The 72089-nt window shown below is 35.1% G+C and overlaps 1 protein-coding gene across 1 annotated transcript; it reads left to right on the top strand.

Annotated features, from left to right (window-relative positions):
- Positions 1–1346: 1346 nt before the first annotated feature.
- LOC129901210 (cytosolic endo-beta-N-acetylglucosaminidase 1-like) lies at positions 1347–17392 on the top strand. Its single transcript, XM_055976338.1, has 11 exons — positions 1347–2046; positions 2256–2393; positions 2874–2983; positions 3143–3254; positions 3336–3443; positions 4630–4742; positions 5552–5633; positions 7228–7308; positions 10911–10966; positions 15681–15816; positions 16405–17392. The coding sequence occupies exons 1-11, from the start codon at positions 1558–1560 to the stop codon at positions 17146–17148; spliced, it is 2169 nt and encodes a 722-aa protein (XP_055832313.1). The 5' UTR covers positions 1347–1557; the 3' UTR covers positions 17149–17392.
- Positions 17393–72089: the final 54697 nt, after the last annotated feature.

Consider the following 72089-nt stretch of genomic DNA (forward strand, 5'->3'; position numbering starts at 1 on the left):
GCGGAGTGTTGGCCAGTTAAGACTTCTCATATTCAAAAGATGAAAGTTGCTGAGATGAGAATGCTGAGATGGATGTGTGGGCACACCAAGAGCGACAGGATTAGAAATGAGGCTATTCGGGACAAGGTAGGAGTGGCCTCGGTGGAAGACAAGATGCGGGAAATGCGACTGAGATGGTATGGACATGTGAAGAGGAGAGACACAGATGCCCCAGTGCGGAGGTGTGAGAGGCTGGCCATGGATGGTTACAGAAGAGGTAGGGGTAGGCCGAAGAAGTATTGGGGAGAGGTGATTAGACAGGACATGGCGCAGTTACAGATTACGGAGGACATGACATTAGATAGGAGGGTGTGGAGGACCCACATTAGGGTAGAAGGCTAGTTCATAGTCTCGTTATTCTTCTCTATTCATAGGCATAGTAGTGCATTACGATCTCTTGCGCTTTGACTTCTGATTTCTGTTATTATTTATTACTTTCTATGTTTTGATTACTCTATTTTACCTGTGACGCTTTCATTATTTATTTAATCGTTATTTGTTATTTGTATTTATTTATTTGTATTTATTTGTTATCTATTCGTTATTTGTTTGTTGTTTTTCTCATAAAACTTTTAATTTCCTATTCTTATCTAACATTTTTTTTATGCATTAATGCTTTTACTGAGCCGAGGGTCTCCAGGAAACAGCCGTCCTACCTTGGTAGGAGTAAGGTCTGCGTACATTCTACCCTCCCCAGACCCCATGTTGTGGGATTTCACTGGGTTGTTGTTGTTGTTGTTGTTGTAAGTAAAGACAAAATAAGAAGAAAATATTAAAGTAACGAAACCATCACATAAAATCAGTCATTACACAAAATGAGACTTTTTATTGTTCCGTAACGACATATAATAAAATAAAATTTAAGTAACAATCAAAACAAACGTAATATTTAAACTAACAATATAATACAATATAACGAATAACAACCATCCAACCAAGGTGTTAGGAAGAAGGGCAAATATGCCTAATTTGTTGGTCGATAAGAAGATATGTGGATCACTTTTTTTAATAAATAATATATATGTTTTAAAATTGAGAGGTATATTTATTTTTTTCCCTCTAATTTAAGATGAAGGATCTACAAGCTTGGCAACTAAGTTGAGGAAATGAATTCCGTACTTTGCTCGAAATGATTTCACCAATCTCTTCCTCTTTCCCCTGTCCTTTTTTTTTTTTAACCCTTTACGTCGGACAGCTGTCGAGCAGTCCTATGTGTGAATGATACATTTCCTAAGAAAAGTTTACACATCAATTGAATAAACTTTGCCATAACTTACTGTTGGAAATACAATGAATGACCCTACTACTTTATAGACTCAAATCACACGGCATGTTGATAAATTGACAAATTATTTGAACAGATGATGTTTTTCATTTGCTAACCGTAAAAAATATGAACAATCAATAAGCATAATACGTTCGAAGCATGTTGACGAAGAACAAATTCAAATATCCCAACGTTCACTCTTCCTTATTCCATTCCATGAATTCTGAAAAGTCCATCACTCCATTTCTCCGATGAGATTCAGCTTCCGCTCCTACTTCAAATCCCACCATCCCCAAACCCTAGCTTCGCTCAAGTCTATTCTCAATTCCTTCTTTTCTTTGCTCTCTAAATTTAATCCCATGGCCGGAAATCAAAAAGCAATTCATCCCTCCGAGTTTGATCCGTCGGAACCTTCTATTCCGGTGTCATACCCACTGAAAACTCTGGAAGAACTTGAGTCGAGATCCTATTTCGATTCTTTTCACTTCCCTTTCAATAAGGCCTCTGTGAAGTTGCCGCCTTACGCCGCCAATGAACTACCGAAACGGCGTAGGCTTCTGGTGTGCCACGACATGGCTGGAGGATACCTTGACGATAAGTGGATACAAGGAGGAAATAATCCTGATGCTTATGCTATATGGCATTGGTATTTAATTGATGTATTCGTCTATTTCTCCCATTCCTTGGTTACTCTCCCGCCTCCTTGTTGGATTAACACTGCTCACAAGCACGGAGTCAAGGTATCACAGTAATCAATATTGATTCAAAATCCCCTTATTTTATGTTTTTTTTTTCTCGTTTCACACTTAATTTGGTCAGCCGACTCTATCTTCAATTTGCTACTCATACATATGTTAAGAGTTATTAATCTACTCTTCCAACACCTAAGGTTCTGCCTGTCTGGTCACTTCCTCCTTCTCCATTGAGCTTAATTTTCATTTATTATAAGGTATTGGGAACTTTTATCATGGAGTGGGATGAAGGCAAACTTCTTGCCAACAAATTACTCTCATCAAAGAACTCAGCTCACATGTATGCAGAGCGGTTAAGTGAGCTGGCTGCTGCTTTAGGCGTTGATGGATGGCTGGTAAGCAATTGATTCTGATGTTTTATAGGCCTTCAGGCCCTTCACCTTTCTTCTTCTTCTCTTACATTTCCTAATCACAAAACTTGATGCCATATCTTTACATTCATAGCATGAAATTTCCTGATTGTCATAATTTTAGATATGCCCGTCAGACTTGAAAAGTGTTTTTTTTAAAAAATAAATTGAATCCTCCTTTGTTGTCTTTTCTGGAACAGTAGTCTAGCGAATTTTCCGTATATCAGAGGAGAAAAATTAGTTTTCAGGTCAGTAACATATTTGGAAGTTGAAGAATAGGACAAAATTTTACGAAGTAAAATCCATAATAATTGTTGTTTGTGAAATAAGGTAAGTATAGTCATACAATCCTAATTGTTTTCCGGTAAAAATTCAGCAAGGAATGAGTTTATTATGCCCTAGTTCTTTGCGTAACTATGTCTTATACGGAATCCTTTTTTACTTTTTCAAATATCTTGCTTTCAGGTCAATATGGAAGTTTCCCTGGATGTCGGGCATATTCCTAACCTGAAAGAATTTATCAGCCACTTAACTCAGTCCATGCATTCCCTTGTCCCTGGATCTTTGGTCATATGGTAAATCACGAAAGAAAACCTCTCTTCAAAGTTAAAAGCTGCATAGTTTTTCTTTCTTTCTGCTTGTGGATATTTGGTCCTATGGTAATATCATGAAATAAACCATCTCTTCAAAGTGAAAAAACAGCATAATTGTCTTTTCTTATGGTGATGCTACAGGTATGATAGCGTCACAATTGATGGGAACCTTAGCTGGCAAGATCAACTAAATGAAAAAAATAAGCCTTTTTTTGATATATCTGATGGTATATTTGTAAACTACACTTGGCGGGTATTTTCTCCTAATTCTTAGTTCTCTTTTTCCAGGTTAATAATAATGATCGCTAAAGCCTGTTTTCTTGTGTACTTATAGGAGAATTATCCTAAGTATTCAGCTGAGGTTGCTGGTGACAGGAAGTTCGATGTTTACATGGGAATTGATGTCTTTGGAAGAAACACTTATGGTGGTGGACAATGGATGGTGAGTTTGTACACCAAGTATGGGAAATAAAAAAATTCATACCTCATCCTCTTTGCTCGTGTATTAGTGCTAAATACATAATCCATATCATCGTTCTCTTATTTAGTTTGTAAGTTGATGTTTTATACTGTTTGATCTTGACAGAAATATTTGATAATTTACAGTGTTATCTTGTTCAAATCTTTATTAGAGAGAAGTCCTTCCTTGTTTGTATCTTTGATTATTTGAGGGGAGAGAATTGGGGCCTGTTACCCTATTTATCAATAGATTAAAAAATTATCTGATATTCGACCAAAAAATGTCTGTTAACCAGTATTTTACCTTTACTACGAGAGTAACAGTTATGCTTTTTCTTTTCAGTTAGCTAGGTTCTCACCATAGACTATAACTGGGACCAGATGTAAAAATGCTGTGAGTAGGCAATTAAGAGCTGTTAAACCTCATAAATAATCATCAACCTTCTATATTACAGCATAATTCATAATTGACTACATCAGTCTTACTCTATCATTCTAACACAAGTATTGGACCCACCAAGATCTATGATTGTAATGAACTTCCAATGAATTACCTGATGAAGTGACTATCACGTGAGTTTTCTTTAAAGATTCTCATCGCATTTTAAATCTATTTCTCCAAGCATCTTTGAATCCTTACCTAAAGTTGGGAGACCTTTCTTTCAGGGTTTTCTTTTTCTCCTTTATTACATCGTCTCTAAACTTTCATATTTTTCACATAAAAGTGGATCTTATACACACACGCAGAAAAATGTGTGTGTATATAATGTGTGTTATGCTGCTGCTATAATAGACAAAGTGAAATTTCCATTTCTATGTGAGTTTCAATTTCAACTTGTTTAGTGAATATGTGTCACTTTCAAGTTTGTTAGAGGAAACAAGTATTGTCTGATTGTTTAGAACTTCTTTTAGCCATTTTGGGATCTTTATATAATAGTGTTCCGGAAGGAGGATGCTAATTCTCCGATGTAAGGTTTTAGTTTCAGTGTCTTTCTTAGCAAGTAGTTAGTTTGGGAAGTTGGAAGTGAAACACATTTCATTAAAAGTGTACTCCAGATCACTAGTTCAACCTTTTCTATAGGCTGTGATGCCACTTTTGTTTTCTTAAACCACCTGTTAAAAAGAACTACCCACTTGTAAAATTATCTGCTTTTGTCTTTTTTATGTAGACAAATTTGGCACTTGATGTGATTAAGATGGATAATGTGTCAGCTGCGATATTTGCTCCTGGATGGGTGTATGAGACAAAACAACTACCTGACTTTCAGACTGCACAGAACCGGTCAGGCACTGCCTGCCATAATATCTCTTAAATGCTTTTCTCTAAAAGAATGCGTATACTGATTTCCACTAAAGACTACTCTTCAGATTACTTTTGAAGATTCACAATATTTCCATATCCTGATTTCCATGGTTTAATTTCTTTTCATGTAGTGACCGCCCTCTCTGCCACTTAGATATTCGCATATTTTTTTTTAGTAATTTGAAAAAGCAAATATCCTTTTCTTCGTTTGATCTTTCCTTGGCAAATGGTAAACCACCTTGCCAGCAATATGGAAGATGAGGTCCAGTAGATTACTTAAATTGCCAAGGTAAATATGGAACTCTCTCCATTTCTTTATACTTTTTAGTTACCAAGCTTAAAATGAAACTCTTCATTTAGATCTATATGACATATTTTATTTTAAAACGTCTCAGAATGTTTTATGCACTTCCAAAATGATACTACTATATAGAAGTTACATTCAAGTAATTTTGAGTTTCTCGCCATGAAGGATGCTTCCCTGTTGAACTAAATTCTCAACAGCTAAATTCAATGTTTTTCTTCTATTACTATGCTATCATATGCAATCTAAAGTGATTTCTTAGTGTTCGTTCCAATCAAACTATGTCACATAAAATGGGATAGTCTGAGTAGCTTTTATGCAACTTTATGATTGTATGTCTCAAAGCTGTGTTGAATATCCATATCTTGTCAGATTTTTATATGCATTATCATATCTGCAATTGATTACAATGCCCGTTTTGGTAATCGAAAAGTAGTATATGCTTGCTGTTAACCATATCATAATTAAATGCTTTAACATGCAGTTGGTGGGCACTTGTAGAAAAATCATGGGATATTTCACAAAATTATCCCCAAACCCTTCCATTCTACTCAAATTTTGATCAGGTATGGCCTGAGCTTGTTCGTTTTTCATAACCTTGTTTTCTGTCTCCTTCGTCTTTTTACAAAATAAAATGCAGATTTATTGCTTTTATCTTCTTCCTATCAATGCCAAGGTGGATTGGTTCCATATGGATCTTATATGAAGTACTAGTTGTGCTTGAACTCTTTGTTGAATAGTTCAGTTAGGAGTTGTTTGGTTTGAATACAAGTTATAATGGGATTAGTTATGACGAGATACGTTATGCTGAGATTAGTTATGATGGAATAAGCTATGGTGGGATTATTTCTTATTGGTGGTTTGTTGTATTCAAAATAATATTCATTGCATAAATTTAAAGAACAAGTTGTTTGTTTACAAAAATACCTTTCACTTTATTTAGTTTTTTTTTTATATTTTCTTTGCAAGCTTTAGTTATTCATTCTTAAAAATAAAATTTTCTTCTAATTTAGATTAAATATTTGTGTATGCATTCCCATTATGGTACCATATGTATTCAAAAATAAAACTTTCATCTTATTTAGCTTAAAAATAGAAATTTCATCTTAAATTGGTTAAAGTAAAGGAGAATTTATTATTTATATCACTCTTAAATTGTAAAATATTAAAGTTTTCATTTTAATTGATATATAAAATACAAGCTTTCAAGTGACTAAAAGAATATATAATTAAAAATATGTAATTTAATAGTAGAGAAATCAAAATATAAATAAACATAAGAATTAGTCAAATAAGTTCTCAATAAAAATTATATTTATATAGTATAATTTCTTCATAGAAAAATATGAAGATTTATCATAAAAATAAGGAGTAGTGAAGGTTGTGAATGTTATTATACATGGTATTAAAAATAATGTGAATATACATGAATGTGAAAAATGATGTATAAAAGAGTTTAAAGGGATATATTTCATTTTACCCATTTTATCTCAGGATTACTATACCACCCAAGGGGGGGGGGATAACTTATCCCGGTACTAATTAGTAATCCCGGGATAAGTTATCCCAAACTTGCCAACCAAACAAAAAAATTAATTGGCACTATAATTTAATCCCAGGACTATTTGGTGTTATCCTTCACACCAGACGACCCCTTAGAGAAGTATAACCAGTATGCTTAGCAACTTTAGTGCTTTTATTAAAAAATACATTTAATGTAAATTTCAAGAAGCAAATAACTATGGTTCAAGAGTTAAAAGAAGAGTCTAGGCCATTACTGTGGTTCCTGCACGGTTAAGAGGAGAGGAATTAAGTATGTTGTCGTATTTTAATTAATTCGATTAGCAACACAGATAAAAGCATGTTCAAATGGTCCACTGTGAAACTTCAAGCTGAAGACGCCATGAAATGCATAAGCAGAAAGGTATAAGCAGAAAGGTATACTTAATTACAATGGGTATCTGATAAAATTGTCAAGTGCTGAAAGCTAAAGGGAGATTCAAGCAATTCCCAAACCCAAAAGGGTTCTCATCTTGGTCCCAAGGTGCTTCTATGGCTGTTTATGAATAACAGGGGGAGGCTGAGGCAATTGAAATGATTTCTAATTCAAAAAGTCTGTGAGGTGGCAATACCCGCTAACATCCATGTAATCATCATCAGGGTCATGGTTACAAGTTTACTGTCGATGGAAAGCAAATATCACAGACTCCTTGGAACAACATTTCTTCCCAAAGCTTTCAGGTGTCTTCTGGTATCTAGATGTTTTTTTGAGCTTATTTGTTATTAATTGCAGTAATAATATAGTATTTGTCAGGAGTTCCAATTTTCGAGAAATTTCTCTGTTTAATGTAGTTGTCCTCTACGATCTAGAACAAAGCATTGAACTCCAATTTTAACATATTACAATCATTATAGACAATTTCATTAATTTGTCTGGTGTACAGTTCCTACAACTAATATGCATTTTCATATCATCTCATTTACTTTCTAGTTTTGCATAATGTCACTGTTATCGTCAAAAGTCGTTTCTGTAACCTTCTCTCTGCTTACTTGCACATCAAAGTTTCCCATAGTAAGTGGTGTCTCCGAATGTTTGCTTGGAGTACTTCTGCAAGGCTAGAAAGTGTTAGGCACAATATAATGGAGATATAGACTATGTTTCATTAATTTTTGTTAGAATCGGAATAGGTATATACAATCCTACTTAAAATCAGTGTTGTGAAAAAGCGCCGAAGCGCTCGCTTTAAGCGTGAAGCGAAGCGAGGCGAGACTCTAGCGCTTCAATACCGTGAAGCAAAGCGATTTCAGAAAAGCGTGCGCTTCATGGGAGAAGCGAGAAGCGCGCTTCATGTCGAAGCGAGAAAAAAGCTCGCTTATTTGGAAAAAGCGGGTAGTGAAGAAAATAATCTCAGTATTAAAAAATTTATAGAGAAAATCATTCATATTTTTCCTCATAATTGTATATTAAGAAAAATTATAAAGTTAACTTAGTGCTATTGCCAGGAAGGTCTAAAAGCAAAAGCATGAATCACTTGTCTGCCACAAAGTCCAAAAGGTTACACTTAGAGGATTGATAATTAGGTATAGATTAATTTAATACTCTGCTCACTTCCATTTCATTTTTGTTTGAAACTATTTTTTTTATTCAATCCAGATATAATATTAATATTTAATTAGAAAGCTAATCGAAATTACTTATAAGAATACTACTGATCTGCTCACTTTATATTACTTTTTCCATTTCATTTTTATTTGACACTATTTTCCTTATTAGTCCTTCCAGATATAATATTAACATTTTTATAATTTCTTAATTAAAAGCTTTTATTTCTACACAAATACTATGATATGCTTACACTCACAGTTTCTAAAGGTTAGATTTGGTACTCTTTCCGTTTCAATTTGATTGTTTGGTTTTGACTTGATAAAAAGTATTAAAAAAAAACTTATGAACCTTGTGATCTTAAACTAAAGATATATTAATTGTATTTAAATATCTTTTAATCTTATAGTTTTAGGGGGAGTACTTTAAGGGGCAAGGAAAAAAGAGTAGCTACAGGTTCAAGTTCAAATAGAAGTAGAACTCTTGTTGATGAGTCCTCCGATGAAGAAGATGAGGACCAAGTAGAACCCTTGTTGATGGCACTTCAAGAGTTTGAGGATCTTGTTGAAGAATAGGATTTTGCTCTCTTTGTGATTTGGTTATGCATTTGCTTTATATGTTGTTACTTATGAGGATTGTTGACTATCTATTTACTTTTTAATCTAAGTCTTTTGAGTTCTTGATTATTTGTCTATGCATATTTTTTATTTTTTATTTTTATACTAAATAACGCTTTTTCTGAAAAAAGCATGCGCTTCGCTTCACGCTTCACGCTTCACGCTTCTCGCTTCTGTGAAGCGAGCCCCCATCGCTTTTTTCCGCTTCTCGCTTCTCAAAACACTGCTTAAAATAGGAATATGAATATTAATAGGAATAGAAATAGTAAATAGTACTTGGTAAATGATTGTATTTTAGTGTCTATAAATAGGATCTCTGTGTAATAATGTAGATACACAATCTAGTAATATTTTTCTCCTATATTTCTCGCATGGTATCAAAACCTCTACGATGTTGGTACAGAATCAAAGAGCTTCTGTTGCTGGCGGGCGGCTATTACTCATATATGCTGCCCGTCTGGCCAGTGATTATATTAGCAAAAGTCGGGGTCACCGTGTATCGTTCCGGTGACTATTTTCTCATATCTATTTGTGTAGCACCGTGCATCTTTTCGGTGACTACTTTTTCATATTTAATTTGCATAGTATCGTGCATTTTAATTTGCATATTACCGTGCATTTTTCAGACTACTTTCTCATATCTGATTTGTGTAGCGTCATGCATCATTCCGGTGACTACTTTTTTCATATCTTATTTGTGTAGCACCGTGCCATCTTTTCGGTGACTACTTTCTCGTATCCAATTTGCGTAGCACCGTCCCATCTTTTCGGTGACTACTTCCTTGTTTGTGTAGGGTCATGTCATCATTTCGACCCTACCCACATAATTTCTCTTTTTCAGTAGGGTCGTGCCATCAAGCCGATCCTACCCATATAATTTCTATTTTTCAGTAAAGTCGTTTCATCATTCTGACCCTATCCATATAATTCTCTTTCTCAGTAAAGTCGTGTCATCATTCCGACGCTACCCATATAATTTTATATCTCAGATTGTTACCACTTTCACCCATCAAATTTAATACTCCGACGCATGAGTATGTTCCGACCAGTTTTCTGTGACTTTCTTGTTTAATGTCGACTCGTCTATTGATTCCAAGACGAACAATATATTTCATACCAGCTTTTGAGCACTTTCCAGCGGCAGTTGCACTGTGAAAAGTCTACATGGAGCAACCACGTAGTTTTATTGATCAGGGGGAGTCTAGTAGCCTTGTGGATTGTGTAAGTCACTCTATGGTCTGAAACAATGTTTTCAAGTTTGGTTGGGAAGTTCAACACTGCAATTCATGAATTTATCACTATGTTTTTCGACATTATGCATCAAATCCAGTATTTCATGAGAAGACCGAGTACATTGAGATTGACTGTTAATTTTGTGAAGCCGAGTGATCAATTTGCAGATATCTCACCAAGCCCCGCATTGATCTTCGTATTAATTACATTTGTAACAAGCTAAGTACATACGACTTGTATGCACTAGCTTGAGGGGGAGTGTTATAATATGAATAGGTATGGACAATCCTATTTAAAATAGGAATATGAATAGTAATAGGAATAGAAATAGTAAATAATACTTAGTAAAGGATTGTATTGTAGTGTCTATAAATAAGATCTTTGTTTAATAATGTAGATACACAATCCAGTAATATCTTTCTCCTATATTTCTCACAATTTCTGAAAGCCTTTTACAGAGACATATTATTCGTGTCCTCCACATGTTCTTAGTGTCAGTGAAATTCAGTTTCATGGGGATGTCTTGAACTATATGATTTGCTCTTCAGATTTATTTTTTGAAAGATTATAAGTTTGAATCGAGTGTAAGTGACAAGAACTGACAACACAGCTGATATTTCCTTGCTGTTATTCCCTACTTGAATTTGCCTTCACCTTGTGAAATGTCATCCCTGAGTTTTGTTTGCGAAAATTCTTTTTTTAACCACAACGAAGTAAAATAATTGAATATCTGATAAGGGTTATCAATTGCAATCTACGCAACTCTATATGTTTATGAGTGCACTGATGTTATTTTAGCTCTTAGATTCTATACCATGTCACATCACTTAGATAATACTTTCCCTTTTAGAAACTTCTTACCCTTGCTAATATACACACATTCATCTCAGCCTTTCTTGGAGTTTTCTGGAGAATCAACTGGAGGGCATTTAAAAGTTGTTGTTGAGTAAGTTTCTGTACTTATTACATTTAATTTTCGATCTTCCTAACTTTGTTTTCTATCAGTGGTAGTCCCTTGTTTCAGTCTGATGATCTATCACATATAAAATCTTATTTGAAGCATTTGACACTTGAATTCTGGAGAAAAATGGTCTAATGTGTACATCTTTCTACATGAGCCATCATAGATGTATAAAAATGTAAAAAGTTGGACACCCACACATGTAAATTGTTGTGGCTCTTTGCTCTCCTCCATTGCAATGCCGTTCTAGATTAGAAAATTTTGTGTCATAGGTGCACCTAAAATTGTCTCTCTGAGACCTAATGCATTTTGTGACAGCAGCTTCATTTGAGATAACCTAACATGCCCTTTGTTTTGATAGTTTATCAGTGAAGTATCTTAGAAATGCCTATGAATTGGGAATGAATAAAGACCACCAGTTCAGCAACTCAGAGTGTTTAACCTGCAACTCAGCTGAAAGCTGTCTGGTTTTGCTATCCTTTTACATAAATTTATTAGTAGGTTAGCAGTTCACTCATTTCTTAGTTCTCCTTAAAGTCCCCACATTCTCATTGATAGTAGGCACATTTTTGCCTTTGAACAAAAATATTTCCCCAATCTTCAGCTACATTCCCATTTCCAATCACCTTCTGTGGGACCCGGGGTTATCATCTTCTTAGCAAACCCAGAAAAATCACCTTCCTCCCCACCCCCCCCTTTCTTTTTTTTTTTTTGCTTTTCTTTCAGAAAGATTTTAGTCCCTGCAATTCTCCAATCATCTTTAGGAATTCCGTCACTGGAAAATCATCTGTTATTTCTCTTTTCTTTTGGTTTCATTGAAGAGCATAAGCAAACATGACTTTTACATCGTCATTTAGAGGGAATCAGAGCTACTTTCATGTTTGCAGGTTGAAGGATATATGAACATCATGTCTATCCTTTTCTGTGTTCAAAATATCTTTTGCTTTTCCTTACTGGTCATGATTAATCACGAGGAAGAATACCTCTAGAGTTGAATTCTCATAGCAGTCAAATCCCACCCAGTACCCCGTCCATCTCATAACTCTTATATCTACCATGGTTCTCTCTCTCCCTATACAAACACGCGTATATATATATGGGTCTTGATAACCTACTACATGAAAGTAGTAGGCTAGCATTGTACCCATTTTCACTTTTCCTATCCTTTTAAACACATTCCCATCTTTTAACAACAGGGAATTTTTGGATTTTTCAACAAAAAAAAGGCCTAAACTCCTTAGAATCCTCTTCTCAATATGGCCACCCTAGTTATCTTTTCCTCTTTGTCGACAAGTGGCCCCTCTCTGTTTCTTTCTCCGGATAGTGGTCTATTTCTTTCCCCATCAAACTCCTCCCCATTTCTTTCCTCCAGGTGACTTCGCTCCTTCCTCTTTATCTGTTTTCCTCCTTTTCTTTCATGTCTAAGAGTAATAGAAAAGAAGGAAGCATTGGTTTGATTTTGAATCTCTTTGGTTGCAGTAACGGACACCATCAAATGACTAAAATGGTTGCTTTTAAATTCAACTTGCATGGTAAACATATAGAGGTTCCGCTTGCAATTCAGAATAATGACGGAAATCAGTAACTGCCAGAAACTAATATTTGACTTTTAATCACATTACTGTTGCATTTGTAATCCAGCATATGTCAATTACTTGCTGATTATCTGATTGAAAAAAGAAAATTTTGGGATAAAGTTATGCGGACCCATTGGGAGATGAAGCTCATATTGTTCTTCGCCAGCGTCTTGTGTCGGGTGAGAATTAAAGGAGAGTGAATGGAAGGATATTGGTGAAAGACAAAATGGTCCCAACATTTAATGTATTGGCAGAAAATAATAAAGGCATTTTGGAGAATTGAAAAATGGTTGGGACATTGCTAAAGTACTACCTTCATGTAGTAGGTTAACAAAACCCTGTATATATAAACAAATATCCTGCTCTAACATTAGCTTCCATTTTCGCTTTCCTTCCTTATCACTACTAATGATGGCTCATGTTCCACCAAATCCATGGCTATGGTTGAGCATTGGAAACTTGTATCAAATATATCAGGTGTTCCAGTTGTCAATCACGACCAATATTGAAACAGCTAAACCAAAATCGAAATAGCATCAATCACTCACCAGAACCTTAACCTCCAGAATTGAATGCCAAAGCCAAGGCTTTCTGCATCTTAGCACCCAAACGAATAGCACCAAAAGACAAAATCGGAGCTGCTCACTAACCAGCAAAAGCAGCCTTAATTTCCAATAGAAGAATCACTAGAAATAACCAATCAACATATGAGAATAATGTCGCAAATCAGTAGCTGTGAAACTAGCTCCGGCTTGATGACTGCTTCACTTTTAGCTTTTTCCTGGGGCATAGAAGGAGTTGATCCTGATTGAGGTAAATGGATTTAGGAATTCATACCCGGTGAGGGTGGATGTAATTCAGCTCGAACGAAGTGAGAGGGCTGAAAAGGAAGCTCGGCCTACAGGGAGAGGGGTAATAGACTATTACCGTTCAGTTCATGTGACGAACCGAACATCGTTAGGTCCCGAAATCTGCAAAGCACAGAATCTAGATCAAGATCTCCATTACATCGTCCCAGCAACACAAATTAAGACACTGACCGGAGATATGTTGAGCCAAAGTGTAGACAAAACAATGCAACTGGACTGAATTCTCCAAGAACACGGATAAAATAGACAACAACTAGAAAATGTGTAAATCTAATGTTCAAAAATTTCCTTCAAGTAATGAATTGGCACGGGTAATTCGGGGTGTAGATAATGGAAACAGTGGGTAGATTGCTGACCTACTACGTTCATTTGGTATGATTGAAAAATATCCCCTCCCCCTCTCTCTTATATATATATACACACACATACATACATACATATTGTGATTTTATGTGCATGCTTTTGTTCATAATTGTTCTAGCTGGTGTATGTTTCTGGTCAATGTTTTCATTTGGGAGCAAGTCATTGCATTGGATTTTACCTATACTTGGATGTGGCATTATCAAGGAGCCATCTTATAATGGAGGTGGGAACCTAACATTCAATGGAACACTTGATGATGATTTTCAATTCTCAGCAAGGTTGTTTGAAGGGAAGCTTCAGTTAGTAGATTCACCTATTAATTTTACAGGGAATTTATGTTTTTCAACAAAAAACGTCCTAACACCTTAGAATCCTCTTCTTAATAAGCCACCCTAGTTATCTTTTCCTCTTTGCTGACAAGTAGCCCCTCTCTGTTTCTTTTTCCGGATACTGCTCTATTTCTTTCCCAATCAAACTCCCATTTCTTTCCTCCTTTTTCATGTCTAAGAGTAATAGAAAAGAAGGAAGCATTGGTTTGATTTTGAGTCTCTTTGGTTGCAGTAATCGGAAATCATCAAGACTAAATGGATGCTTTTAAATTCAACTTGCATGCTAAACATATGGAGGTTAAGCTTGCAATTCAGAATAATGAAGGAAATCAGTAACCGCCAGAAACTAATATTTGACTTTTAATCATGTTGCTGTTACATTTGTAATCCAGTATATGTTCTTCGCCAGAGGCTTGTGTAATTACTTGCTGATTATCCGATTGAAAAAAGAAAATTTTGGGATAAAGCTCTGCAGACCCGTTGGGAGATGAAGCTTAGATTGTTCTTCGCCAGAGTCTTGTGTCAGGTGAAAGTGAAAGGAGAATGAATGGAAGGAAATCAGGAATTTGGTGAAAGACAAAAAGGTCTCGACATTTAATGTGTTGGCAGAAAATAATAAGGGCATTTTGGAGAATTGAAAAATGGTTGGGACATTGCTAACCTACTACCTTCATGTAGTAGGTTAACAAAACCCTGTATATATAAACAAATATCCTGCTCTAACATTAGCTTCCATTTTCACCTTCCTTGCTTATCACTTCTAATGTTGGCTCGTGTTCCACCAATCCATGCCTATGGTTGATCATAGGAAACTTGTATCAAATATATAAGGAGTTCCGGTTATCAATCACAAACAATATTGAAGCAGCTAACCAAAATCGAAATAGCCTCAATCACTCACCAGAACCTTAACCTCTAGAATTGAAAAACAAAGCCAAGGCTTGCTGCAGACTAGCGCCCAAATAAATAGCACCCAAAGAAAAAATCGGAGTTGCTCACTAACCACAAAAGCAGTCTTAGTTGCCAATGGAAGACTCACCAGAAATAACCAATCAACATGTGAGAATAATGTGCTGACCCACAACACAAATTAAGACACCGACCAGAGACAGGTCGAGCCAATAAGAAAAAACAATACAACTGGACTGAATTCTCAAAGAACGGATAAATTGACAACGACAAGAAAATGTGTAAAATTAATGTTAATTTTCCTTCAAATAATGAATTGGCATGGGTAATTACGGGTGTAGATAATGGAAAGAGAAGTGGGTAGATTGCTGACCTACTAGGCTACTACATTCATTTGGTATGATAGCGAAATATCCTCCCTCACTCTTTCTCTCTCTCTCTCTCTCATATATATATATGTGTGTGTGTGTGTGTGTGTGTGTGTATGTGCGTGCGCGCGTGTGTCTGTATATGTAATGCATGTGTTCATATTGGGGTCTTATGTGCATGCTTTTATTCATAATTGTTACTAGCTGGTGTTTGTTTCTGTTCAATGTTTTGATTTTGGAGCTGGTCATCTGCATTGGATTTGACCTATGCTTGGATGTGGCAGTATCAAGGAGCCATCTTATAATGGAGGAGGGAACCTAACATTCAATGGAACACTTGAGGATGATTTTCAATTCTCAGCAAGGTTGTTTGAAGGGAAGCTTCAGTTAGCAGATTCACCTGTTCATTTTACATATTCTGTAAGCCGTCTTTTTTTTTGGGGATAATAGTTGTTGCAGTTCTTAATTGTTACTAATCACTTGCAAGGACATACTGATAATTTTCACCAACAGCAGAAATCCTTTCAGAAAGATCTGTTACCTCTCTTGTGGAGGAGAATTATACTACTAAGGCCACTTGTTCGGTGTTCACCTGAGAGTGGTGCTGAGTTGTATCTCAGGATCCTGTAATAAATTTCTCTAGATGATAAAATTTACTCCACAAGAATAGATTCATTACAAGTTTTTTCTAAAGAATGCGTACCTTTGTTAAATTTTTTATTCTATTTTTTCAAGTGGCCAATGTCAAAATACTGACTTTGAATTGTCGATTTCTACCCTTAAGGTCCTTACCAAAAATATTCTACCCTTGGGGCTGGCAGCTGATTACTCTCCTTTTTTCATATGGACTCATCCTTCTTTCCTGCTTGGTGCATTTCCTGAGATTTATTACCCTCCAACTGGCCCAACTTCTGCAGAAATATGAAAAGTTCATGTTGTGATGGAATACATGTATGTTGTTTCCCATGTTGTACTTGTTCATTTATCATCTGATACGCTTTAATGCAGGTAAAATCAAATGGAAGCTCTCAGTTGGGCTTGTCTCTTGAGTTCACTTCTGCTGTCGCAGAGCAAAAATCAGTATTACTTGCTTCTTCGGGTGATTCATTACTGACTATGAGTCGTTTTGTTAGACATTTTGACAATGTTATAATGCCTCATCGTGTTACTAAATTAGAGAGTGAATCATCATGGGTCATACAAGAAAGTAGTATAGAAATGGAAGGATACATGTTAACAAAAATCCATGCTGTATGCTATAAATTAAGAGCTGAAGTTCACAAATCAGAAAGTCAAGATAAAACCATGGCGTTGTATCCGTCAGAATATCATGCAGTGCTTGGTCATCTTGCAATAAATAGTTCTACGCAAAATTTCGAGTTCCCACCATCAACTTCATGGCTTGTTGAAGGTACTTTCACTAAATGGTCGTCTTCTGGTTCTAATGGCTCCAGGAAACTTACTGTCAAGCTTGTTTGGGAATTGAAAGACGGGAAAACTCACCTATTCCCTAAGTATTATATCTATGTCAAGAAACAACCTGATCTTTCAATGGCAGAACCAAATGGATCACTTCAACTAGTCCAGGAGTACCTGGGAGTTGCAGAAGTTGAAGCATTTTATGTATCTGATCTTGTAGTTCCCACTGGCACTTCAAGCGTTAAATTCATCATTCAAGTTTGCAGTCTGGATGGAGCTCTCCAAAAGCTAGAAGAGTCTCCATCTCTTGATTTAGACGTTCAAGGTTCTTAATTCTACAAGCCAAATTGTCATTTGTTCCAGGTTGTATAGGGAAGGACCAAAAATAAATGCAAGTGTTACACATTTACACGCCGCAGAATAATGTGTTTTATGTATACAAGTTGTTGTAGCATTACAATAATGTATTGAGTATTGAACGCGCTAAGTCGGTAATCACGAAACTTCCTCTCTTCATAATGTTTGATATTGCAGCATCTGGTTAACAGTTGAGGCTTGAAAAGGAAAGTTATCTTAATTTTGTCTTCACTTGGCTTCCATTCCAAAGTTTTAAAGCAAAGGTGTAAGGTAGTGTGAACTGATACCATGATTGGAACTCTATCAGTCTTCTGGGGAAATTAAATAATGTTTGGATTGTTTTTAATCCAATTGCTTTAGGATGATTTACCTTTTACGGATATTTTTCATGATTTATCCGCTATAACTAGATTAAAATAAACATACGTCAGGAGAAGAAATAATAGTATAGATTACATATTGTATTAATGAAAAAAAAATAAAAAATAACCCAGTAAATTCATCAGTAACTCTCTTGTTGTCATTGCCACAATAATCCATTAGATCATGAGCAACGGGATTATTCTTTATATGCTCTTTATCATCTTTAGCATGCTCATTAATTATCATCAGTCTTCTTGTGTTGGATTAAGAATTTTGACAAGTTCTTTAAACGAGGATATCACAGAGTCATTGAGTCGTGACGTTGTTGGTAAGCTATAACAAAAAAATAAAATGAAAAATCTGTGTGTATACAAAACCAACTATTAAACGGAAAGTCATGCATCCATTTTCGAGTTAAATCCTCAGCTCTTTGTTTTACCACCAAATTCTTATCTGTTACGAGCTGTGGGTGTGGGTTTCATGTTTGGTGGTTTTTTAGGCTTTGGCTACCTAACAATTTTAGGGGATGAGGTGAAGAAATCATCAGAATCGTTATGGCGTTCATAAGACCCAGTCATATCTCCAAAAGCATTAACACCTTCAAATAAGTTATAAAGATCCGATGTTAATTTCTCTTCATTTTCATTTGTAGAACAAACATTTCTCACATCTGAGAAAGAAAGAGAGTCTCTCCCTAAAGCCCTAAAGTCTCATCCCACGGGCACATCTTGACTATGAAAAGCAGAGAGATAGATCACGCCTAAAAGCTGCCATTTCTATTAAATACGATCATCCCTATGTTCATTGCTCTACCATCATTTGCTCTGTTATACTCAATGGACGCGTTAGTAAGAGATCCAGCCATTACTGGGCCTGATACTACCACTTGGATCTGGAACCTACATGCTGATGCTCACGATTTCGATAGCCATACCAGTGATTTGGAGGAGATCTCTCGAAAAGTATTTAGTGCACATTTCGGTCAACTCTCCATCATCTTTCTTTGGCTGAGCGGCATGTATTTCCACGGTGCTCGTTTTTCTAATTATGAAGCGTGGCTAAGTGATCCAACTCACATTGGGCCTAGTGCCCAGGTGGTTTGGCCAATAGTGGGCCAAGAAATATTAAATGGTGACGTAGGCGGGGGTTTCCGAGGAATACAAATAACCTCTGGTTTTTGAGAATTTTCTTCTTTATCTCTTTCTCCTTGCTGGAAGGCTGTTTATGAGCGGAAGGGAAGTAGAGGTAGAGGGTCCGAAGGAGAGAGGAGATCTCTGCTCTTATCGTTAATTAGGTATGCCTCCGGAAAATGATAAGAAGACAATCAGGAGGTTGGAACGAAAAGAGCAGGCGGCATCTCTCGTCGTCTTCACGGAATTTCTTCATCTGAATGAGCGGAAAAAAAAAGAGAGCCGAACTCTCTTTGTTTCGGGATCGGAAAGGTCGGCCGATCAGGATCAAAGATGACTGCCTAGTGGCCTGTGAATCAGTCCTCCGCAGGTCAAGCTGCTGTTCCGGTAGCTCTTTCTGTGTTTCGGGTATTCTATCATTCATAATCATGTCGATACCATACTTTAGCTATCTTACGTGAAGCTGAATTAGGTTTTTTTGGTGGTCTCGTTGAAAGACGCGGGCATAGTAACCCGTTTGTTCACACCGTTCGGTGCTTGTTCACACCGGCTTCCGCGGTAGCTCAGCCGTTGCTTGTTCTGAATGAAAGTGAATACAGACGCACCTTTCTTTAGTGCAGAGCCGGGCGAGTGAGAAGAAAAAGGAGGCCCTTTCGAAGTTGCTCGACCAACGTACGAAGTAGCTCGACTGAAAGGAGAGGGGAGAGGAAACCGACCCCGCTTGGTTAAACTGCCTTTCATAATCCTCTTTTCTTCTCTCCAACGAAGAGGAGCCCGTCCTTGGCGTAGAGTAAGCCGTCCTTTAGCAAGTACCTCTCTTTCACTTGGTGAACCAACATGTGGAGCTTCCGCCTCATACGGCTCCTCTAGGGATGGAGGCCGAAGAAATTCGTAAAAGTAGGTAACAGAAGGGGAGGGGACTAAGCCGTGCCATAAGGGGTCATTCTCCAAACGGGACGGGGCCAAGCCTTTAGGTTGTTTAAGTAGGTTGGGTGACAGATCGGCCATAGGGGGATTCACTGACAGCCAATTCCAAGTAGATCCTCCCTCCCCCTCGCTCCACTTCGTTTCGCTCGTTCCTGTCCACCAATGGGCAATGAAAGTCCTATCTCGCCTTCCGGCGGATGGAGCATTCGACCAAGAACGTCCGTTGGTACGATTACGATCTCAAAAGAAACGTAATTCTTTCTCTTTTGATGCTTGCAAGCGAAGGCATACACGCATCGATAGGGAACTCCTCGCTTTAGTCCGTTCTTTTCCTTCTTTGGGCTCGGGTCGATAGTAGCCGTGGTAGTAATGCCCCGGAGCCCAGCTACCGACCCGAGGCGCCGATCGGGAAAGTAATAAAGGGACGTTAAACGTAATTCTAGAAGGGCCTTCCCGCAAAAAAACCGAGTCTTGGCAGTTTAGTGACAATCTTGATGCTAGTGACGATATCGATCGTGACCTTGATACGGAGCTGGAACTGCCAAAGGAGCGGGGCAACTCGAGTTAGACGAGAGGCAGGGATGTAATTTCAAAGAGGCTTGACCGGACCCAAGAACCGGACAGAAGACAGGCCCCACTGTGATACCTCGTGCAAGTTATAGTTAATGACCGCTACATGAGCTACATTAGGTTCCGTAGGGTCGATATCATTGAAAAAGCAGTTTCCATGTGCGCCTTTCCAAAGGTAAGCGGTTAGGTTGACTTTGGAAAGGCTACTAAGGACCGGGTGAAGAATGAAAAACGTCCGCTAAAGCCCACGGGATAAGGTTTGCAGATGCGATCATGAATCGAACCAGATCGAAACATTCAGCTGTCGACGGACAAAGCCGGAACGTCGACCGCAAACGAAGGATGGCCAGGCCCCGGTTCCCAGGGTTAGGGTATTCCCTAATTATCTCCAGATTCAGCGAATGGAGCAAGAGCAGGTTTATCAGCTGGAAGTCATGTCCCCGGCTAGCGGAGAAATGGAACTATCCTTGCGACTTCTTCCCTAGAGAATACGCAAGAAAAGCACTTCGAATTGTTGATTAATCGTCAGAGATGGCTTAAAGCTGTTAGCTTAGGGCAGAGGTATGCCACAAGCCTACCCGGGTTCAGGTGATGTAGCAGAGGTGAATACAAATTTAGGTTCCGGTAAGGTGAGCGCAAATAGTAGTTCAGATTCAAGTTGGTTTAGTGAGGGCGACCGCGAAAGTCACCGAATGGCTCAGTACAGTCTCTGGGCTTTTCTGCGCTTTCAATTCAACTAAAAAGCAAAAAGTTATAGTATAAATAATATTCACATATAAAACACAATGAATGTAAAAATAACAATTGAAGAAAATATGTTAGTACATTGTCCAAACTCGTCATGATAACACAACCACATAAATTTGCGAGGGTTACTTTCATTATTAGAAATAGAGGTTTTTCCACTGCAAATCAATGAAAAATTTTTATTATAAAATGTGATTTTCACATTCATTTTTCACTGAACCAATTCGTTGAAAAACGCACGGTGGAAAACAAATTTTGATTGAAATAGGAGAAGTTTCCTAATTCTATATGTGAAAACATTATTATTATTTTCTTTTCTCATAATTCAATCGAAGTATCTGTGAGAATGTCTCGAAGTATCTATGAGAATGTCGCAGACATTTTTCAGTGAAAAATTTCAATGAGAAAATAGTGATTTTTCAATACTGTTTGTTGATAAATTTTCAATTAAGTATACATGGAAATTTATGGTCAACCCGAACAACAGTATTCTTCTCCAACTTAAGGCAACACTCATAAAACCAGATTTGTCATACAATGGTAGACCCTCAAGCCTGTACATATCTTTAGTCAGAGTAAAAAATAATTAAATAATTGAACCTCTTAATATAGTTTGAGTTTCGAAAATAAATGTGCTACCTAAACTGAGATAGCAGGAGTAGAAATGATATCTTGTGATATGAGGAAAAAATTGCTAAATCACCTTTGAGTTGTACCACAGATTATTTCTGTTAGGATTATGAAAGTATATGTTCTTTTAAGTTCTAAATTGTTAATAATATTGTAACTTTTGGGTCATGGATCGCCCATGTGGATCGATACAATTCAACCCAATATATTAATTATTTCTGAAAAAGAAGTAATTAAAGGATAATTCTTTTTTCGAAAAGAGGAGGAAACAGTTACAGCCTCTCTTTTGAAAAGACGAGGAAACTTTCATCCTCTCATTATTAAAAGGCGTCTTCTTTTGGTTAAAGAAAGCACGTAAGACACAAAACAAAAAACCAAATAGAAAGAAAAATATCCTTATTTTTCATAATTCAATCAACACACTAAGAAGACACTTAGTTTGTGATAATTGCACTCCATTTCCTTGAGAGACGAAATCGACTTTGGGGTTGTATCGAGTTGGTAGCAAATTCAACACATGCCACTGCAAGTTTAAGGTACACACACGTTGTTTTTTCTCCTAATGTTCTTACAATAGTATCAGAGCATTGATTGATTGATCCCTTGAGTTGATGCTTCCATGTAATTAATCATGGATTCACTGTTTTTGCAAGTTGTTTCAAAAAAATTGCTTCTATTTTGTTGTGTTTCAAGAATTGTTTGTTCAAAACTTTATCTTGAAACTTGTATTTTTATGATTTTTCTCGTTTATAGCTTTCCGTGGATATATTATATGTGAAAAATGGAGTTAAAACGAAAGATATATGATTTTTTAAAGTTGGCCGATTTTGGACTATATTTTCTAAAAAAAAACTGCTTCTGTTTTATTGCGTTTTGGAAATTCTTCGTTCAAAACTTTAACTTGAAACTTGTATTTTCATGATCTAATCGATTATAGCTTTCTGTGGATATATTATATGTGAAAAATGGAGTTAAATCAAAAGAGAGATGATTTTTTAAAATTGGCTCATTTTGGACTATTTTCCAGAAAAACTGCTTCTGTTTAGTTACGTTTTGAAAATTTTTTGTTCAACATTTTGGCTTGAAACTTGTATTTTCATGATCAATTCCCTTGTAGCTTTCTATGGATATATTATATGTGTAAATCGGATAAAAAACAAATGAGTTCTGATTTTTTAAATGTATTTGAGAATACATTTTGGCTTATTATTGTAACTTGGTCATTAGTTGATAATAACCTACAGAAAATGTATTTTCTGATATATTTTTTTTCTTCTAGACCTAAAACCCTTTTGCCTTCTATCAGAAATTTATGACATACGTTATCGCATTAAATGGTATTAACCATATTTCTAATTTTTTGTTCTCATTTCAGATATGGCTAAACGGAAATATGTTCATATCGCTCCAAGTGGGAATGATACTAGTAGAGATGCAAAAAGAAATTGTAGAAGATTGCGACGCAAAATGATCAAAATTGAAAATGATTCAGATTCGGAGCCTGAAGTCATAAGAAATGACTCAAGGATACTGCAAAATCTGAACAGAGATAAAAGGGCTTATGAAAGGGAAGGAAGAAGACTTTTTGAAGAGTTCAAAAATATTAAAATGGACTCATTTGACCAATTACCAAAATTTTAAAATCTATTTTGGATTGAATTAGGATTGAGTTGGATTGGATTAGGTATTTTATATAGTTCATTTTCAGATTTTTGGAAGAATGAACTAGCAAATATCTATCACAATTTTGATCCTAACGAACCATTATGGAGATTCATATTGGCTCTTGAATTTAGGTGGCCAGCGTGATCCCATAATAACATAGTCTAGAATTTGATATCTTATTAGCCTTTTACATATTTTGTAATGAACATCATTGATTATGTTCTATATGAACATGTGTGCTTTATCCTATTTTGAATTGGTGTGTTGTTATTCTATTTTACATTATCGTATGGTGCAAATAATTAGATTTAAAAAATCCTTGGGATTATAGTCTTCATCGTATTAGAATACACATTAAGAAATTATTTTTAATTTTGATTTAATATTTAGTTCGTAGATGATGATTGGATACTTACGTGTCTTTTTGATTTTATACTAAATATGAAACCTTCTTGAGAATTGATTTGCTTGAATGTATATGTCACATGCATAATTGATAAATAAACTTGTGTAATTGTCTCTTACAGACATGACATCAAAAAGCATAATTGCAGACTTAAATAAAGGTGAAAAACTCAATGGTAATAATTACGACATCTGGAGTCATAAAATATGGTACGTAATGGAAGAACAAAATGCTCTTGAAGGTATTAATCATATTTTGAATCAACTAGAAGAGGGTAACATTGCTCAACACAGAAGAGACCTTGAAGCTTATAAAGCTTGGAAAAAGGTTGATTCCACTGCACGTGGAATGATAGTTAGTTCTATAGTTAATGACCTCATACATGAATATGAGAAATTTTCAAATTCTCATGCCATGTGGGAACATTTGAGAGGAACATATGGGGGTACATCTGTAACCCGTCTCCAACAGTTGACTATCAAATTTGACACTTACAAGAAGCGTCATGATCAAAATGTCAAATAACACATTAGATGATGTCCAATATGATAGCTCAACTCAAGAGTGTTGGCCATTTCCTCTCAGATGGGAAACAAGTTCAAGAAGTGATCTAGTCTCTTCTCAATAATTGAGAACATTTGAAGGTTAACTTGGCCCATAATGAAAGTATCAAAACCTTCTCTAATGTTTTCCTCCATGTTGAACTTGAAGATGAGCGGTTTGGTGCTGCTAAATCTGCTTCTAATGCCTTTGTGGCAGAATCAAGTAGCAAAGTCTTCAGGCTTCAAGCGCAAGAAGAATTAGAAAAGAAATGGGAAGAACAAAGAGGGAAGAACAAAAAGACTGGTGAATGACCCTCTAACAAAAGAAAAAAGCCAAATTCCAAAAAGGAAAAACAGGTTTTCAAGAAGAAAGACAAGAGCAAATGAAGTGCAAGTTCTATAGCATTTTGCTCGTGAATGTACCGAGCCAAAAATGGTAGAATTTCTAAACGCATCTTTGAGGGTTACGTATGTTTCTAGCACTTCTTTACTAACTGAATCTTATTCTATGTGGATTGTACACTCAGGATCCAACGACCATGTGAGTTGAGATCGAGAAGCGTTTGTAGAGTTTTGCCGAGTTTCGCCTAGATCTAGGTGGATCTTTGAAGGAGATAATGCTAGTCTTGAAGTCAAAAGGATAGACACTTGTAAAGTAGACTTGCGTAGTGGCCGATCTTTGATGTTGCCTGACGTCCTATATGCTTCAATGATTTGCCAAAACTTAGTATTTGTGTAAGTTCTTCTAGATGTTGGTTTTGATTTACTTTTTTAGTCATAGTGGTGCTAGAATAACTATAAATAATGTTTTGTATGGTTTTGAACTTTGTTATGATTATTTATCGTTTTAGATTGTAATCCTTCAACTTATGGCTATTATGTTAACCATTGTGTGATGGCTTGTTATTCTAATAACAATGATATTGACGTTATTACATGACATGCAAGATTAGGTCACATAGAGCAAGATCGAATGAATAGGTTGGCAAAGGAAGAAAATTTATGTTTTTTCTCCAAAATTAATATGCCAACTTGGGAAAATTGTCTTGCTGGAAATATTACACATAAACCATTTGAAAAGGTTAAAAGAGGTGAGTTTCCACTTCAATTAATCCATTATGATATTTGTGGTCCAATAAATGTGAGAGGAAGGTCTGGTGCCACATACTTCATTATATTTATTGATGATTTCACGCGCTTTGATTATGTCTATTTGATTTCTCATAAATTCAAGTGATTTAAAAGATATATTAATGAAGTTGAAAATTAATTAAATAAAAGTATAAAGATTTTAAGAACCGATCGAGGATGTAAATATTTGTCAAAATAATTTGAAGAAGTATGTACTGAAAAAGGCATTATCAGATAGTTAACTACTCCTTATACACCTCAATAAAATTGTGTAGTTGAAAGAAGAAATATATCATTATTGGACATGACAAGGTCCATGATGGCGCAGGTAAATTTTCCTATCTCTTTTGGGGAGATGCTTTATTGATTGCGTCTTACATCTTGAATAAAGTGCTTTCTAAGTCAGTATCTTTCACTCCTTATGAACTTTGGACTAGTCATAAAACAAACCTAAATGATCTACGACCTTGGGGTTGTGCTGCATATACTATAGATTGTTTTGTGATTTTGGTAAACTAAGTCCCCCCAAAAAATGTATCTTTATAAGATATTTAGAAAGCTCCAAAGGGTATGTGTTCATTGGTGAATTGAAGGATGAAAGTATTACTGAAATTGTATCACAAGATGTCAGATTTTTGAAAAATTATTTATCCCAAAAGGGTGAAAATAAATGAATGAGAACCTCTCTACAAAATGTTGAGTTCAGTAGATCAAATAATGTCGTCAGACATACTTGATAAATCAATATTGGATCAATAAATGATTCCTAGTGCAAGTGGGAGTTTTGAATCCCAAATTTTTTTAGAGTAATTTAAATTTCAATTATGTAAGAGTACACGAAAAGGTGTACCTAAACAATCTTATAAGATTGAGGATTATGTTTTTTTGGTATCTCCCATAGAATTGGATAACCTAATTCTGTGGTTGAGTCTTTATCGAGCTCTAAAATGATGAATAGTTAAAAATGATGAAAGAATAATTAACCATAAAAATCAATAAAGTCTGGGATCTAGTTGATCTTCCTCAAAGACGTAGAGCTATTGGGAATAAATGAATTCTCAAAGTTAAATAAAAATCGAATGGGTCAATAGAAAGACACAAAACACGATTGGTGGCAAAAGGTGTTACTCAAGAAGCTGAAATAAATTATGAGAAAACTTTTTCACTAGTTGTGAAGTTTACCTCTATATGATTACTTTTGGCTATTGGTGCGCGTTTAGATTAGAATTACACCAAATGGATGTGAAGACCGCTTTTCTCAATGGAGAATTAAACGAGGAAATCTATGTGGAACAACCTGTAGGTTTCATTGTTAAAGGCCAAGAAAAAAAGTTTGTCAATTGAAAAGATCAATTTATGTCCTAAAACAATCTTCAAGGCAGTGACACTTGAGCTTTCATAAGGAGATGGTTTTATTTGATTTCACCATGATCGATGAAGACCATTGCATCTATGTAAAAAATTCCAATGAAATATTTGTAATTCTTTCTCTTTACGTGGATGATATTATATTAGTCAAAAATAATTTAGAGTATGTAAAAAACTGTTAATTCATGGCTTACAAAGTCATTTGGCGTGAAATATACGGGTGAAGTAGACTATATATTGGATGTTAAAATTTAAGAGATCGTTCCAAAAAGTTTTTGAGTCTATCTCAAGAAATATACATAAAGAAGATTTTGAAACACTTTCGAATGAATAGTTGCAAGCCTATGGATACTCCAATAGCAAGAGGTGAAACTTTAAGCCTTGAAATGTGTTCAAAGATTGAAAAAGAAAAGGAATACATGTCTTAAGTTTCATATTCTAGAGCTATTGGGAGTCTGATGTACGCTACTCGTCAAGATATTTTTACGCTGTAGGTCTGATACCAAGTATCAATATAATTCCGGAAGAGATCATTGAAAGGCAGTGAAGAGAATATTATAATATCTGAAGGAAATTATAGATTATTCACTATGCTATAGTGGATCTGATTTACTCTTGAGAAGTTTTACGGATGTTGATTGGGCTAGTGATCGGAATGATAGAAAATCAACCTTCAATTATGCTTTCTTACTTAATGGTGGTGTTATTTCATGAAAAAGTAAGAAACAAACTTGCACAAATATATCAATCATGGAATTTGAATTCGTAACTTGTGCATCTGCAATATAAGAAGTTGTTTAGTTAAAGAGATTTTTTGAGCCTTTGAATATTTCAAATAATTATAAGGGTTCATGATTTTATATTGCGACAGTCGAGTGGCTATCGCATATACGAAGGATCTTAAGTATCACAGCAAAATAAAACACATTGACATCAAGTATAACTTTGTGAGAGACATAGTAGCAAGTGGAGAAATTAATTTATAATATATTTCTACTCGTGAAATGATAGCTGATCCTTTTATAAAAGCGATATCCAGAGACTTGTTTGAAAAACATATTAAGGCTCTATGTTTGCGTAGCATATGATGATATTTATGTATTGTAAAAGAACTTGATTGCTATTATATTCTCAACAAAATAAGACAGTTGAATTTATATTCATATCTCTTGTGCATGTGATAATATTTTAGAAATAAAGAGTGTCGGACAAGTCGCAAGATTCGCTCTCTCACACGAGCAATCTCCTCTCACGTCAGAGAATGTGAAGAGATGATTTTCACTACCATGTTATGACTTATTTTATAAACAAGACAAAAGTATCTAAGAAGATGATTTTGAAGATCATTAAAGAGAGAAACTTGAGTTAGACATCAAGGAGTGTCTAGACCAAGGTATGTACGATGTTGGATAATTAAAAGAATGAGACACTTGCACCAATATAAGGTGAAAATATCATAGCATGTGTTTCATACCACGTGTGTTAAGCGATCAATGGGTTAATGAAATAATGGTTCCCTGCTTCTTTATTTGTGAGACTCTGAAAATTTAAATTAACTTTTTATTGAAATACCCTTTAATTTTTTATTGTTTCTTAAAGTTTCAATCAATGTTGCTACTTTAGCATGTTACTAAGAGCCATGATTGATTCGGCAGTGGGGTGTGTGTCTAGAAAAGCAATTGAATTGGAATAGATAGATTCGAGTAAAAAGGGAAGATGATTAAAGTAAACAATAAAACTTGCATACACAAGCCGACTATTACACTAAACATATTGGTGTCGAGTATAATTTTGTATATATAAAGTTTAATATGAACTTGAGTTCACCTCTTTAAGAGGATGAGGGATCAAATAAGTAACTACTGGAATAGTGAATGAAGTGTGGGGTATAGTGAGTAAAAATATTCTTATATTAGTAGCGAATTCTTTCCACATGTGATTTTATGTGGTGCTTGCAAAATCTTAAAGGTAAGCTCTTGATGCTCACAGATAGCACAAACTATTTGTCATGTGAATTGTGTGTCTAGTTGATATTGTATTGACTTGGGTCTGATCCACCATGTGCGAAATAGGAGATGTAAGTTTTGGATAATGAATCGTCCATGTGAACTGACCCGACTGGACTCAATATATTAATTATTTTTGAAAAAAAATAATTAAAGGATAATGTTCTTTTTGAATAGAAGAAGGAACAATTGTATTGTAATTGTTCAACCTCTCTCTTTTGAAAAGAACAGAGACCAATTATATTGTAACTGCTCGTCCTCTTCTTATTAAAAGGAGTCTTCTTTTGGTTAAAGAAAGGACGTAAAACACAAAAACAAAAAATCAGAGAGGAAGAAAAATATCCTTATTTTTGATACACCTTTTCATCATATTTATGTGTATTACTAATGCAAGGACATCTATGGTATTAATAATGCAAAGAATTTTAGTACATGCATTAGCATGATAAATAATATAATTAAAATATTTTTTCACATCCTTTCCACCCTATTTGTGGAGGATATTTTTATAAATAATTATTTTTTTAAAAAAAATTATGCAATACATATTATTTTTAACACCAAATTAAATATTACGCCGTTAATAATTTTAACATAATTAATATAAATATAACTAATATAAATATTATAAATATACTATATTCAATATTATCTTATACACTATATTAGACCACCACACAAGCTAAGGACAAAGCAAAGAAGAGCATAGAAAAAAACGAAAAGCTAAAAGCAAAAAGGGGAGCAAAAGTTAGAAAAGAAATACTAGTCCATAAAAGAACAACCTTCATTTGGAAGCATTTTTTATGTTTGATTATCTTTCTGTCATTTAGAATTGATATATATTTAGAAAAGAAATACTACTCCATTTTATTAAAATAGTTAATATATATTTTTACTGTTACTTAAATGACTCACATCTTTAATGAGAGTGAAAAAATAATTTTAAATTTATTTTTTATTAAAAAATAATATTCATATAGGGGTATATTTGATATTTTTCACACGTATTTTTTTTACTTCTTTGATTTGTAGCAACGATTAATTTGAGTTTATTATTTTAATGGTCAAATTTATTTTTTTTACTAGCTTTCTTGAAAAATTTATCATAAATGCCCCATATATTTTTACACATACAAAAATTAAATTAGCTGAAAAAATTAGTTTTATATTTTTTCCTTACTTTTTTGTTTTTTTCCTTTCACACTTCTTTTATTTTATTTCTCATATTTTTACAATAAAGAAAAAAAAGAAAAATATAAAATAAAATAAGAATGAAAAACTCAAATAGTGATATTCAAAGAAGTGTTGTATGTTGTTCTGGTTTGGTGTGTCTTGTGCAGGTGTCCCAAGGAGACAACTCTCACCACAAAGAGGGCTCACCAAAAACAGCTTGTCCATAGATGCAAACGAAGAGAAACTAAAGCATGGCAGGCTAGGACCACATCAACACCATCCAACACTCCTCACATACTGCAACAGCCATACTTCAGACAAACTCTTTGGAGACCCTTGTTGGTTTATTTGCTTGAATATAGGCACAAAAGAAGCTCCTCTACTGGATGGGCTGAACAAACACAGCATCACAGGATCCCTCCTATGTGCAAGGCAGCACCAGTTCAACTCCTTAACAGTTGCCACACTAAAAACTGCTGCACTTTCAAGTTGCAGCATGCAACAAATCTCTTCAAGGCCTTCCTCAACAACAACAACAACTACAAGGCTGCTGGTTGCAACAACTCAATATACTTCATCTTATTTCATCCTCCTTAGCTGATATATACTCGATCCTGAAGTCGATCCTGAAGTGGATGCACCCTCCATTGGGACTTACTTGGTATGACAAGACTAAAAAGGGCAAAGATGAAAAGAATTTTCCCATCCCATGCGAGATAGAAGTTTCATATACTTGTTCTTCTTCAATGTAGCTATGTCTGGTACGTAGCGTAGTTGAATAGGACTAGTGGAGGCTACTTTTAATTTTTCTCATGAAAGGGGAGAGTTTCCCTCATTTATGCTTTCTTGGTCGATTTGTACCGGGAGGAGTCCTCTCATAGGTTTATTGCTTTCTAGTTATAGTTAGTCTCTTTTTTGTATCGGGGATGAGTTAGCCGACCTTAATAGGTTAGCCAACTTGGGAACCACCATAGGATCGGAGGTAAGGTTTTATGTCCCCCTCCATGTATTTTTACTTTGTTTATTTATGTTAAGGCTTGGGGGTGATGCTCAACCCCTGACTGTGCACGAGAAAAAAAAAAAAAAAAGAAGTGAAAAAAAATTATATGTGAAAAAGATCATATATACCCCTCTATGAATTTGTTTAAAACTAAAAATAAAAATAAAAAATAAATTTAAAATAATTTTTTTCACTTTCGTTAGATAAAAGGGTATATGTGAGCCACTTTTATAGCGATAATAGTATATGTAAGCAATTTTTATAACAATAGGAGTATACGTGAATCACTTTTATAATGAGAGATATATCAATTATAAATGATAAAGTTGAGGAAAATATGAGACCCTTTTCAAAATAAAAATAAAAATAAAAATGGGTAGCCATATCTTCTTTTGTCTCCAAAATCATTATTGGACTTGTCATTATTGTAACTTGTATGTATATATGTTATACAACTTTGTCATGGATCCTCCTGGCCTCTTACAGTGAACTCATTTGACGACTCTTCTTACTTCTTTAATTTCATCTAACTCCACTCAGAGTTTCATGTATTAATTAATTAGAGTGATGGTGATGCATGTTTTGGAGTCTTCTGACAGCCCTGGGACATATTTTCTTACAAAATTAGTCTTAAAGGTTTGATGATGTAGACTAATCAATATAATGGACAGGATACGTACATGTATGTATTCATGATTAAGGTACTCATTTGTTGATCTTACAGAAAAATACTTCATTACTAACACTTGTAAAAGTTTTCATAGCTTGAAGCGTGTAAAAAATATTGTCCTTAATGATATTTCACCATATAAATATATCCGTCAGGATTTAATAAGCTATTCTAGTATAAAACTAGAAGCACAGAAACTGACTAATATTAAATAAAATAGAAAATCCAGCTCAATATGATTTGGGAAGAAGACTTTTTTTCTACATTCTCATTTCTTCTATGAGCTACCAGGCTATATAAGTGAACAAAAAAGATTGATAGCCTTCAATCTCAAGACCAAACCAATGGTTAATAGGAAGATTAATGTCAGTAATGACCCAAGGAGAAATAAAGAGGAGTAATGTAATAAAGAGAAAATGACTGTTATAAACCAAATGAAGGGCATCTTATCATGAGTAATAAAATAGATTAATGTCCAATCAATGGCTATTCAAGGGAAGAAAATAAATTTCAGTTATTAAGGCTATAGAATCAATTGTCTTTCAATTTATTAATAGATAAAATAAACGGAAAAGGGCCAAAATTATCCCTGAACTTTGGAAAATAGTTTATTTATGCCCTTCGTTATACTTTAGGATCAATTATACCCTTACCGTTTTACTTTGGGCCAAATATGCCCTTGAGTATAATGGAGTGCCACGTGTCGGTCTCTCAGTGGCCAATTTATTTCCGTTTTTAAATTTTTTTTTATCTATTTTTAAAATCTTTTTTTTAAAAAATTTTTTTAATCTTTTTTTTTAATCTGTTTTTTAAAAAAATTATATGTTTTTTAAATCTTTTTTTAAAATTAAAGATTAAAAAAATAGATTTTAAAAATATATAATATTTTTTTAAAAAAAACAGATTTAAAAAAATATTTTTAAAGATTAAAAAAATAGATTTAAAAAGCATATAATTTTTTTAAAAGAAAAACAGATTTTAAAAAAAAAGATTTAAAAAATATTTTTAAAGATTAAACAAAATAGATTTAAAAAACATATAATTTTTTTTTTAAAAAAACAGATTTAAAAAAAAAGATTAAAAAAAAATTTTAAAAAAAGATTTTAAAAACAGATAAAAAAAAAAGATTTAAAAACGAAAATAAGTTGGCCACTGAAAGACCGACACGTGGTACTCCATTATACTCAAGGACATATTTGGCCCAAAGTAATATGGTAAGGGTATAATTGACCTTAAAGTATAACGATGGGCATAAATAAACTATTTTTCAAAGTTCATGGGTAATTTTAACCCTTTTCCGTAAAATAAATAATTCTTTTTAAAATACCGAATATGTTAAGATTAATTGGATGTCATTTTCTACATAGTGGGCAAGGGAGTGTTGGGTTAATTGGATGTCATTTTCTACATAGTGGGCAAGTTGCCCACTAATTTTTCCTCTCCTTTCTAACTCTTTTTCATTCTATAAATTGCCATGATTTTGGCATGAATGCATACACACAAAAATAGAAGAAAATTTCTACTACTCTCTCTATATTAATACTTTCTATATATATATATATATATATATTCTCTTTCTCTTCTTCTTTTATAAACTTGTCAAGTTAGTTAATTTATAACATTCAAGTTAGTTAATTTATAACACGTTATCAACACGAAGTTCTAATTTTCAGAAAATTAACTTCTATATCAGGTATATCTACTAAAAAAATTTAATTTTTAAGTTATCTTTGTTACTTTCAAATTAATTTTCATCATGTCAAACTTGTCAAAATTGGAATTTGTGGCACTTGATATTTCTGGCAAAAATTATTTGTTATGGGTACTTGATGCTGAAATCCACCTTACCGCTAAAGGTATTGGTGATGCTATAATTGAAGAAAATACAATATCGAGTCAAGATAAAGCAAAGGCTATGATTTTCTTTCGTCATCATCTAGATGAAAGCCTAAAAATGGAATACTTGACAGTGAAAGATCCACTTGAATTGTGAAAACACTTAAAAGGGAGGTATGACCACCTTAGGGCAACAATATTGTGAAGGGCTCGTTATGGGTGGATGCACTTACGGTTTCAAGATTTTAAAATCGTAATTGAGTATAATTCCGTTGTATTTAGAATAACTTCCCAATTAAAATTATGTAGGAAAACTATAAATGATGAGGACATGTTAGAAAAGACACTAACTACTTTTCATGCCTCTAATGTAATATTACAGCAGCAATACCGTGAAAAACATTTTAAAAAATACTCTGAATTGATCTCATGCCTTCTGGTGACTGAGCAACATAATGCCCTTTTATTAAAAAATTATGAAGCCCGTCCCACTGGAACTGCTCCGTTATCAGAGGCAAATATGGTAAAAGCACATGGCCAGTCTGAAAGAAGAAAAAAAAATCATGGCCATAATAATGTGCGTGGACGTGACAATAACAGAAGACGATATAATAATCATTGTGGTAGTGGTCAACATAAAAGGGAGAACAATATCAGTTCTCAAAATGGCCCTTCAAGAAGTAACTGTCATCATTGTGGCATGAAAGACCACTGGAAAAATGAATGTCGAACGCCTGAGCATTTTGTAAGACTTTATCAAAATTCTTTCAAAAGAAAAGCAAATAGAGGTGGTGCCTCTTCTTCTAATGCTCGGATAGAGTCACACTTGACGTTCGAAAATAATGTTGAGGCAAGGCCTTTGCATAATGATAATATTGAAGCAAATCTGGCTTTGAGGAATGATGATTTTAATGACCTCAATGATATTACTCATTTGGAGGTTGAAGATTTTTTTTAAGGATCTTAATTGATGTTTAATTTCATATTTTTCAATATGTTGTCATTTTATGTACTTTGAATTATCGTATTTTTACGTTTATGTATTAAAAAAACCAGGACCACATTTTTATGATAATTGTATATTGTTTATTACATTATGCTATTTTACAATGTTGTAATTAATTACTATTGGTATGCTATTATTTAATCTTAATATCATATTGTTACTAAAAATAATATTCGCTTTATTTAATGTCATTATACTAATTGATTATTCTTGTTAATGTTTTAGACATTAATATTATATAATGATTGTATTATTTTTGCCAATAAACAAATTATCTATACATGGTGAATAATATTATATTTTTATTTATTTTATATTTATTTTGAATACTTATGTATAATATTTATTTAAGGTTAATAAGTATATTTTTCCATAAACATTTTAAATTCTAAGTTCATTAAACTAATTCACTAGTAAATTATTAATTATGTTTATTATTAACGTGTCACACCTCAATTTGTTAATTCTTATTCTAATAATTTGGTACGTTAGGTTACAATATAATTCCATAAATTAAATTATTGTAACATTCATCATAATTGACTCATATAATTTTTAAATTCTAAATTACCATAATTTAACTTTTAAGAAAAAAAAAGGGGGACTTATGTTTTTCTAGCAATATTGTTACTTATTTTATTTCTTATAATGCATTTTTGTTTTATGAAGATAAATAAATTTCTCAGACTTCAATTGAATTCAAGATGAATAATGGAGATATGTGCCTTTTGGATAGTGCCACAACTCATACAATATTAAAAGAAAAGAAATACTTCTGTTATTTGATTATGAAAAAGGCTTATGTCAATACAATATCTGGTAGTACAAAATTGATTGAAGGCTCTGGAAAAGCGATCTTATTACTACCTGGAGGAACGATATTGGTAATTGATAATGCATTGTATTGTAGTAAGTCTCAAAGAAACTTGTTAAGTTTCAAGGTTATTCGCCAAATGGCTATCATATTAAGACTGCAAATGAAGGAAAGGTTGAATACCTTTATATTACTACAATAAATATGGAGAAGAAAATTGTGCACAAAAAATTACCTGCACTTTCTTCTGGTTGTACCATACAAATATTGGTACTGTTGAATCATATGCCATTATAAATAAAAGATTTACTGATTCTAATGATTTTATCATTTGGCATGACCGGTTGGGCCATCCCGATTATAATATGATGCGCAAAATTATTGAGAATTCACATAGACACACTTTGAAGAATCAGAAAATTCTTTAATCTAAGGAATTCTCTTGTGTTTCTTGTTCCCAAGGAAAATTAATTATCAAACCATCAGCAACTAAGGTTGGGATTGAATTTCCTGCGTTTCTGAAACATATACAGGGTGATATATGTGGGCCAATTCACCCTACATGTGGACCATTTAAATATTATATGGTCTTGATAGATGCATCTAAAAGATGGTCACATGTGTGCTTATTATCAACTCGCAACATGGCTTTTGCGAGATTGTTAGCTCAAATTATAAGGTTAAGAGCATAATTTCCAGATTATGCAATAAAGACAATTCGTCTTGATAATGCTGGTGAATTTATATCTCAATCATTTAATGATTATTATATGTCGGTTGGAATAAAAGTTGAGCATCCGGTCGCTCATATCCATACTCAAAATGGTCTAGAAGAATCATTGATTAAATGCCTCCAATTGATAGCTAGACCATTGCTAATGAGGACAAAACTTCCTGTTTCAATATGGGGGCATGCTATTTTGCATGCAGCAGCACTTGTGCACATAAGACCAACAAATTATCATGAATTTTCTCCATTACAGTTGGCATTTAAAAGGGAGCAAAATATATTTCATCTTCGAATATTTGGGTGTGCGGTATATGTACCAATTGCTCCACCGCACCGCACAAAGATGGGTTCTCAAAGAAGGTTGGAAATATATATTGGGTATGAATCTCCTTCTATTATAAAATATTTGGAACCTATGATTGGAGATTTATTTACGGCAAGATTTGCTGATTGTCATTTTGATGAATCAGTATACCCAACATAAGGGGGAGAACATAAGCAGTTGAAAACTGAGATAAATTGAAATTCATTGTCACTATCTCATTTAGATCCTCGAACAAATCAATGTGAGCAAGAAGTCCAAAAGATGATTTATTTGCAAAATATTGCAAATCAACTGCCGAATGCATTTACTAACCTTCCATGGGTTACTAAATCGTATATCCCAGTTGCTAATGCTCAAGTTCGAGTTGATGTCCTGGTAAGACAACTTGTTCAGGCAAATGAGTCTAGGCCACGCTTAAAACGTGGAAGATCATTTGGTTCCAAAGATAAAAATCCTCGAAAAAGGAAAGGAATAAATGATCAAGATGATCATAATTTGGAGGCGAGTGCTCAAGAAGAGCCCAGAGACACAATAAATGGTGATACCACCAAGGGGGTCCAAGTACCTGGAAATAATGAGAATGAAGAAATCTCAATAAGTTATGTCTCGACAGGAAAATGGTGGAATCAAAATGATATTGTGATCGATAATATTTTTGCTTATAATGTTGCCATTGAAATAATGCAACAAGATAAGGATCTTGAACCAAAATCTGTCGATGAATGCAGATAGATAAATGATTGGCCAAGATGAAAGAATGCAATTCAAGCAGAGTTAACTTCACTTGAAAAACGTGAAGTTTTTGGATCAATAATCCGAACACCTGAAGGTGTCAAGCTAGTAGGGTACAAATGGGTTTTTGTGCGTAAATGAAATAAAAAAAGTGAAGTCGTAAGATATAAAGCACGACTTGTAGCCCAAGGTTTTTCGCAAAGACCTGGCATTGAGTATATAGAAACATATTTCCCTGTGGTTGATGCAATTACCTTCAGGTATCTAATGAATTTGGCAGTTCATGAAAAGCTTGAAATGCACTTAATGGACGTGGTCACTGCATATTTATATGGCTCATTGAACTATGATATTTTTATGAAAATTCCCGAAGGGTTCATAGTGCCTGAAGCATACAAGGATTCTTGAGACAATTGCTCAATAAAGCTTCAAAAATCCCTGTATGGGTTGAAACAATCAGGGCAAATGTGGTACAACTGTCTTAGCGAATATTTGCTAAAAGAAGGATATAAAAATGATCCAATTTGCCCTTGTGTCTTTATGAGAAGGTCTGGATCTGAATTTTCATAATAGTAGTATTTGTTGATGATTTGAATATTATTGGAACTCCGAAAGAACTTTTAAATGCAGTAAAATGTCATAAAAAGGAGTTTGAAATGAAAGACCTTGGAAAGACAAAATTTTGTCTTGATCTACAAATTGAACATTTTACAAATGGGATATTTATCCATCAATCAACATATATTAAAAATATTTTAAAGAGGTTTTATATGGATAAAGCACATCTATTGAGTACGATCTCTTGATATTAATAAAGATCCATTTTGACCTTAAGAAAATGATGAAGAGCTTGTTGGGGATGAAATACCATACCTTAGTGTAATTGGTGCATTAATGTATCTTGCCAACAATTCTAGACCAGATATAGCTTTCTCAGTAAACTTGTTAGCAAGATTTAATTCTTTCCCAACACGAAGACACTGGAATAGAATTAAGCATATATTCAGATACCTTCGAGGTACCATTGATATGAGATTGGTTTACTCAAATGATTCTATATCACAATTGATCGGTTACGCAGATGCATAATATTTATCTGATCCCCATAAAGGTTGGTTGCAGACAGGCGATTTATTTACATGTGGTGGTACAGCTATATCATGGCATTCAACAAAGCAAACTATGGTTGCCACTTTCTCAAATCATGCAGAGATAATAGTCATTCATGAAGCAAGTCGAGAATGTATTTGATTAAGATCAATAACTCAACACATTCAAAAAAACATGTGGCCTTTCGTTGACAAAAGACGCTCGTACAATATTGTATGAAGACAATGCTGCATGTATAACTCAACTGAAGGGAGGATACATCAAAGGAGACAGAACAAAACATATTTCACCAAAATTCTTTTTTACTCATGATCTTCAAAAGAAGGGTGAAATAGATGTCCAACAAATTCGTTCAAGTGACAATTTAGCAGATATGTTACCAAGGCATTGCCAACTTCAACCTTTGAGAAAATGAGATATAAAATTGGAATGCGTCGTCTTCGAGATGTTAAGTGATGTTTTCATCAGGGGAAGCAAAATACGCGTTGTACTCTTTTTTCCTTAGCCAAGGTTTTATCCCACCGGATTTTCCCGGTAAGGTTTTTAATGAGGCAGCAATCATGGCGTATTACCAGATGTGTGAACTCTTTTTTCTTAATTAGACTTTTTCCCACTGGGTTTTTCCTAGGAAGGTTTTAATGAGGCACAACATCTGTGGATATTCAGGATAACTATGTATATTTATTCTTTTACTAGAATTTTTCATTACACATGGACATTCAAGGGGGAGTGTTAAGATTAATTGGATGTCATTTTCTACATAGTGGGCAAGGGAGTGTTAGGTTAATTGGATGTCATTTTCTACATAGTGGGCAAGTTGCCCACTAATTTTTCCTCTCCTTTCTAACTCTTTTTCATTCTATAAATTGCCATGATTTTGGCATGAATGCATACACATAAAAATAGAAGAAAATTTCTACTACTCTCTTTATATTAATACTTTCTCTCTCTCTCTCTCTCTCTATATATATATATATATATATATATATATATATATATATATATTCTCTTTCTCTTCTTCCTTTATAAACTTGTCAAGTTAGTTAATTTATAACATTCAAGTTAGTTAATTTATAACAGAATAATATTTTTCCAACACACATTAGGTCACAGACTGATATCCATATATTTGACAGATTACATTTATTCTAATTATCAGTTCCTTCCAGAAAATACCTTATAACATATTGTACATTTATTCCCTCACTACTCAAGTATTCATTCTTATGGACTTGTTTTTAGTTGCTACTATCCCCCCCCTCTCTCTCTTCAAATTGTAAGGAATTTTAAGAGAGATTTTTCTCTAAAAGTAGAAGGATATATCATGGTAACAATAATCTATCCAAAATTTTACACTAGCAGTATCCCTACATATGTAATTATGTAAGTTTAATGAGTCATTTCCGGATGAGCAGATGTGAACCCAAGATTTGAAGATAGGGACCATCACTATTTCTAACATACGATTTTCTTAAACTAAAAAAATTAAAAAATTATGGACAAAGTATAAATTTCAAAATGAACGAATGCCATTAATTTAGTACTAATATAATAAAAGTAGATCATCTATTTATACTTAACATCGACACATTTTTCATATTCTGAAAATGGTCAATCATAGCATCGTTACTTATATTTACAAATATTTCCTTCTCGATGTAATAAACTAAATAATCATTTAAAAATTCATCACCCATACTACTATTTAGTTCATTCTTGATATGCTTCATGGCTGAGAATGCTCTCTCCACAGTTGTAGTAGAGACAAGTAAAATCAATGTCAACTTCACAAGTAAGTATACAAGAGAATAAGTCTCCACAAGATTTGCATTAACTAATGCTTCTGCCAAATTATCAATCCTTTCAAATCAGAGAATGTAGGATCACCAAGTCGTGTGTGTATTTTGAAAGTATCAAGTTGATAACTAAGATCTCAAAGTTTTAGTTCACCAAACTCATCTAGATAATGCTTGAACAAAGTCATTATTTTTTCTTATCAAAATTAGCAAAAGCATTAGCCGGATTCAGGCTTGTCATACCAAGAAGCAAGTTATCACTCACAACATCAAAACGATTATTAAGCTCTTGAAGTTGCAGGTCAATTATAGCATAAAAGAGATCAACACATAAGTGATGTGGATAAGTAACTCTAGAAGACCTACGCTTTGACTTTCCAAGACTACAAAATTCATCCATCTTAGGTACCGAAATGTCATGTTTATTATAAAATGAAGAAACTTCATTCATCAAAGATTCTCATCCATCCTCTCTCAAGAATTGCAATAGTTTTTTAGTAATGTCAAGAAATACCATGGCATTGACAATATCTTGCTCCTTCCTCTGTAATGATGTACTCAACTCATTTGACATCGCAACATTTTCAACATCAAGTGAAGTAAGACAACAAATGTAAATTCATTGATCAAATTCAAAAATGCTCCTGCTTGCAATCTATCATTTGGGTTAGAACCTTCATATTTAATTGCATCAAGCACATGAGCTATAGATGAAAATAAAACAATAAAATTATCCAATGTTTTAAAATGAATCCCCAATGAGTGTCACCTGGCCTTTGAAGCCCCCGTTCTTGATTTAAACCTTTTCCACTTTAAATCTCACCACTTTCTAGTAGTTGCTCCAACGTTTCTGCTTGATGGTCCCGCAATTGATTTCTACGCTTAAATGATGCTCCAACCACATTCAACACATTAACAATAATAGCCAAGAAGTTATCCATAAGCAAATATTTTTGGCAATAGCTACAAGTGTCAATTGTAATTGATGAGCAAAAGAGTGAATACAATATGCCAATGGAGTTTCCTGTAAAATCAAAGCTTTAAGACCATTCATATCTCCCTGCATGTTATTTGCCCTTTCATAGCCTTGTCAATGTATTTTAGATGTATACAATGAGTGTCTTAATAGAAAAAAGGGTCTTAAAAGCAAAGAGCATATTGTTTCCTTCAATGATTGTGCCAATGTATCACCAACATGAACAATAAAAATAACTCGCTCATTCACTTTGCCTTTTTTGTTAACATACCACAAAGAAAGGGCCATTTGTTTATGGTGTGATATGTCCTTGGATTCATCAACTAATATCCTCAAAAAATCACTATCCAAGTCATCAATTATAGCTTTTATGATTTCTTGTGCACAAGCACTCACAATCTTCTTTTGATTTTTTGGAGAAATCATCATAGCATTTTGTGGAGCATGTTTTAAAATAACACAATTCACATCCGGAACCATTTTTTCAAGCCATTCCAAAAGACCTAGAAAAAGGTCTTTATTTTTTGAAAATTCACTTTCATCATGGACAACTTAAATTCCAAGAGGAATCTTGCCACGTTAGTTGAAGCCTCTAAATGAAGTCGGTGCTCACATCTTGTTTTCTTAGATTGCTTGTCAAAAGCAACTTGAATGAATTGAGATTGATTCTCCAAATCTAGCATCTTACTGAAACATCTATTGTGAATTGTATTTACTTCACCAACATGCAAATCAAATTGTTCCAAACAGTGGTTCCAAGCCTTAAAATCGATTTTCGTAAAAAAATCACCCGTGTTTTCTTTTACATAATAATTTTTAAGTAAATAGCAGCATAAGCAAAATGTAGCATCGCTCTTCACATTGTACTGCATCCACCTAAAATACGAACCCTTAAACCACGTAACATTAGATTGAAGCATTTTCTTTCCTAATCGAGTTGAAGAAAATTCAGAAATATCCGGCTGGCTAGGCCCTTATTGAATATAGTGTCTTCTCACTTTATCCCATATTCCAGGGTTATATTTATCAATTGATATTCTTTCTCCAAGATCGGATTTAAGTGACTAAAAATCAAACTCATTTATAATATGAGGAAAATTGTTTCTAAAACTAGAACTTGGTTGAGAATAATTATATTTCTTCAAATATCTCTCCATTTCAATTCACAAGAATCAACAACAAATTCCTACAAAATAAAAATTTCTCAAAATATAAGTAAACATAACATTATTAATAGGGAAATATCGGAATGACACCCTTCTTTTCACAGCATAACAAAAACAAAATATAGTAATAGAGGAATCACACCCTTCACAACTCACAAATCATAAAATAAATAAATAAACACAACTATTTCAATAGTGAAATCACATTCACACCCCTCCTTTCATAAAACAATAAAAATAATATATAATCGAGGAATCACGCTCCTCATTTTATAAAAATCCGTAATAAATATAAGTAAAATAAAACAATGAAATAAGAGGAAAAAATAATTGAATAAGAGCAAAACCTGATTTACCATTCGTCTATCGTAACTGATGGGTCTTACGAAACAATAGGACTCCAATTTTACTTCTGCAATGAAGAATAATTCTGGTGGATTTTTTAGCGTGAACTAAATTGTGAGGAAAATGTTACATACTTTATTTAGAATTGTGCTGGCTTCTAAGGATTTTATTTGTTTTTAGTTTAAGTAAACAAAGAGATGGGGCCATGGGGTGGCCAATTTATTTATTTTTAAATAAAAAAAGAAGTGGGAGCGGATGAGATGGAAAAACCCTTAAAAATGGGTTGACTTTAAAAAAAATAGTGTTGAGTTGCAAAGTCACAACTTTGACCAGTGCACTTAAATGCATTTTGAGAATAATGGTGTACAATTAAATATATAATCCTTTTTAGTCTATCTACATTGACACGCGCGCTTGCGCGTGCACACACACCCTCATTGGACCATGTTGGTCCTCCTCTGTGAATGAGTGGATGGATATATATATATATATATATATATACATACTTTGATGATAACTTTTATGCGGTACTTCAGTAGGCCCTAGGCACTGATGTGAGGTTAAAGTTTTAACCAATACTTAATACTATCCATAAACATTGTATTCCCATAATAAGGCAACAAAGCAGAAAATTTCAAGTCCCCTTGTCACGCCCCAAGAGGGTACCCTAGACGTGACCGGCACTCGAAGATCATTACTAGTCCCCAAGCGAACCACTTGGTCCAATCACACATCCATTCAATATCAATCAACCAGCGAAAGTTTAAAATAATGAAATAATTTGGCGGGCAATCCAAATCAACGATCTAACTCAAGAAGGAAAGGTCATGGGCCTACAAATCAACTCCAATATTTGTCATTAAAATACTTTGACAAGAATAATTCAAGGAAAGAAAATACTCAATCGACCCATCACTATCTAGTCTATGAAGCCTCTATCATTACTATCTAATTAGTGCCAATGACATGTTTATGGCTACCTCAAATCAAAATGAAAAGGGCTAAATGTAGAGGAGGACTCACCAATACGCTGAGTGTGTATAGATCCTTAATGGTGCTCCTATTGATGATCTCTTAAGCCTATCTCTGCATCATGAAATGATGCAGGTCTATATGGACATCAGTATATGGAATGTACGAGTATGTAATATGACAGAATGAAACATACCTCAAGGAAGAATAACATTGGTTCAAATATCTCAAATAAGAAAGATAAGAGAGACTCAATCAAAGTGTCACAAGTCTAAAGTAAGAATACATTTTTAGACAAAGACCAATCATATACCATACAATCCAATCCAATCATGTACAATATAGTTCAATCAAATCATTTATAATTCGATCCCATCCAATCATGTACAATCCAATCCAATACAATCATATATCATTCGATTCAATCCAATCATATCACATATCCAATCCAATCACATACCATCAACTCAATTCAATAGATATGCAAATTAAAATTTTGCAATGTTTTACAATTCAACTCAATCATCTACAATCATAATCAAATCAATCATATCAAGTACAATCCATTCAATTGGGAGTTTCTCTAACCGATAACTATCACCATATGAGCGAGTGATAGTACAATAAGCTGACGTTGTTGTCACGTCCGTTCATACCTTGCCAGGGTAAGAACGAATCAACAATCATGGATCCATAACCAATCAAGTCCTATCATTTTAGGACAATAATTTAGGAAGCATCCGACTTTAACGGTTCAATCCTCTCCTACGTTTGGCGGCGTAGTTTATTGGTTTGAGTATGAACTATACTCTTACCCAATTTAGTGCTCGATACTCCTCCCAAGACTTAATATGCTCATATCTATCAAGTGAGTAAAATACTCATTTAGTCTCATTGGACTCTTTCAAATCAACTCATTTAGTCTCATTGGACTCTTTTTCAAAACTCAAATCAAATCTGGCCTCATTGGACCTTCTTTCAAATCGACTCATCTCAAATCATCAAACTCTTCTCTTTAAAGTTGATACAATCTCAACTCAATCTCAAAAATTGACATTTTAACATAAAAATGCTCAACTCATTTATACTCAAAATACTCATGTTCAAAAATGAGAATTTAAGAGACTTTTTCATACTCAATTTATGCTTAAACTCTTTCTAAATCAAAGATGAAAATAATCACTCTTTAAACTCAAAATAGTGTATAAATCGTTTATGCAAAAATGTTCACAAATCATTTATTTAAAACTCCTTCTCAAAAGATCATTTATTTTCAAAATATTCATAAGACTCCAATCAAATTAAATTATGCAAATCACATATCACATAATCACATTAGACTCCAATCCACTTTACCTCAAGCATCATCATCAACATACCTCTTCATCAATCATTCTACATATGTTTAAACATAACCATCACTTACATCATCATCAAACATCACCATTTCCATCATCATCAAACATCATTATTCACATCATTGTCAAACATCATCATTCACATCATTATCAAACATCTTACTCCAAAATTCTTATTTAATTCTATATTCCATTTATAGAAACCAAAAGTGACATTCTAGCTCTACCAATGTTTCATTTCTTTTTATGCCATTCACATTCATAACTATCCCAATTCTCATTTAACTCAAAATTAATTTCATCAAACTCATGTAAAAGAATACCTCATTTCACTATGAAAATAATATTATTTTTATTATACATAAAAACTATCAATCTCATTCTCAAGATAAATTATGACCAAAAATAAATCTCATCTTGGGTTCATGTGAATGAATACATGAATCCATACTCTTAACAAAGTCAACTCAAGAACACCATTAACACATTTTAGTAATATTCTATAGTTTAGGAAATTTCAAGAAAACCTTCATAGAAGGTTCAAATCTTTCACAACTTCTATCCAACACATCTATGGGCATATGGACAAACTCAATCCATATTTTAGGTTAGCCTTACATACCTGGAAATGAAGAACATCCCACCAAAAACCAAAGACATGACTTGAAGATCTTGAATCCTTGAGCTTTTAAGAGGATTTCTTGTTGGAGATGTTTGGAAGAGAAGAAGGGATGAAGATTAGGGTTTTTAGGAGGTGAGGGGACTGAAAAATGATCCCAAAACGTTCCAAGTGAGGGTATATATAATTAGAAAAAAAGTCTAATTTGCCCTTCCTAAAAAATATGGAAAACTGGGCAAAAACTCTCTTGGCGCTATAGTGGAGTGCCGCGCAACTGCAGCGCCAAGTCAAAATAGGCTTAAAAATCCTACAACCTAATAGTGGCGCATCGCGCCAAGGACCAAACTACTGAGGCTATTTTCTAGTGCTATAGTGGCGCGTCGTGCCCTTGCAGCGCCAAGCCTAAATTTTATGGGTTCTAGAAAATGGGCTTAAAAACCCTACACAACTAATAGTGGCGCGTTGCGCCAAGGACCAAACTATTGAGGCTGTTTTCTGGCCCTATAGTGGCGCGTCGCGCCCTTGCAGTGCCAAGCCTAAATTTTCTGGGTTTAGAGTCCAGACCGAAAATTCCTGCAGTACTAGTCTGTAGAAAAAGGGTCATAACTTTTGACTCCGAACTCCAAAAATTAAAATCTTGGTAGCATTGGAAAGAAGACTCAAAGAACTTTAATTGGGTAGGTTGTGGGCCAACCAGTTCGTTATATTCAAAGAGATATGGTCATTGGAAGTTGAATCCTTATACGAACTCATTCGAAAACTTAGTTGAGACTAATTCTTTGGACTCGACTTGGTGTTAGAGATGTCTTATGATCCTAAACCACGTCTAATACCCTTCAAATGCTTAGGAATTAATCCTAACTCATACATAAAATTACAAGTCCTTCGGTTCGAGTCCATACACACGTGAAAAAATATTCGAGTCTTTGTAAAAAAATTTCTGGGGTGTTACACCCCTGACTATAGATAGGAAAAGATGTAGAAGTCCGTGCCACACTCACAAGGAATTGAGAAGTTGACAAAGTTTTAATACACAAAAAGAGTATGAGCGATACATGCGTGAGATGGGCAATTCGGTCCAGCTCAGGCATGAAGAGTTCACTCAAATTTAGATTGAAAAAAATGGTAGAAGGGGACACATAAAGGCAGAATCTATGGGATGAGCTCTCGAAATGACGTACAACTTCTCTAATCAGGTCTAGAAGGTATTGGATTATCACGCCAAGTCGAGGAAATTGACGGTGTTTAGATAGATGTTATATTGCAGCAAATCTTAGAACTTACACATGCATTAACAGTGTTCGAGGCAAGAAGAATTGCTAAACAAAAAAGCATGAACGAAACTATTGAGAAAATCAAAAAACAAGTGCTCACCGTCGGCCTAACTATGCATTTCTCTCTTCAGGAGAGTCCACTTCCATCGATGACACAGAGAATAATGATGATGAAAAATATATAGAGTCCACCACTATAATTAGTGAACATTTTATATTTTTGTACTAGCTTTGAAAGACTTTATAAGTCTTTAAATTATGATTTTTGTGTTTTTGAATATTTAATTAAGTTTGTTATTACTCTCTGCATTTCACAAAGAATGACCTTTAATCATATGACCTTAAATATGCCGTCCTACATTGGTAGGAGTCAGGTCTGCGTACACTTTACCCTCCCCAGACCCTACGATGTGGGATTGCACTGGGTTGTTGTTGTTGTTGTTGCATATGACCTTAAATATGTCACGTGAATAGTTGAATTTAAAGTGTTTCCAAAAAAGGAAATAGGTCATTTTTTTTGAAACAGACTAAAAAGGAAAGTAGGTCATTCTTTTTAAAATAGAGGAAATATATATTTTATGTATTGTATTTCTTGTTTGAATGTTATGAATGGGATGAATTGAATTTGATTTAGAGGTGGGCAATGCTACCAAAAATATTAAAAAAAGCGCCGTACAGGGTATTTCAACAAATATGTTTTTTAAAAAATTCCAAAAAAGTAACGGATTGTGTCACATAATCTTTCGCTTTGTTCTTCAATATGAAGAACAAAGCGACGAACATCGTTGTTTTTGAAAACAAATAAAAATGAAAAAAGCGACGCCGTCCATTTTTTTCTTCATATTAAACAACAAAGCGACGATAACCGTCACTTTAGTCAAATTTTTTTAAAAAGACTAAAAATGAGGACTATGTCATTTTGAAGTGATGCAATCCGTTACTTTTTAAAAAGCATTGAGGCAAAAAATAACGAAAGTGATTGCATCACTTTTCTGTCGGTTTTGGCTTGTTTTTTGGCAGTTTTTTTAGGAGTGTAAGATCCATCAAATATGCCCTTATAGAACCTATTAATTTCTAATCATTGTTGAGTAACAAATGGTAACAATCTCGAAATTTTGCATAACGACTGAGTGCTCAAGTAACCTCAACTTGATTTGCCCGTTACCATGTCTCCGAATTTAGACATGCTTTTGTCAGAACACTTGGCACCAAAGGTAGCAAATTTTACCTTTCCTAAATGAAGCTCTTTTGTCATGATCCAATTTCTCGAGTCATGATAACACCTATTATATCCCACAATTAGGTAGGCCGACCCCTATCACTATTAAAGTTAAATAAAGGGTCTATGGAAGTAGGTAAAACATGAAATGTACCTCCAATGAAGGTTCTCCAAAATGTTTTAGATAGTCCAACACTTTACCATGACAATTCCACACAACCCGGGTTTTGAATCACCCAAAATGGGGCTAAAATGAGAGAGAAATCACCAACTGAAGTCTTAGAAATGAGTTGAATTATTATTAGTCTTAATTTACAAGACCAGTCAAAACCTTCATCGCAAACTCTTCTTAGAGGGTTACGAATGCTGAGGCTTAGAAAGACAGGCCTTAACGAATGTGGAGCCTCGACCGCGATCACAAAAGGCAACTGGCCTTCTTTTCTTGAACGCGACAAGGCCTCCACTATTACGGAAGACAAACATAGCCTTTACAAATGCAGCTATGGGCCCCATGACTACAAAGGGCAAACCAAGGATGCACCAGCCAATATATATCAGTTGGGTTTTGACAAATCCAAATTTTCTAATGGGGTTCTCGGGATACGTTCCGGACCCCTTGTGTGCAAACAGACTATGCTACCCCATAAAATTCAAAGTTTAAAACTCAATTGCGTAGTTAAAATTTTCATCTGAGGTTATGTTGACAAAAAGTAGATCCCACACCCAAGTGCAATTTTTAGCCAATTCTACGAAGGGGCATGAGATTAGACTAGAAGCCTCGAGAAGCGCATGAAAGGTCATTCTAGACCAAACTCATTATTTTGAAGCTAACTGCACTGGCATAATTTTCATCTAAGTGCATTTTTCAAGAATGTTAACCAAGGTCAAGCTTAGAGCAAAGCTTAAGGTTAAAATGCCTAATGGTTCAAACTCACACTGAATGCCTTGGGAGAGGCAACCATGCTACAATCCTAGAATGATCATTCCGGATCTGGTGGAAAAATCAAAATTCCATTTTGAAGTTGTTTTTCTAATAGTTTGACCAATGTAAACTATTCTAGTTTTAGAAGCTCAACAACATGGAAATGGGCATAAACCAAATGAACGGCTAGGCGATTGAACAATTACTGCCAGCAAGTCATAAATGACTTGGGGTCGCTATAGAAGTGCTCTAAATAATGAAAAGAAGGCATTTACATAGAAATAAACTAGAGGGTCGTTACACATTTCCAGATAGTCTCTTTTATGCAACTTATGTTGACTCGTGTGTGACGTGTCGCTTATGGCACATGTCATCTTTTGATTCAGCTACTTGTTGAGTCTGAATTTCACCCTATATAGATAGTCTCCCTACTTTTTGGTTACTTACTAACTTATAATGGGTCATCAAGTTTCGTAGCCCAATATTTCTTGATTCATTTGCCGTCGTTATAATATTTGCTTTGTCTCTGTTTAACACTTATACTTGACCTATAGTCTGTGGGTGGTATGTTGTTGCCACCTTTGTCTTATTCCATACTTTTCTACCACATTCTTCACCCAAATATTCACAAAGTGAGATCTTTCATCACTAATAATTGCCTTGGACTTTCAAAGCGAGTGAATATATGTTTCTTTATAAAATTGATAACCGCTTTTGAATCATTTGTAGGAAGAGCCAAAGCCTCAACCCACTTTGACACATAATCAATACCAACTAGGATATATTGGTTATCATTAGAGGGTCAAAAGGTACCTATAAAGTCAATCGCTCAAATATCAAATATCTCCATCTCCAGAATATTGTTCAAATGCATCTAATGCCTCGTTGAAGTAGTTCACATCCTCTGGCACTGATCACACACCTTTACATAGCTTGTGGCATCTCTAAAAAAAGTTGTCCAGAAGAACCCATATTGTAGTACTTTATGATCCATGCATTCACATCTATGATGAACCCCATAAGGAGAGTCATGTCAACTGTCCATCACCTTCTTAAATTCATTCTGCAGAATGCATATCCTTATCACTCTATCTAGGCCCTACTTGAATAGAAGTGGCTCATCGCATATGTAGAATTGAGCATAATGATTCAACTTCTTTTATTGCTAATAGTTTATTTAGGAGGGTAAGATCTACTCACGAGTAGATTAATAATGTTAGCATACCATGGCATATAACCAACATCTAAAGTTATCAGTTTCTCATCCAAAAACTCCTCACAAATTTGGCCTTCATCACGCACATGAGACAAACTTTCTAGTCTTTACAAATGGGCTAAAATTTGATTCACTATACCTTTTCTGTTCAATCTCCATATCAAGTTCTTCTAGTAGTATAATCCACCTAATAAGCCTCGGATTTTCATCCTTCTTGTTGAATTGGTACCCAATAGCTACATGGTCGGTGTAAATAATAACTTTGATTCCCAACAAGTAACAACTAAAATTGTCAAACACAAAGACTAAGGCAAACATCTCCTTTTTAGTTACTGTGTAGTTCACTTAAGCAGAGTCTAGAGTCTTTTTGGTGGAGTAGATGGAATGGAAAACTTTATCCTTCCTCTGCCCAAGCACTGCACCCACCAATACATCACTAGAATCAATTAGCTCAAAAGGCATCTCCCAATTAGGAGCAATAAAGATTGGAGCCTCCATCAAATTATTCTTTAGCACCTTGAATGATATGATGTAACTTTCATCATACTAGAATTTTTTCCTATAGAATACACATAGGTCTGAGAGTCTTGAAGAAATCCTTGATGAATTTCCTATAGAAACCTGCCTGGCAAAAAACAATTCTTTCCCATTTCATAGAGACCAGAGGTGGCAGCTTCTCTATGACTTGAACTTTGGCCCGATTAACCTCTAGTCCATGCATTGATACTTAAAGACCAAAATAATACCTTCTCTAACCAACAAATGACATTTCTCCCAATTGAGCACTAAATTGGTATCCTGCGAGTGAGAACCCTATCAAATTTTTTTAGGCACAACTCAATAGACTCCCCAAATATAGAGAAATCATCTATGAAGACCTCCACGAACTCCTCCACCATATCATGAAACATGACCATCACACACTCTGAAAAGTAGTTGATGCATTGTAAAGTCCAAATGGCATATGCTTGAAAGCATATGTATTATAAGGGTAAGTGAAATTCATCATTTCTTGGTCCTTCAGAGCGATCACAATCCTATTGTATCCTGAGTACCCATCCAGAAAATAATAATATTCTTGCCCTACTAACCTATCTAATATCTGATCAATGAAGGAAACCAGATAATGGTCCTTTCTAGTAGCATCATTCAGCTTGCGGTAGTCTATCCAAATATGTCAACCTATGATTGTTCTTATTATCGAAATCAACTCATTCTTGTCATTCATCACCATAGTCATGCCACCCTTTTTTTAATACATATTGCATCAGACTCACCAACTTGATATCTAAGATGATGTACACTATTCAAGCATCTAACCACTTGATTACTTCTTTTCGCACCATATCCTTCATTACCAGATTTTACCTTCTTTGGTGTTGTGCTATTGACATGTGTCCCTCTTCCATATAGATCTTATGCAAACACAGAGCCAGACTGATTCCATGAATATTTAACATCTCCCAATTGATTACTTTTTTTCTTCTTTTTAGAACAACCAAAGACACACTAAGCTGCATTTTAGACAAACCTTGGAGAAATAATTATTAGCAATGTTTCATTATCACCCAAGAAAGCATATCGAAGATGATATGGGAGTGCTTTCATGTCATACTCCAAACTCGAAGGGAGCAACTAGCACCGAATACCAAAATTTAGACCTAAGTCGATCTTGCTGAACTACTTGCTAATAGCACCTAGAAGCCACACACAATCAAGAAAACAAACAAATATATCTCAGATTAAAAATAAGGCCTCGGCCAGCAAGGCCCTTGTCAACAACTCTAGAAATAAAATAACTACTCTCAATAATTCATATAGACCAATAAACAGGTAGTACATAAGTTCTGTTAGGGTTGTTGAGGCCGCCATGATATCTAAAAAAGAAAAAATGCTACGCGGGCCGTCAAGGCCACCGTGATATCTATATAATAACTAAAAAACATGTATACACAATGTAACTAGGCATATTAGCTGCTAACCGCTACCAACACAACAACAAGGCCCAATTGATTAACAAGATGTAGCTAATAAACATATAAGGCCTAAATGGCCTCCATCGTAGCTATGCAACCCAATTGATTAATCTGCAAGCCTCTAAAAATATAATACTTGGTAGGTCAGGGCCACAATCTACCCAAAAACTATAAAATGGAAAAAAGGCAAACCTTAAGACTCTAGCGACCCCTGAAAGAAAATGAGTCAACCAACCCACTGAAGCTTGTCTATGCTACTTGGCAAGTGTGTTTCATCGTCACACAAAACCTGTAGGCATGAATGCAGTGCCCCCAGAAAGTTGCATCAAAACTGAATAATGTACTGATCATGTAAGGCAAATAGCAAGCTGAAACTGAAGTATAAGTATGGAAAGAAAGGGAAGGGGTGAAACACAAGTACAATACCTTATCTCCCTATAACCAGGAAATGTAAATACAAAACAAGCCCCCCATAAGTCTGACAGGTACAAACAAAACACAATCCCTATAAGTCCTAACGAGTGCAAAAGATCGCCAAATACCCATATTAGCCCCCTTACCTGGATCCCAATGACATATGATTTGAATGGTCTTAATGTACATGTGCCATGAATCACTGCAAATCTAAAGCTCCGTGTATATTTCCCCATAGTTATAGCCTGCCTACCCCATAGGTACTGTCTACTTGGCTTGTATGCTCGATAAAATAAATCAATCTTATTGCTCAAGAACCTTGTAGTGTTAGTGTCTGCTAAGACCAAAACAAGCTCATAGGCGACATCTAGACGATAAAACACTCAATAATAACAAGTAATCATAATTGATAAAAATTAATCATAGCATGCTTTTCTAGGCTGCTAGGCAAGGAGTAGAGTATCGGTGATAGACATTAATCATATGGTGGTAGCCAACTCAATAGGATAAGGGTACAAGTCATATAACAACTATAAATAGGAAATGACAAGCTTAGGCCATCAGGATCATGCCAGAAGAGAAAAAAAGCCTTAACATACCTTCCAACCAAAGCCCAAAAAATGTCGCCATGAAGCTTGGCAAAACAAAAATAGTGTTATAATGTGAAAATTAATTGCAAGAACAAGCCATAACTAATCGATAAGGTGATTGTGTCAAGCTCGTGACCAGCCAAGTCCAATACATAAAATGAGGCCAATAACAACAATAAACAACAACTAATATCCAATAAAGAAATTCCAGCAATATCTCGAAGGAGCGACAAGCTCCCGAGGCAATATAATGAGGCATTCTTCAAGCTGTTCAATCCAACAACCATCAAATGCGACTTCAATAAGAATCACACCAACATTCTATTCCCTCCAGCACATTGACACCATTAATAAACAACAATAACAACCATCTAACTAAAAAAAAAGGGGGCTTCCTATGGCCACAATATCAAAGAAACCACCACGCGACTCGAAAATCTCTTAAAACAACACTAGGACATGGAATTATGAAGGAGGATTGTGAAAAGAAGGTTACTTCAAAAAACTGTTGAAAATATGAAGCTTGAAAATCTATCTCCTTGCAGCAATAAAAAACATAGTTAAAATCAATAAGAAACCTATATCACAATGATGAGCTCGCAATGTAGAGCAACTTCCGTTAAACTTTCGAGTTGAAAGAATCAACACCCATGGAGGATTTGTTTGAGTTCAGTTTTTTTTGGGTTTTTTGATTATTTCTACAGAAAAAATGATGAAGATAGGTTTATATAAAGATAAACTAACTTAGAGTTGGGGATCCCACTTCAAGGTACCCGCTTGTGCAGTATCACAAAAATATGAATATCTCTCAATTCTGAAGTCGTATTGACAAATGGTTTAGACAGTTGGAAACTAGACTTGTAAAACTTCTATTTATAGGTGATAGGCATTATATCTCTGTATATTTTAGGAGAAAAGTGATGATACATTTTACCCAAAATTTCAGAGAATTCCTTAATGACATTTATAATACCTTTTGCCGACTATTATTTTGCATCTTTCTTAACTCCCGCACTTAACATACGATCCTTGCGCAATTAAAATAACTCATAAAACATCATAAGAAGCCTTAGTCTTATACCAAAAGTACAAGCCCAATGTCTGCAAACTCTCCCCTAGGCCTGATTGCCCCCAACAATCATATCTAATACTTGAGGACTGTTGTAGTGGAGGCCTAGGTGTCCTACTCGAACACCTGGGTCTAGGACCCCCATGAAAATCTCTCTGAAAATCAGCTGGTCTAGACTGCCTCTGCTGCCCCCTCTCAGCTTGCTCTGCTCTAGATTGCCGATGTCTGAAGTCCTATAGTTAGGAAACCGCCTGTATGTGGGAGGTGTGAAAATATTTATTAAGTGCTGCTATGGTACAAGACTCAACATACTCTGGTGACAGCCCTCTTATAAATCTTCATATTCTAGCATCCATCGTATTTACAATTATCTGTGCATACTTGGCTAGGGAATTAAATCGAAGCTCGTAGTTTCGAACACTCATACTACCCTGGTAAAGGTTTAAGAGAAAATCAACTTGGACATCTTAAATCTCTCTAGGTAGATATTGATCTAAAAAGGCCCCAATGAAGAAATCCTAAGTAGCTGGGGGTACATTGTCCCCTCTGAACCTCTCCCAACCCTCATTCCATAGAACTGCTATGTCTCTAAGCCTCATGCTGCGTACTCTTTAGACTCTGTACATGAAGCATTCATAACCTTAAAAATCCTACACAGCTGGTCAATAAAATGTTGAGGGTCCTCTCTGCGATCTGTTCCTATATATAGGTGAGGGTTCAAGGCAAGTAACTCTAGAACCCTCGAACTTTCAGTCCATTTAAAATTTCCACTACATGGTGTTGTATGGTTATTAACAGAGACAACGTATAAACTACACTAATTAATTACTTATTTGTAGAAGTAGGAAGAGCTGGAGGTGATGCTGGATGTTCTTTTGGTCTCCTAATGTATAAGTGCTACTAGGGTGAGGGGTAAAAATGTCTTCCCTATTTCCTCTGGCAAAACTACCCAATAGGTACTTTGCTTGTACCCTTACTTATGAGTGCATCTAAATTCTGTCCAATTGTTATCAGACGTGTCACTAGCATTTCTCTTTTAGTATAAGGAAAATGACAATCGTAAGTCAAAGATCTCAACACTTATGATTGAGCTCTATCGAATGATTTGAGCATAAGAAGGGTAACATTCCTGAATAATGTCAGTAGCTTATTGCTTATACAATGTAGTGCACAACACATTTATAAATAAAGACTCTACCAGAAATGGCTTACAGACTCTCTAGGATACGATGTTGCTCTAATACCAAGTTTATCACACTCCAAACTCGATGGTAGCAACTGGCACCTAATGCCAAAACTTATCCCTGAGCTAACCTTACTGAACCACTTGCTAATGGAATATGGAAGCCACACATAGTCAAGAAAACAAACAAGTATATTTTGGCTTAAAAATAAGTCCTCGGCCGACAAGGACCTTATCAATAGCTCTAGAAAGAAAACAACTACTCTTAATAATTCATATAAAGCAACAAGCAGGTAGCATATAAGTCCTATTTGGGCCGTCAAGGCCACCATTATATCTAGAAAAGCATAAATGCTATGCGGACCGTCAAGGCCACCATGATCTTTATATAATAACTGAAAAGCATGTATACATAATATAACTAGGCCAACCAGCTGCTAATCTCTACCAACACAACAGCAAGGCCTAATTGGCTAACAAAATGATCCTACTAAAGATATAAGGAAGAAATGGCCGCCATCGTAGCTATGCAACCCGGCTGACTAGTTTGCAAGCCTCTATGAATACAATACCCCTAAAAGGAAAGGAGTCAACCAACCCGCTGAAGCTCGGCTATGTTACTTGGCAGGTCTATGTCTGATCATCACGAAAAACCTGCAGGCATGAATATAGTGCCCCGAGTAAGGGGCATCAATACTGAATAGTGTGCCGAGCATGTATAGGCCAATAGAAAGCTGAAACTGAAGTATAAGTACAGAATGAAAGGGAAGGGGTAAAACACAAGTACAATACCTTATCTCCTTATAGGAAATATAAACACATAAAAAACAATAACATGACGTGGCCCCATAAGGCTGACAAGTACAAACAATACACAATCCCTATAAGTCCTAATGACTACAAATAATAGCCAAATACCCATATTATCCTCTTTACCTGGATCCCAATGATAATCTGATCTGAATGGTCTAAATGTACATGTGTCATGAATCACTGCAAATTGAAGCTCCATAGTGCAATACAAATATGTTGCTCCATAGGTATAGCCTGCCTATTCCATAGGTACGGTCTACCCAGTCTGTAGGCTCAGTCTACTCAGCCCGTAGGCTTGATCTACCTAGCTCGTAAGCTCAGTAAAACAAATTAATCTATGCTCAAGAACCCTGCACTGTCAGTGTCTGCTGAAGCCAAAATAAGATCATAGGCGACAGCTAGACGATAAAATATCACAACGATAACAAGTAATCATAATTGATCAAAATATAATCATAGCATATTTTTCTAGTCTACTAGGCAAGGAGTAGAGTGTCGGTGATAGACATTAATCATACGGTGGTAGCCAACTCTAAGTTAAGGTTACAGTCATATAATGACTATAAATAGGTGATGACAATGTTAGGCCATCAGGATTATGACAGAAGAGAAAAAATAGCCTTAACATACCTTCCAACCAAAGCCCAAAAGTTGTCTCTATGAAGCTTGGCCAACCAAAAATAGTGCTACAATGTGAAAATCAACAAGGCTACAAGAACAATTCATAACTAATCGATAAGGAGATGTGTCAAACTCGTGACCAGCCAATTCCAACACATATAATGAGTCCAATAACAAAAATAAATTGTAGATAATATTCAATGAATAAATTTTAGCAACATCTTGAAGGAGTGGCAAGATCTCGAGACAATATAACTAGGCGTTCTTCGAGTCGGTCAGTCCAACAACAATCAAATGCGATTTCAATAAGAATCACACCAACCTGCCATTCCCTCCATCATCTTAACACCATCAATAAATAACAATAACAACCAACTAACTAAGAAAAGGGGGCTTCCTATGGCCACAATATCAAAGACACCACCACGCAGCTTGAAAATCTATTAAAATGACACTAGGACATGGAATTACGATGCAGGGTTGTAAAGAGAAGGTTATCTCAACAAAAATATTGTAAATATTATCCTTGCAGAAACAAAAAAAAAGTCTTAAATCAACAAGAACAATATACCACAATGATGAGCTCGCAATGTAGAGCAACTTTCGTTAAGCTTCCGAGTTGAAAGAATCAACACCCATAGAGGATTTAGTAGCTTGAGTTCTGTTATTTATGGGTTTTTTTGATCATTTTTACTAAAAAAGGATGAAGATAGGTTTATATAATGATAAACTGACTTAGAGGTGGGGGGTCCACTTTGAGGTGTCTGCTTGTGCAGTCTCACAAAAATGTAAATATCTCTCAATTTTGAAGTCGTATTGACAAACGGTTTAGAGAGTTGGAAACTAGACTCGTAGACATTAGATTTGATAGGTCATGGGTATTCTAAATCATTATATACTAGGAGAAAAATGCTGATACATTTGAACCTAAATTTTAGAGAATTTCTTAACGGTATTTACAATACCTTTTGCCGACTTTTATTTCACAACTTTCTTGACTTCTGAAACTAACATACGAATATTGTGAAATTAAAATAACTCATAAATCATACCTCATTATATATTAAGAAGTCTTAGTATTATTCCAAAAGCACAAATTTATTACAACGTTCAAACGAGCGGGTTGTTACATTTCAACTCAAACTTAAGGGCTTCTTCTATTGATTACTTTTTTGGAGGCCCCAACCCTTTATCTAATGGTTCCTAGTCACATATCTTCACAAACACATTTGTTACATTCAGTATTTGCACTATTTCCTGTGCTTCACCATTCCTTAAAATATCATGGCCCATCAACACTCTTTCAAGTGGGTCTCCAGAAGCAATATAGTGTGCTTCAAAAGCATGATCATGACAGTTATGGATGAAAAATCCTCATATACTATAGGTAACTTTGTTTTCTTTTATACATCAAACACTTTGACCTTGTCATGAGCCCTCATGGTCAACTGGACAACATCTATATCGATCAATGCACACTTTGTATCTAAGAATGGTCTCTCCAATATGAATGGGACTTGATGATCCTACTCAAAATTCACTAAAAAATCCACAAGGAATATAAATGACCCACTTGCACTAGCACATCTTCCACAACGCCCTCTGGCCTAGCAACTAAGAAATCCATAGCAAGCTGCAAAATGATAGTGTTGGGCTTAGTACTAACCAACCCCAACTTTTTGTACAATAAGGTGGGCATGATATTAATGTAACCCCTCTTGATCACACAACCTCTAGGCATGAATGCTTTTCCCAATAGTAATATGCATGGTAAAGTTTCCCAAATTCTTTAGCTTGGTGGGCGACCTATTTGAATTCTAAAATTACATTCCTCAGTAAGTAACACTGTTTTATATTCAATCAACCTCCTCTTATTTTCCACAATATCTTTCACATACTTGGCATACTCTGGGATTCCTTGAAAAAAATCAACAAGAGGCAAATCAATGTGAACTTGCTTAAGTAAGGAGAGAAACTTACCAAAGCACTCATCCACCTTCTACCTTTTTAAATAATGTGGGGATGATGGAGGAGGTTTTACATGTTGCACTATAATATCATATTTGAGCCTTTATCAAACTCACTTTTCTCCTCTATCTATTTCACTACCTCTGAAACTTATTTTCTTGGATCTAATTCCTCTAACTGCTTACCACTACAGATAACTATTGCATTCACCTACTTTGGGTTAGGATCAGTATTACCAGGTAATCTTCCTTGAGCACAAGGGTTTTGAGCACTAGATAACTTGACTAATTGCTTTTCCAAATTTTGAGTAGCTAGTTGATTATTTTGCACAACTGTAGCTAGCCTCCTTGATCTGCCATAATTTGTTTAAGCATATCTTCCATACTCATGTTACCTCACTTAGTACTTTGTCAATTACCTTGGCCCTACTTTTGGTACTTTAGCCCATTACCTTAAGGATTGTATTGATTTTTATTCGAATTGCCTCCCCATGAGAAATTTGGATGGTTTCTCCAGCTCGAATTGTACGTGTTCCCATAGTTCTGCATGCCACCACTTTGTTGAGAATTACCCATAAATTTCACAAAATCTAGATTTGACCCATAGAATTCTGTAGCATGATTTATACTACCCCAAACTTCAAACCACACTTAAGGTTACTGCACAACATTCAATGAGGCATGTTACTGCCCTAAGTTCATTTTACTAAAGTTGGTGTTCATCTAGTTCTGTATCGCAACAATATATGCAGCTATGGCTATCAATCCGTCTATATCTGGCATCCTTGTAGTGTTTTTTACCATAACTCTAGGGCCTCCACCATTCCACTTTGGATTTTCTTGTGAGATTCTATTCAATAGTGTGAACAGCTCTTCATAAATCTTCTCTGGGGTCTGTCCTCCTGCAGTAGAGTCAAGTAAAATCTTTGTGTTCAGTTCAACACCCTCAATAAAGATATGAACTAACACTTCATTAGCTTGGTGATGATGCAGACAACTTATCAACATTGATTTGAATTTATTCTATGCATGGTATAAATTCTCTACCCCTCTTCTATTTAAAGATCAATATCGCTCCCCAACTTCGCGGTCTTTCCAGATGGAAAGAATCTAATCAGGAATTTTCAAGCAAGATCATCCCACGTAGTGATGGAGTTTTTTGGCTCCAACTTCAACTACCTTTTTGCTTCCCCTATCAAAGACGAGAAATAAAGTGAGAGTCACGTAATCAAGAAATACCCCTGTTAGTGTATAAGTGTCCTGATTTTCAAAATAATTTGGATATGCACTTAGGGATCTTTGTGAGGAAGAATGGTGAATAGTCCATTGGTGTTACAACCCATATTTTTGTACATTTGGACATTTGGAATAATTGTAACAAGTGAAGGATAATGGTACGTTTTGGTGTTGTTTGATACATAAGTTGGTTATGGAATTTTGGAGATGGAAATATTGAAAAAAAAAAAGAATAAGGAAAAAAAAATAATATATATATATATATATATATATATATATATATATATATATATATATATATTTGGAAGTTCACAAAATGTAGTTTATGAAAACATATGGGCCAAGGGATTGGGCTTTGAAAGAAATCAAAATAATAAGAGAGGCCCAACACAAGGAAAGGGCCCAAGTCTTGGAACTTAGCCCATTAATTAAGTGGCTTATATATATATATATATGTTGATGACTTTTAAGTAATATTTATCCATTAAGTTTTCTTTATCAACAAGAGGATTCAAGAGAGTTCTAGAGAGAAAGGAAGAGAAGAAACTTGAAGCTAGAGAAAGAATAGGTTCGGCCAAGGAAAAAAAAAAGGTAAGTCTCCGATTTTGCTTCGTGAATTAATTATCTAGGGTGTACCAAGGTGTTATGAAGGTATTGGTAATAAAATTTTATGGTTTGGAGCAGCCCAAAATGTCACCGAACAGCCCCAAAGTTTTAGCCGCGCTAGGAGAGTTTCCGAGGCAAGTTTTGGAGAGTTTCGGTAAAGGTAAGGTCTCTCCTTTAAAATTGGAGTTTATGATGTTGTTATGAGGTGTATTACGTGTCCTAAATATGGCTGGAAACAGAGAAAATGTATAAGGGGGCATGATGCTGGAAACTACTAAATTAAAGTCGTAGTAGCTAAATCGAAGTCGCGTAGTGTATGGTCGTTGAGGCGCTGCGGGTGCAGCTGGTTGGATTATATGTTGCAGGGCTTTAAAGTATTTTAAAAAGGGTGTGGTTGCTTCTGGTTGCAGCCACACGACCCCCCGTTTGGTATGGTTAAAGATTTTACGAAATAAAGGTTAAAAACTCTATTTTGGTATCGTAGTTTTATGCTAGTTGTTTGGAGCTTGTGTTGTGTAAAGTTGAGGTGATTTGATTGTATATATACTGCTGGTTGTTGTTGTTGATATGATTGTTGAAATGGTGTCCGAGTTGAGATCTCGGGGATGGTGTATTTATAGGGGAGATGCTGCCGAAATTTCGGCAGATTAGAAGTTAATTTGTTTGAAGGATTAAGACGAGTATATGGTGATGAATCTAATGACTATGTCAACTCTCTTGAATGTAGACTAACAAGTTGGAAGAATAAGAAAAGCTAGTAAGGCGCGGTACAGGTATGTAAAGCTAATCGTTCCTTCTTTTGGCATGTCTTTGGTATAAGTATGTAAGGCTTACCCTTTTTTTTTTCAAGGCATGATTCCGATGTTATGGTTTCATAAGTGCTTCCATATATTCTTTGTTTTTAAAAGCTAGGTGTCAATGGTCCCAAGGAAATGACTACTTTTTCCTACAACCTGTCAATGTCTTCCAAAATGTCTATAGTTTTCCAAAACAAAGGTTTACAATATTACAAGCTTTTATGGCAATGACGATGGATATGTTTTACAACGACATTGATGATGTCGAGGATGAGAATATGTCTATGATGGATATGATAAGAACGGCTTCATGTATGTAATGTTTACTCTTCTTTCTCTTGGCATGTTTTGACATAAGTATATAGAGCTACACTTTCTTTTGGCATGATTTTTATGAAACAAGTATATGATATTTTATACAATTTCAAGGAAGTCCTATTCGTAGAGCCACTAGGATGGCCCATTTTCTTAAGTTTCCAAAGGATATTTTCTCATGCTTAGGAACGCGTATATGATTTCAAAAGTTTTATTTTGATATAATCCATGGAAATTTTTGAATGGTACTTGACATGACTCTTATCTTGTTTTGTGAATCATAGCTCAGAGCGAATTAACATAAATCTTTCCGAATATCATGAATATCCTTCGCCCCTTATCTCCTCATCTTCCTATTTATAAGCCACTTCTAATTATTCTACGAGTCTTAGAAAATTGGTCATATGTGCATATGTATACGATTTGACGCCTTATAAGATTGTGACCTTATTCTACGTTCTCTTAATATTATCTTTCGTTGATAGTCTCATCCTATAATAATTGTTCCTTCAAGGTGAGACAAAGCGACCGTGGTTAGTCTATAATACAATCGGAGGTTACCGACCTTCCATCACTCCGATAAATATACGACTTTCGTTGGGCTCTCGTGCATGCTGTCTATATGTATATGTATATTTATATGTATATGTGGGATATGGGGAGGTGTATATGTGGCGCTATAGACGCATTCCCACCTGATCAGTTGGAGTAATTTTCATCCTGGACGCGGGATGCCCGGACGCGGGAAATATGTGGGCACGCCGACGTTGTTTGGTGATATGACTTCTATTTTCTATGCATATGAAAAAGATATGTTTTATATGATAAGACAAGCATGCATAGTATCTGGCCTAAAAGGGCACTCATATGTACAGGTTACTCTCTTATCTCACTATATGTCTATGATTCTACGATATGGTTGTTCATACCTTATGTTCTTTATTATGCTGATTTTCATGTCTTACATACTCAGTACATTACTCGTACTGACCCCCTTTTCTTTAGGGGCTGCGTTTCATGCCACGCAGGTACACCTAGACAAGTAGAAGCTACTATAGAAGATGTTCCAGCGGGGTTAGCAACTCCACTTGTTCCTGGAGTGCTGCCGAGTCAGAGTATATGCACTATGATGTTTCATTCGACGTTAGAGACTTTACAGACAGAGTCGTGGGTATAGAGTGTCAGCTTTGTAAGCGACGTCACCAACCGATATGTTATTATGTAGTATGTCATGAGTTTACGAGATGATGGATTTTGGATAGCAAGATTCGGAAAGCGTAGCTATGTTTTTTATTTTTTTTGATGCAAAATTCTAAAGAGATTGAGAATGTAATATGAATTAGCGTGTTCGCTCGGCTCCGAGCACGGGGTTGGGTGCCCATCACACCCTGTTGAGATCGGGGTATGACAATTGGTGTGCAGGAGGATTGTATCATATTCTTCTTTAGTTCAAATCTACCCCAAGATGCCCATTTTTGAATGCTAGAGGTAACATTAGTTGTGAGTAGGATTGCCACATCACACACTATTCTTGTTTCAATTCTAATAGGTATCTCTGGTTCGGCTTTCGGATCAACTAAATGAATAGATATTGCAAATCCACATGCCTTCTCTGTTAGTGGAAGAATCGTTCATCCATACTCAACGTATCTAAAAGTTCTTCACTTCTTTTCAGTTTACTGATATGAATCACCTACAATAATAATCACTAAGATCAAGTTGTCAACACTTAAAAAAGAATTACAGAAATTAGAAAACCAAATATTTAGTAATTCTAAAGTCCCCGATAGAGCCAAAAATTTGTCGCATCAAAATGTACACGCAAGTATATGTGGTCAAACAAGAAATATAATGACTCTTAAGAGATGGATTATTGAACTCAAAAGACTTATGATTAGCAAATATCTAACTTTGCTTTTAACTATAATTTAATTCAATTATTTAAAATGAGTTTGAATATTATGTGTTTAACTAACAATTGCAATAAACAACTTAATAAAAGTAAACAACAATGGTTCAAATTCACTTGGGGTTTTTATCAATGACTTGGAAAATTTCAGGGCTACGACTTTAATATGAATTCATGCATTGTATTTTTCATTTTTGAATCTGAATAGTTATCAAGTTACTGAGTTACGAGTTCCATATTTTTTTATGGTCAATCAAACCTCTAACCATCTACTAAAATTGATAATTTAACTACATCATTGAGTGAGAATAGATTAAACCAATTATGGAGTTTGATGCTTTCTTCTTGTTTCTTAATCAAGATAGATAAAATAGGTATATCTCTATCCTAGATACAAATATCCCTTAGTTTTCAACAAAGAATGATCTTGCTTCTTGTATTCCACATTCTATCTTTCAATTCCTTTTTCGAGTTCAAGAAAAGACAATATTTGTATTCTAGTGGTCATCAAGCATCAAAATAATGAAATTAAGAACTCAAGAATAACTTTAAATGATAACCAAACTTTATCTAACGTTTCAATACTAAACAGTCATTCTTAGCTGCAATCCTAGAAAGGTAGGATTTAGCTACTCATAATTCAATTCTCACAGTTTGAATCTTCAATAAACATTCAAGAATTAAAAGATGAAAAAGAGTAGAAGAAACCCTAGAATATTGAGTACTCTTGTCACCTAAATTTCTATGTCCCAATACAAGAATTAGAATAATTAAAATAACCAAAAATGTCTCTATTTATAGATATAAAAATGCGTCAAAACATCCAGTACAGGTATATGGCACGGAGTCCATCAGAACTTGCATATTTTCTTTTATCCAAAGCTTTATGTTTAGGTATGTGACACAGAGCTGTCGCGAATCTCACTGCCTAGTTGAGGTAAATTTTATCTCCCAGCTCCGTGGCACAGAGCTAACGTGGAGTTGGCTTTGTTTTTCTCTAATTTTTCTTTTGTATTTCTTTTTCTTGCCTTCTTATCTCATGGCCTCAATTTCACCTTGAATACATTTCCTCTCCATTTAAGTATCATTTCCATGTGATTTCATCCTACAAACCTAATCACATTGGTTAGCACAATAACGTAACTTAAAACAAGAAAATATGACGGATTTTGTTCTCAAATTTAACTATAATATGGCTTGACTTTTAGGCATATAAATATGCCCAAGATCACCATACCATGTGGTACCCAACCCTCCAATAATATCATATAGATACTTGCACTAGCGTGGTGTCCAACCCTATGTAATGATAATATGAATCTCAATGTTATGATATGTGTACTAGCATGGTACCTGATCCATCCATGCATTTCAAATATCCAATTCATATTATCAAATCACACACGTATGAAGGCCAATCAGCCAACATTCATTTCACGAGTATGTATGTATCTAAGTTGATTATATCTCAAATTAAATGGAAAAAGAGAGTGATAAATTCATTGGGACATTGCTGGGTGTGGCTATGGTGACATGATGTCCGCTACAACAGAACGGCCTGCTATAGCGGCCCTTGGAAGCCCCCACTCCTAAATCCCCAATATTTTGACAACTTTATTCCATTCGAGTAAGGCAAGCCCTCGTTATTTTGACTAGGGAGACCACTATGAATATTTTGGGTATTAATATGGGTGATTTTAGAAATGATGAAGTGGATCATTATATTAGATATCAATATATCCATCGTTCATCCCCAAATGACACTGTGCATAGACGTTCTGGGGAATAAGGATTTTCATATTTCATGTTACTTCCCTAGCATCTACCGTATGTAGAATAGAAGAAAATCTAGCCCATAGAAATTTATCACTCAAAATTCTAGTAAGATCTGCTACAACAACATACAGGACGTCATAGCAATAACGCTATGGAAAGCCTCAGCAGTTTCCAAAAAGAAATAAGAGGGTCTCACTTTTCACTTTTTCCAACCCTCTGCATCTTCATCCCTCTTGTGCGAACCAACCTCACTTTCTACTTTCTCACTTCCAATGACATATCAAGGTAACTGTCTCTCCCTTGTCTTACTAGGTTGCTTAAATATTTCTAGTCACACTCATTAGGTTGGAATGTTTCCATAATTTTGGGTTGGTACAAGGGTTTGTATTGTTGAATTTCTCCCTTTAGCGATAATGGATATTTCTCGATACATGCTAGTATCTCTTACACCTCATGCTCATAAAGTGTTCTAGGCGTAAGAATCGTTGATTTCAGGAGACTTACACTTGAAATAGAGGGGGTATATGAATGGTTATTTGAAGGTAGTTTAAGTCAATAATTGATTCCTTTGATTATTAATCACCTAAAATTAAAGTATAATAGTAGTACATCCCCACCCTATGCCCAATTTATGACAAATTGTTAAAATTGAGCAGAAAGATCTGGTTTTGATAGGGTAACCTCGCTAGGGAAGATGAGCCCTCCATAGTTTCCTAGTTTTCCATAGAAAACTCGCCATGGAAGGACCGTTCACCGCAATAGTTCTACCACAACGACCATAGGCAGTGAGTATCCTAGGCTGAAGTTTATGAAAATTTTCTTGTGTTTTCCCTGCTAGCCTACTATTGATCCGTACATGCTAATGTTCTAAATTTCAGGTGAAATGATTGTTAGTGGCATCATCTCTATGATCTATGAGTAGTTCCCTAACTGAATATGTAGGAGGAAATACTTGAACATGTATATAAGGGGACTTTTACATAAAAGGGAATTCCAATGGACAAGGTAGAAGATAAGGCACTGGAGTTCTATGCTCGATTGAAGGAGTTGAGGTAGGAGACACTGGTCCAGCCATTTGGGGACAACAATAAGGAATGGGTCTGGGAGCTTTAATTTGTTCTTTTTATTATGGCATAAAACAAGCCCCAGCCCACCATTACTATTCGAGAGGTTGAAGTGGAGGTTGGTGCGAAGGTCATGAAATAGATTCTAGAGAACCTATCCACTCCAATGAGACTTTCCTAGCCAATGACAAGTAGAATGACGACAGATAGTTGGCATGCTTGATAGTAGGGGAGGATAAGGTGGACTCTACCTTGTGGGATTACTTGAGGGCCGACATAAAAATTATTGACTTCCTTCCTATTGCTCGGAGGTGGTTGAACTTGGTGTCGCGACAGATTTTCCCTTTTAGAGACCTATATAATATGACCTACCAATGGCCCCTAGTAGTGGCGTGCATCCTGGATCAGGTAGATCTTAATGTGAGGGAGAAGATCAGAATGCGGTGATTTTTGAGTCAATTGAAATACCTCTCCTTACCTTCATTAATTACAAAACTATGCAAAGGAAGGGGGTATCATTAGAGGAGGGGATACCTGGGAATCGTGTACCAGGTTCTTGACCCTCTCTGGTGAAAGGTGCATGGGGTAGGAGTAAGAAGAAGAGGAATGTGGGTTTGAGGGGAGAGGGCAATGGGAGTCAGCCTTATAGGTAGTCCAGATCCATCCCATTGTGGCCGTTTGGGCCCTTCGTCACATGGAGGTAGAATTAACCTATGCAAAGAAAATTCTTCTCTCTTGAAGACTATGCTCGGCTTCCTGCATCTAGAGGAGAAGATACCCTAGGTTAGGATTTATTATGCTCAGTATTTCTCCTTCTTGAGTGGGTTAGACAAGGAGGGCTCTAATGATTCTAGCCTTGGGAGAGAAACAAAGATTTAGGCTGCTATCATAGTACTCCCTGACTTCGTCCCCATTTATAGCTTAGTATGTTGGTTGGTTCGCCTTTGTGTGGGCTCTTGTTGGACATCCTTTTTATTTTCCTCTTTGCTATCTTTTCTAGATATTTTATATCATTGGTGGTATCTAGAATGGTGGCCTTATTTATAGGACCTTGTGTCACGGACTTAGACTTCACGCTAAGACTTTCGTGCAGCACTTGACAACTTACTCACGAATCTTTCACGATCTTGCAAGCTCAAGTAAGCCTTTATGACTAGATCGCTAAGGGAATGCTAGATTATAAGAAGATAAGAGGGCTTTTATGAAGAAGGCTTTTGTATTGCTATGGAAGAATGCTTGATTGCTTGATGATCTTCTACAAGTGAATGTCCCCTCTATTTATACTACTCCTAAGGGGCCTAAGTGTAAATAAAATTTACTATACAAGTCCTTCCATATTTACAAAGAAATCCCTACTCTAGAACTCTCCACACACTCTAGAGAATTCTAAGTCTTTCAAGACTTCTCTACAAGCTTCTACAAGAATCTAGAGTCTTCCACTAACCTCTCCAAGACTCTAGGTTCTTCTACCTTCTTCAAGAATTCTCTTGGACATTTTAGAGTCTTCTATTAACCTCTCCAAGACTCTAGATCTTTCTCCCATCTTCATGATCAAGTGGCGGGTCATGACACTTGACTTTATATATATATAATAGATATTTTTATTGAAGCAAAAATTTCACTTTGTGATTTTGAAAGAATTAAATTTTGGGGAAAAAATTAGCGGACTCACTACCACCCTCGCAAATTAGGAAATCGTGTGGGCACCTACTGTGTTTCTATAACTAGATAGGTGAACCCTTACCTCCCAATCAAGAATATGTGGAAAAATCAAATTTTGAATCCTTTAAATAATTGATAGGTATGTTTTAATATCAATTTACATACCCCATAATATTAATAAGAAAATAGTCAAAACTAAATAACCAACTCTCCCCCCTAGTCTAGGCATACACAAGAGCTCCAAAATAGAATGAGATAAGAAAAGACACAACTTCCATTAGAAAGAAATACACATAAGTTGAGAATGATTACTCGCCGCTTCACATAAGAGACTTCTAGTCAACCCGCAACACATCTACACCCCAAAAAGGATGTAGGAAGAGTAGTGTCAGTACACCACACGTACATGTAGGCATTATTGGACGACCAAGGTTATGTCACACAACACAGGCATAGAAGTCACAAGATTAACATGAAAGTCCTTTACTACAAATCATCTCATTCATCAAACTTAACATTCTAATCATCATACCTTTATTTTAAGAGACAAGTATATTTAGTGATTAGCCCCTTCACCCATATTACCAGACATGCAACATATGGCAATAATTCATCAACCAATATGTATAACCACCACGAGATTGGCCATATTAATAATAACTCACACAAACCTCAAGTATTGTCATCACATGGTAATTCACATTAATGTCAGGCTACACAGTCACCCAATAACTCAAATGCATCATGGACTCACACAAAAGTAAATAAGTGTACAAACATGCCAAAGGACTTATTTATGTCAATAGCCATGACCTGTAGGGGACCAACTTCGTCTATGTACCGTATTAGTGTTGCACCCGACCCTCACAAAATATCATATACTATCTCCACTAGCATGGTGACCGACCCTACATAATAATAATATGCATATAAATATTATGACATGCATACTAAAGTGGTACCTTATCCACCCGTGCATTACAAGCATCCAATTCACATTATCAAATCGTGCACGTCCAAAGTCCAGTCAACAACCATTCATTTTACGAGTGTACATGAATCTAAGTCGAGTATGATTTCAATTAAGCATAGCCTACAAATTCCTCATTTTTTCCCCTATTCTATAGCCTAACAATACTAAAGACCCAATAGTACACCCTCAAACCCTCCACATTCCCAGTTCCTCCCTACAAGTGATAGATAAGGTTAATTGTTAGGTTACAATTTCATATCGTTCTTTTAATGATACCCACACTCTCATATTCACCTTATAATTCATCAATTTATTCATACAAATATACATTATTCATCAAGGATTCAGATAAAGGAAGATCAATACTCAATTCGACCTATTTTATCCAGTTTCGATATTTATCCCTCCAAACATCGTGCCCGCAAGCCTAAGTCATGATTCTCCCATCAAATTTACGTCATGAATATGTTTCTCTAACCATAGTCTAGTACTCATAAATCATAGCCTACTTGTATATTAAGTTGTTTCCATGGAGCACATATCCTCACAATTAGGCCCCTCTCTAGCAAAAATTGGAGGAAGGTCAGCAAACTATCAAGGTCAACAAAATTGAGATTGGAGGTGCATCCGAGGAGAATATTTCCTCCCTATTCCTCAAATTTTCTTATTAGAGTAACCTTAGTGTGTATTTAGTAGGAGCCAACCTTTTTTGGAACATAAAAAGAAAGAGAATAATAAATTTGTTGCGCCACTGTTCAGTGACACAGGGTTTCCTATGGTGGACAGGCCTACTATAGAGTCCTCTGGAAGCTCCCCACTCCAAAATTTCCCTCATTTTGAAAACTTTATTCCATCCGATCTGAGCGAGGCCTAGTTAGTTTAACTCCCATTAAGGAGATTTTGAGTATTAACGTGAGTGCTTTCAATAACAACAGAGCATCTGGTTACAAAATTTTACTAAGAAAATATTAAAATCACTTTCTTATCTATTGAAACTTAAATTAAAGAAAATATATATTTTGTAAGTTTTCATTTTTTTTGAATAAATTGAAAACAAAATTTACTCTAAAGTATAATTCTATTTTTGTAGTTTTCAGATTTTGTAAAATAAACTTACTAAAATAAGATAAAACTCAAATATCTAATTTTGATCTAAAAGAAATATTGAAGTACTAAAACGGCGTAAAACCTCATGTTTGCTAAAAATTACGTGTATACAAGAGTGAGATACAAAAAGCTTTCCACTGTGAAGGATGCATCTAGTAACTCATTTGTTACAGTCCTTTATATGAAAGATGAGATTAAAACCTACTTTATAGCAAGGGATGGATTTTATAGGGCCACTTGCATATGACACGACTCTATTCTATGAACAAATTCCCTTTATGGCATATGAAATATAGTGGTCAACGGGAATATCACGCACTGGTTCCCTTTACTAGTTAATATATGCCATACAGGCCTATGGGAAGACCTTTACAGGAGTCGTGGTAGGCACATCTTACAGACACACTGTGATACACAATTATTCAGATCTCATAGAGTTATAAAAGTTGGTAAAAGCTTCTGACACCCACTTGTCCGGGAGTGATGGTAACATCATTTGCTTCCTTTAAATATGATCACGAACTCCCAAAGCAACTCTATACTACCTTACATTATCTTTAAGATATGTACTTTCCAAGCCGGTATCTTCCATGCTTTGGGTTGTGCCTTAATAAAAGCATTTGTAAACATGATAAAAGAGTCATCAATGAGTTTTTAGGTAACAAGGAATACCATGTCAAAGCTCTTTTTCTCAATGTTTCACCGAACTTCTTCACCAGAACTGACTCGATCTCATCTGGTAGCAAGTCGTTTCCTTTAACAACAGTTATATCTATTGTTATATGTTTTTTGTGGATCCGTGGTTCTATCTTACCTAAGAATATTCAGTATCTTGAACCTCTTAAGAATCATCACTGGCACTGCACTTGGATTATATGGCAGCTAAGTATACTTCTTAGAGTCCAGCCTCATGAGAACAAGAAGTGCATTCGGGACTAGGTAAGCCTTTGTGATCGAAGCATTTTAAGTAGTCTTCGAAGCCCCTTGGGCCAAAACCCCATTGAGTAGTAGATGAGGGCCCTAATTTACATTGTTTACGACCGACAACTTGAGTTGAATAGGTATCGGTCTTTTCTTTCAAAGAAACACATCATTTTATCTTTTTGTACTATCATGATCTTCACTATTTCCTCCAAACTGCACTCCCATCATCATCCTCGTCAGTGGGAGTCCAAATCTTAGTGGTCCATTGGTTATTTTCTCCACGAGGAGTGACAACTCCAATATTATGTAGGGCCCGAGCATTGACAAAAAGATGTTCGTTTTCATTTCATGGGACCTGCTCATCGTTTAGAGGCACCTGTTCGTTGCCTAGGTTAGCGTTAATCTGTTCATTAAGCTTTATTTTAGACAGAGTTGTGATGAAATTTCCATTGCATAAATGTTAGCAAGTTATCAAAAAGATGAAGGACCTAAACCAAACCATAATTGTCCAATCCTCATAGTGAGCGCCAAACTCTTTAGCCTAAGAATGATATAGTTGAATTTGTACATGCGATAAGGACGCGTGAGTTGAATCGACCGAATAATAAAGTAATAAACTAACTTGTAAGAAATAAGCAATTAACAAATAATTAAACAATATGAATTAAGATATATAGGGGTGAATTGCCCTGAGTCTGAAGTGGTTGACTAGTAGTAACGTCACCGAAAAATATAACTTAGAACACTTGGAATGTAAGAACTTAATAACTTTGAGAACTTAGTATAATTTTAGTGTGAGAGTAAAATTGAGATGCCCTACGACAAGAAGTTAAGACCTTATTTATAGCTACATGTCAAGGGACAAGATCCACAAAATATGTCCTCATAAAATTTATTAATTGCTGAAAAGACATTATAAGAAAAGTTACCTTTACTTCAACATATTTAAAAAGAATGGTCCCTAAACTAGAAGGTGATGCTTTTCTCTTCAATCTCCATCTCAGAAAAGAATACTAAAGCAGCACTTCTTCAAGGTTTAGAAGATCAAGTTATTCAAATAAGTTATTGTTAGTGCTTCTTGTTCATTCCTTATCTTTGTCTAATGATTTACTTGTGATCTTGGGTGAATTCTTTAAAGCATTCCAACAAGTGATATCAGCGCTTAAGCTAG

This window comes from Solanum dulcamara, chromosome 8 (genome assembly GCF_947179165.1).
Source record: "Solanum dulcamara chromosome 8, daSolDulc1.2, whole genome shotgun sequence".
NCBI classification, from domain to species: domain Eukaryota; kingdom Viridiplantae; phylum Streptophyta; class Magnoliopsida; order Solanales; family Solanaceae; genus Solanum; species Solanum dulcamara.

Coding starts and splice junctions, on each gene's coding strand:
- LOC129901210 (XM_055976338.1), top strand. CDS start 1,558: ATGAGATTCAGCTTCCGCTCCTACTTCAAATCCCACCATCCCCAAACC. Junction 3,444..4,629: donor ATGGTGGTGGACAATGGATG/GTGAGTTTGTAC, acceptor TTTTTTATGTAG/ACAAATTTGGCACTTGATGT. Junction 7,309..10,910: donor TTTCTTCCCAAAGCTTTCAG/GTGTCTTCTGGT, acceptor CATTCATCTCAG/CCTTTCTTGGAGTTTTCTGG.